The sequence below is a fragment of the Vipera ursinii genome (genome assembly GCF_947247035.1).
Source record: "Vipera ursinii genome assembly, chromosome: 1".
Lineage (NCBI taxonomy): Eukaryota > Metazoa > Chordata > Lepidosauria > Squamata > Viperidae > Vipera > Vipera ursinii.
In genome coordinates this window covers 290,792,340-290,856,954 of record NC_139512.1, presented here as the reverse complement: position 1 = coordinate 290,856,954, position 64,615 = coordinate 290,792,340, and the positions used below count along the sequence as shown (strand labels likewise).

Sequence of the window (64,615 nt, the reverse complement as noted above, 5' to 3'; positions counted from 1 at the left end):
AGAGAGAGAGAGGAGAGACTGATTTAATCATTGTAATTTCTGAGTAACATTCTAAGGAATTCAGTTATTGGATTAGGTAGCAGGTGATGAGAAAGACCTCTACGCAAAATCCTAGACAGCTGATACCAGGCAGAGCTATCAATGCTGAATTAATTAGATAAGTTAGCATAAAACATTTTCATTGTTCAGATATTTGCCTTGTTAATATTTTTTTCTGCCAATTCTGATTGGTAGATTTTCAAAATAAAGGAAGGGTGTAGAACTAGAAACTCAAATGGCATTTCCAAAAAAGATTTGCATCAAAACACTCAGTTGTTCTTCTAATCTCTTCTTAAACACGAGACTCAAGAGTCTAAGCTGGGCTACTCAGAATCTACGACAGGCTCATTTTGAAATGGTTTAAGCTATTTTGTATATTTGAGGGGGAACCTGTTTAAGTAAAATAGTTTATCAAAGAACAGATAAAAAAGTCTTTAGCCTCAGAAGCTTGTTATTTTTGTTTTGATCATTTGTGTTATTTCTAATATATTTTTAAGTGCTACATAAATGTTGATTTATAATAAAATTAGATGCTTTACAGCAGAAAAGCACATAAAGCTAAATTAGTAACTTAATTAATAAGCCTGGACTGGATTTTTCAATCTGCATTTATTATGACATTTATGTGCCTGGTAGCTAAATAGTGGAGGAGTGACCCTGCTATCAAAGCAATACAAAACTAACTGGACAATTAACTTAGCAAAATAGAGGACGTTTTCTATAAAAAAAACAAATATACACAAGCACACTGAATACTTTATTTGGACAAGTGTGATTAGCAACAGAAGGAATTTGTCTTCAGTACACAAGCACAAGTATTGGTGAATAAAATTTTTAGAAGCGCTAACACATGAACAGCATCTGTATGCTGTAAATGCTTACATCCTAAAATTTTAGATCATTTTAATGCTGGCTAGGGAATTCTGGGAGCTGAATTCTATATCTATATCTATATCTGAAAGCTGCTAAGGTTGAGGAACACTGCTTTACAGAATGATCTTTTGCATGACATACTTATTCAAGAAATAAATCCTACTGAATTCAATGGGGCTTACTATTAAATAAAAGGATGTATGATAGCAGCCAAAGTCATAAACATAAACAATGCCCAAGAATTTATATATTCTATTACACCAGGCGTCTCCAAACCTTTGCAACTTTAAGACTTGTGGACTTCAACTCCCTGAATTCCTCAGCCAGACATGCTGTCTGGGGAACTCTGGGAGCTGAATTCCACAAGTCTTAAAGCTGTCAAGTTTGGAGAGCCCTGTATTATACCGTCACTGGTCTGATTTACAGGAAACAGAGTGATTTTTGGTTTAAGATTAAAGCAAGAAGGATGGAAGAAATTCAGCACAGCATTTCATTCATATTCAGCCTAAACCGATGTAGTACCAAAAGAAGCAGTATCTGTGAGGCTGTGCAAAACCTTTGAAAGACGTATTTCACATAGAACTTGAGTAGAAACTAAGAATATTTCTTTTTGAATTATTGAAACAGGTGTGTCCTTTGCAAAGCTAACAGGGCTCCCCATGAGCTATCAGACTTCACATGTCTCAACAGTAAATCCTAACCCTCCAGCCACACAGCTTCTTATTCAGTACTTAGCTTGACTCAGTAAAAAATTCTCTGAAACAGGGGTAGATCAGAATCTCTACCCAATTGGGTTCAATCCTTTATTTGTTTAGACCTAATGGACAGAAGTCCCTTCTTTTGCTTCTTCTATCCCACGCTATTCAGCTCCATCACAGAATAGCATGAGATAGAAGCATTCAGATAATTTTCTAGCCAGAAGTTTGGCAGTCAGTATGCCATGAAGAAATGCAGGCCGTAGCTTGTTTTCTAACATTAAAGTGATGGATCATTTTCGATATCTTAAGTCAGGGCTTTTCAACCTTTTCACCCATTGTACCACTTTTAGGATATGGCAACATCTGAGTACCACCAGTCGCCTAGCAAGGTGTCAAAAACGTGATGACCAAAAAAACAAAAAGGAAAAAAATGATGTACAGGTAGTCCTCGATTTACAACAGTTCGCTTAGTGACTGTTCAGTTACAATGGCACTGAAAAAAATGCCCTCCAAGCCACATCCGAGCAAGACATCTGCCTGCCAGCCCAGCAGCACTCTTCCTCCTGTCTGAGGTTTTCATTGTTGTGAGCATTTCTGTTGAGGATTGCAGCGGAGATGGGGTGGGGGAGTGTTTGGTTTTTACTTCCCCCGTCTGCTGGGTGGTTGCAGCAGGTTTTGGTCACTTCACATGACCCTGGGACACTGTGACCGTCATAAATATGAATCAGCAGAACAACCGGGATCAGCTGGAGTCTGGCACTGATCTTGGCGCTTCCGCTGAGCCCTGACAGCCCTGCAGCTCCAGCCATCTCTCGCTCAGGCTTGTGCGATACTGCCACTGGTTCAGCTCATTCCCCTCCCCCACTACCACTTTTCTAGGATAGTCGCGTACCACCTGCCAGGTGCCAATGTACCACAGGTGGTACCATACCACTGGTTGAAAAGCCCTGCTTTAAGTACCTATCTAGCTAGCTATTGTGACAAAGCTGCAAAAGGTCTTCCTTCAAGGAAGGAGAGATAGATATTAGGGGGCTGGAGGCTAAAACATATGAAGAATGGTTGCAGGAATTGGATTTGTTCAGTCTAGTACAGGGGTCAGCAACTTGAAACAGTGAAAGAGCCACTCGAAACCGGTTCCCTCACAAAAGGAAAAACTCGGAGCCGCAAAAAAATGTGTGTGCATGCGCGTACATGCGTGCATGTGCAGAACAGGGTTTGACTGAAGAGTGGAGCCAAGGCAAGATATGCACCTACCCTGCATATTTGAATTGATTGGTTGAACTTTTTTAGTCCCACTTTTTTTTTGGGGACTACACATAGCAAAGGACTGGGAGTCGCAGGAAACGGCTGAAAGAGCCGCATGTGGTAAAAAGAAGGAGTAGGGATGACATGATTACAATGTTCCAATATTTGAGGGGATGCCACAAAGAAGGGGATCAACCTATTATCCAAAGCACCAAAAGAAAAGACAAAAAACAGTGGACGGAAACTAATCAAGAAGAAAAGTAACCTAGAACTAAGGAGAAATTTCCTAGAGGACCTCCAAGGTCCCTCCCAACTTATGTTGTTCTGTTCTACCAGGCTATCACATGCACCCTGTAGGTGAGTTGGGCTGAGAGAGTCTACTTTCATGCCTAAGGTGGAAACTGAACTCAGTCTCTTGCTTTCTAGGATGGTGCTTTAACTGTTTCTGGATGAATATTGTGCTGACTGAATGTCCAACTAGTATGTCAATATTAAATCAATGCCATATAAATATTACATATTTAAATAATTATACCATTCTTGGTTGCTCCAAAATAATAAGAATCTTAGAGCAACTCATGTCTGGTAATAAAAAAAAAAACCCTGCAAAATTGAGATGATTCTTCTGAAATTTCTAGGTTCAACTGCAGATGTGATTTGGAAAGAGATTATTCTGAATACAATAAGGCAAACTCTAAGGTGTTGAATATTAATAGCATCGTTCTAATACTCACTTGTCATTATTTAAGGCCTCCTCTATGCGATATCTTATGTTCTTTCAGCTGCAAAGAAATTCCCTTCTCCATCCCTTTTGCAAATTTGAAACTGAGCAGCTGCCAGATACTGAGTTAATTTGGAAGCCTTCCTATGTGCTGGACCAGGGGTAGGCAACCTCGGCTCTTTTATGACTCGTGGACTTCAACTCCCAGAATTCCTGAGCCAGCATAGCTGGCTCAGGAATTCTGGGAGTTGAAGTCCACGAGTCATAAAAGAGCCGAGGTTGCCTACCCCTGTGCTGGACTAAAGCTTCCAATACCCACTGCTTAGCTGCACACATTATGGGCGTTGTAGTGCGACACATCCGGGTGCATCAGTTCCTGGCATATTAAGCGGCGACATACTTTTCCGGGAATCCACCTTTTTTGCGTTCTAACTTTCTAGCGGACTCTGCGGAGCAGAAACAGCGACTCTCGCGCGCGCGCTTTTTCACCCCCTCCCTTGACAGCCCCCGCCCCCCGCCCGCTCCCCCGTCGAGTTAGTAGGCATCCCTGTCCTCCCCTCGAAGTGGTCCCGCCTCCTCCTCTCCCCAGCCCACCTCTCCCTCTAATCTTCCCTTCACCTCAGAGACATCAACCCCCCAATCAGGGAGGCCAGATGCCATCGCCCCGGCAACTTCTGCGGACCAATCTTAAGTGATCCCGCCCGCACCTTTCTTCTCATCCAATCGAGGGCAGGCTTTTCAGAGCGCCGCCCAATGGGAAGCGGCGATGATGCCCGTCCGGCGAACAGGGAAAAAACCATTACCCAATCGCCGCAGGACCTGTTTTTTTTTCCCTTGCCCAATGGAGAGCCACGCTGGTCTAGTTATTATGCCACAGGAGCCGAGTTAGGCCAAACCCGGCGGCTGCCGCCTGCTCTGAGGGTATCACCCGGGCGGCGGTCGCTGCCTTGGCCTTTGTCCCCCTTAGGCGCTGCCTTCCTCCGCCTCCTTTCCTGCCCTCTGGTGTCTGCACAGGCCGGCGGATCCTTCGGCAGCTTCGAGCTCCTCACCGCCTGCCGCCTCCACTGGCTTCCGTTCTACCCGGGGGTGCCTCCAGCAGCACCGTCCCCCGTCCCGGGGGTTTGACTTCTTGCCGGGGGAGGAGGGGGACTTAATACCGCCGCGGCCGGACTCGTCTCCTGCCCCCTCCCCCCTCCCGACACTCCCCCAACACCATAGGCGGCTCAGGCACCAAGATGTCCAACCGAGCGCTCTGCCGGGAGGCCAGCCATGCCGGCAGCTGGTACACTGCCTCAGGTACGAGCTGGGTCACAAGCCTCCGTAGGCGGGGTGTGTGTGTGTGTGTGTGTGTGTGTGTGTGTGTGTTTGCGGGGCCTGCTTGATGAGGAGCCACGTCGAGGGAGCGGCGGGTCTGTCGGGCCGAGTTTTAGCACTCGAAACTCCCCCTTTCTTCCGACGGGGGAACCGCTCGGATGCTTGATGCCGTCTGTAAATATGGGGGGGGGGGAAAAAGTGTAATATTAAGGCTGACGGTGGACGAGAATGGGGGGGGTCAACGGTGCTCCGAGGCATTTCAGCCAGACTCCTTCCCGTAGGCCAGTGACATACACCCCCCACAAGAGACGGATCGGTAACTATGGCGGCGGCGGCGGCGGCTTTGGAGAGTCCCGAGTCGTTCGCTAAATTGCAGCCGACCGAAAAAGTCGACTGTCATTCCCCCAAGTCCCTCCCTCCCTCCCTGTCCTAATAAGGCTGCGATCTTGGACGCGTTCGTTTGCTGGGAAGGAGATCCCATTGAATCCGGTAGGGCAGCGTTTCCCAACCTTTAGGAACTTGAAGATGCGTGGACTTCAACTCCCAGAATTCCCCAGCCAGCAGAGCTGGCTGGGGAATTCTGGGAGTTGAAGTCCACGCATCTTCAAGTTCCTAAAGGTTGGGAAACGCTGCGGCAGGGCGCTGCCCGAGCGGTGCTTCGCTTCGGTGTGTAATCGCCGTTAGGCAGCTCTGACCAAGGAAGGGTGGTGAAGCTGTGTTGCAAAATCGCCCGAGGTTCCCCTGCCAGGAAGCCGGGAGGCGCCTGTTGCTTTCTGGCGTGGCAGCGATAATCGCGGGAGCCGGCCTGGTTTGTGCGGAAGAGGCTTTTCTCCTCCCATGGTCGCTGGGGCCGGGTGGGCCTTTTGACTGAATCAGCACTTTTCGCCGGGAATGCTGGGATCCTCTTTTAGATAACAACCCCCCCCCCCAAAAAAAAATTAATCTTCCTCTGCCTGCCCCAGACAACGAACTGCTTGGCCTGCCCGAGGTTCGATTCCCAGGGAATCGACAGAGCCTGGATGTTTCCTAAGGCTGGCCCCGGAAATCTCCCCTGCTTCTCTTTAAAATATTCTCCTGTAGAGGAAGCGGACGGCGCCTTTTTCAAGGAAGGTGCCTAGGACAAAGAACCGATGAGGAATCCTCTCGGGGTGGTGGTGGTTCATGTAGAATCGGGGAACCCACCAAGATCCGAAGTATACGTGTGAATGAAAAGGGGTCATTTAGGGTAAAGCGAGGGAGGGGGCGAATTGCATTGTGGGAACGCAGTAGTTGTAACTCGGGACCAGGCTGGGAGGCGGTTGTCTATTCAGGCTTCTTCCTGGCTGTCCAGGGGAACAGTTTGGAAAAAAAAAATACATTTTTAAATACTGTATTGAAATCCCGTGGAATTGAAGATGTAGTGGGTGCGAGATTTAATGTTTGGAAAGGTTATTTTAAAATCTTTTGTTCGTCCGTATTTGAATGTTTGCACCATATACGTGGCAGTGAAATTGTAAAGAAGACGATGCTTCTCGGGGTGCGTTTAGATGTCCCTTGATTTCCAGTATCGTGTAAAATAACCAGTTATCAATATTTTTCTTCCCCCCCCCCACCTTTGTTTCTTATACAGTAGTTTCTTGAGAAAACATGCACAAGAGTGCCCTCTGCAGGATGTAAGGTTCACATTGTCTACAATATGATTTCTTTCTGTATGTGCTCATCAGATATTTATTTCACTTGGCCTAAAAAAACACTCTAGGGAAAGACAAAGCAGTGAAAGCAACACATACTCACTTCATCCAGCTTGTGGGTGTATATTTTCATCTGAAAAATGTGATAGAGAGAGGGAATACATCAAATTTTGCAAGCATATAAATAGTACATATGGCTAGTTGCTAAATGCTTAGAAATTTAAACTAAATCTTTCACGTCAGCAATTATAATTTAGTTTTGTAGCATGCTTTGCTTTTTTAGTTTAAAATCTTTGCAAAATATTTGCAGTTTTATTGTTTAGGTATTTGGGAAGATGTGATTAACTGGGTTCTGTATTACTTTTTAGACAAATATTTATTATATCCATCAAAGAAAGCATATGTCATTATGGTTTCAGAAGAGTGGAAGGTAGGCTTAAAATGCTGTCTCATACCATTTGAAGGCCTGATGATAAACACAGTAAGGCTTCCTACTAAGCAGAATTGAAGAGGAGTTGGCTGCCAAAACATACCTTGTTATATCCGGCACTCTATACAGGTATGATACACTGGTATTGGTACTGTCACCGGTATTCTATCCAGTGATCTTAGGTAGATGATTTTAAAAATTGAGGGCTTCTCCAATTATATAGGAGCAATAATTTTGACTGGTATATTGCTATCACTTCCCTGCTTTTCTTAAATTAAAAGCTTTTTTCTTTAAAGTGAGTAATGAAAGCTCATCCATTTCAGCCACTTCACATATATTTTAATGTACTTACAGTGATGATTCAGCAGAAGCATCCCATATTTGCAACTACTCTAGTTTTCTATCTCTTCATGGGAGGTCAGAAAATAGGACTAATTCCAAGCCAATTATTATATTGGATGATATGATGATCTAAAGATTATACAGAAGCATAACCCAATCTCCCATCAGGCTACTAGGTTTTCACATCCATATGATACATTGAGCCAACGTTAGTAGTTCATGAAAGGTCAGTATATCACTTATTAAAAACAAGGAGATAAGGTTGTTGGAGCAAAAAAAATGAAGAGACTGTATTTTTTATGGTCTTAAATGGCTAGCTATATCTGCTGCTGTTTATATGGCATCTCCTACTTTTCTCAGCCCTTTGGAACTCTTCTCACAGTTTGCCAGTAGCCTCCTCTTTGGCCTTCAATCCTAAAATGAAAAGTAGACTGCAAGTAGAAGGAGAAATCCTTTCACAGGCAGATGTTATTCTCAGTCATCAGAGATGAAGCTGCAAGGAAGGAGATTGCCATCTTTTACATCTAGAAAGCAGACTTTTCCCCCTTAACTGTCCTTGTCTTCTAGAAGAATTTTCAAAGGAAATGTTCCATCAACTCTCTACTCTGTCACCAAGAACAAGAGAGACCAAGAGGGAGAGGCCAGAAATTGATAACAAACTCTCTGTCCACTATAGTTTACAAAAATGCTTCCGGGCTATTCTCTGTAGGCTGATTGGTATGACAGCAGGAGATTGTAGCCACATTGCCAAACTGACAGATTAGTGTAGGAGATGGGGAAAGAACTTGATCAGGTCTCCAGGTGGGCACAGCATGGAGATGAGTGGCAATACTGGCTTCGAGCGTATGAATAATCCTGCAAGGTTGAAGGCCAGTTCCTGTACTACAGTAAATAAGGCCTTGGGCAGGGCCATAATGTGGGCAAATCTATGAACATCCTACCACATATTGCAATGGGAGTAGTGAGAGTCAGAAGGCAGAGGCTGATTAAGAGACCGACAGGATGACAAGAGGAGACAACAGTGGATAGCCCCTTGGACCTCTTCCTCCCCTGACGGCTGAGAAGGCACTGGGGAATACCTGTGAGAAACTAGGGAGTGTCTCTTCTGAGTCTCTTGCCTTGCCCAGTATACAGCTATGGTATCTCTTATCTGATCACTCCCTACGTAGTATTTTTTTGCCCTGTCTCCCAAACTCTTTCCCAGGTATGTTACAGACTCAGACGTTGCCTGAACTAACCAATAGTGGAAAGTCAAACTTGCAGAAAAGCCCTTCATTGGGAAGAAGCTATTAGAATAACCAATAGTATTGCTAAGACTGATTTTGCCTATAGCCCAGTAGAAGGAAGAAAGCAAATACAAGAATTGTCCTGCATCTTCTTTTCACACCAAAGATCGAATTCCCTACTTTGTTCTGGGCAGAAGACATTTGAGTGATGTACCCTCTTGGATTCCTAGACTCAATAGCCAAAACATCCATCAGTTGCCAGGTTTAGCACACATTTCCCAGCTTGATTCCATTACTTTTTAAGTGAGCCTACCACTGCAGAAATACAGATATACCTACAACCTCACCTACCAGAATAGGTAGATTAAGAGTACATATCCCAGAAGAGATCTACATTGGTGTTTTCTCTTTACATTGCCAAAATACTTTCTTGAACTGAACCCTGGGCCTCAGAATGAATTTATCAGGCAGTGAACCTTTAAAATAGAGTAATTAACTTTCTAATGTTGATGGATTTGTCAGAAACTTGCTTAACATCCCAACCAGGAACCCTCCTCTCTTCCCAAAGGTTCCTCAGATTTGTATGCAAGAGCAATCCGCTTCACTTCACAGTTCTCTTTTTCCCCATCTGGCTTTGTCACTGAGACTATTCATCAAAATGTAAAAATGGCTCCTCTGGGCCATTCAAGAATCCAGTGGCTCCACATTTATGGTTACCTAGACAAGCTGCTCATCATAATGTCCTCTATGGCAAAAATTCAGCTTGATGCGTTGACTGTTTCTAGGCCTTGTTTGAATTTAGCTAAAAGTATGCTGGCACCGCATACAATAGGTTGATTCTACATCTACAGTTACAATTAATAAAGAGGGAAGGAAGGAAGGTTTTCTTGACTCAGGGATGCAATGCCAAGAAAGAAAACTTACTATCTGGATGGCTGAATCTTATAAAGCATGATTATCACAGCATGGAACTTCAAGGACAAGCCAACAGCTCTACTTCTAGGTAATTCATGTGTGTTGAACCTCTAGGGACATGCTCCTGCCATCCCATTTCCCTACATGGGTCTTGTCAGCAATATACAAGTTCTTAGTGACACCCCCTGAACTAATTTTCTATGAACTTTTTTTACCAGGAATCCAGGACTTTGATAGGCCAAGCCTTGGATTGAAGGTTTGGGGAGGTAGGAGTGTTCTTGGGGACCTGTACAAGGTATTTCTGGCCACATCTTTCCTTCATGGTTTAGATTTTAGAACACTTTCCAGATTTCACTGAGCATTCAATGTGAATATGACTATGGATCTAATTTAAATGTAGAATATACCAGCAAAGGGATGAATGTCTCCTACTAAAAAGGAAATTGGGGAAATGAGTTTTCTGTCCCACAGTTAACAGATTAATTGGATAATACATAATCCTGGTGTTCTCAACAAGAAAATGTTTTCTTTGTTCTTAGCCCTTTCTGTAAAGGAATGACTTGGCAGACAACAGCAGGAGTAATGTTAATAAACATTTTAAGTAGCTTTGGAGTAGAATCACCTACCTTTAAAATCATTATAGAATATATGTTCATTTCCTCAGACACAGATTTGGGGCGCCCATAATAACCAACTGACCAACCTGTGAATAATGCTGTAGTACAGGGGTGTCAAACTGCCATCCCATGGGATGTGTCATGGTGAAACTGCGCCCACCCCATTGCCGGCAATGGAAAAAAAGTCAAGATATGTCGTGACACGTGACATTGCGAGTTTGACACCCCTGCTGTAGTATATCTTCGATCCATCTTCAGTGACCAAGAAGACCAGCGGTATCTTTTTCACAAGAAGGAGAATTTGATGATCTTACTCTAGTTAGAAAGAGAAGTAGATTAAGAAAATGGCCCAGTATCGAGAATGTGCATTACTTTGCTATACTATATATTCTTGTGCATTACTTTGCTATACTATATATTCTTCTGTTTCCATGTCTCTTACTGATTACACATTTATTGTTACAATGAAATACACAATGAAAGAAGTTGAATCAGCTGAAGTGAATACATTGCCGAAAGAAATGAGCCTTCTTCCATAGGCTAGGACAGGGGTAGGCAACCTTGGCTCTTTTATGATTTGTGGACTTCAACTCCCAGAATTCCTGAGCCAGCCATGCTGGGTCAGGAATTCTGGGAGTTGAAGTCCACAAGTCATAAAAGAGCCAAGGTTGCCTACCCCTGGGCTAGGAAGAAGCTTGTATTTCCTTTCTTACTGGATCTGTCATCTGGTGACCTGAAAGGTACTTGTGCATTTCATTGTAATAACAAATGTGTAACCAGTAAGACACATGGAAACAGAAGAAGAAGAATATAAATCAGGCTACTCTCCTAATATCAGTGGACACAGTTAGATCGTACTATTTATCTGAAGACTAAATTTATAGTGAAAGCTATTTATCTTCCTGAACATTATACCTTTTACATTTGCTGTAAATGGGAGGCCTTAGATTATATACCACAGATTGCCAATGTGATGAGCTTTGCAGGGGCTCAGAATTCCTTGGGCTTTTAATTTGAGCCTTTTTTGTGGGTAATAATTGTTTGTTGTGATGGAAGAGTCGAGTGCAGTCTTAACTTTAGAAGTTAGAGGGGGAAAATTTGAACTGCTGCTGTCTCTATTTTTTTTGTTAGGGAACCTCTCACTCATTTCATGATGTCTTTTCTCAGCTTTGTTTTAGTTATATATTTTTAGATGCACCTCTGTTGACAAGGTAAAGTGAGCTGCAGCTCACAAAAGGTTATGTTTTTTAATAAAATTTGTTGGGAAAGGTACTCCTAGACCAGACATGTCAAACACAAGGCCCGGGGGCCAGATCCGGCCCGTGAAGTGGTTTCATGCGGCCCGCAAAGCCATCCTGGAAACAGTGAGGGAACGGCCCCCACTGCCTTGGCCCTGGCCCAGAGACCCTCCTCCTGACAGAGACCCTCAGATCTGTCCCACTCCTGCCCAGGCCCTCATAGGAACCCTTGATGCGAACAATGTACAATTGGCCACGCCCACCCAGCAGGCCATATGCACTCTAGCCACGCCCACCCAGTAGGCCACACGCACCCAGGCCACACCCACCCGGCCCCCTGAGGGCAACTGCAATGCTGATGCGGCCCTCAATGAAATTGAGTTTGACACCCTTGTCCTAGACTATTTCTATTTGTTACCAGACCCCTTCTATTTGTTTTTTTTTCCAGTTAGATACATCTGCATTTCCTAGTTGTTTATAAACGTATAGAACAGAAATAACTAAATCAGAAATGGATTTAGCATCTCTTTATGAAGTCATATTTGAGCTATAACTGGAGTTGGGAGGCTTAATGTAGAGGGAGAAAACCCTATTACATCAGTTGAAATAAAGGAAGATTTTTGTTCCTGTTAATAAATTCTCAGTGTATATTACAGATCTTGAAGGAGGATAGGGGAAATAGACAGAAGGCCTGTTTTGGCAAAGCAATAATATAATTGTTCAGCAGTCTGAATTTGAAAGGCAAAAGTGATTTAGAAGAGGACATAGAAACATGCACATTGCATTTTTTAGGAAAGGATGCAGCTTCCTTAAAGATTTGCTAACAGATGTAATCTTTGTGCTTTACATATTTTGAATCATGTGTTCCCTTTTGAGTCCATATTTTTGCACAGTCCTAGAAATATATGTGAGTCTTCAGCTGAAAAGCAGAAGATAAGCGGTATAAATTTGGAGAGACACACAAATGTATGAATACCTCAGATTTGCTTCCTTCCATACCAGGTCTTGAATGCATCGCATGTGGAAATTTAAAAAAAAGTCAAGGTGAATGATGTTTTCATTCCCTTTCCACAGAATTAAATCAGACTCCTGAGATTACTTGAGGCAAATTATAATTTTAAATAAATGAAGTAATAGGTTTTAAATAATATGGAGATACTCCCATTGTGTCCAAACTTGTATGTACTGCAGAATAAACACATTCCATACTCTAGGGAGTTGGCAGCAAGATAGAAAACTGAACTGACTGGCTAGACAGGTTTGCTGTGGTCTCTTGCTTATTCTGCAAAAAAAAAATCTGACATGAATTCAGTAATTACAAAAGAACTTGTATATGCCAGCCCATTTTGCTGAAGCAAATGCTGATTAAGCATCAAAGTATAAAATGATCTGCAAGCAAATGTTCTTTTAAGAAGTGTGGTGACACCTTTGGGACCATCAACTTCAGGCACACAGAGGTTTATCCACAATTGGCAGGTTTTTATCTGTCTATAAATATAAATATATATAGCTACAACTGAAAATATGTAAACAAATTGAAATTGGGTTGCTCAGCGGTGACCGACCCAAATTCAATTTCAAAACATTATACTGGGACATATATATTTGCCTTCATTTGTGGGACAAAAAATCTCTAAAAGTTCAACATTTGACAATTTAATGTAAACCTTAAAAATACCCTCTGGATATTTTTATACTTTCTTGGATAGATTGACTAACAAGTGTTAAAATATTGTCTATTGAGTTGTATTTTGAAAATCTTAAAAATTATTATTTTCTTTCATTTGACCATTTTATATTGTAAATGTTTCTTTTTATTTCTCTAAAATAATGCCGTGAGATGAAGGCCTATGAAAAGAGAACTTAATTACAAATAGTGTCACATCAAATAGTAATCTGTTGTATTCCTGTTGTCTTCTGATTGTCTGAGTTGTATGCTTTCCTCAATTGGGAAAAAGTTCACCTATTCAAGAAGCATTTAGCTTATGCTATTACTGCCTGAATTTTTTTATTTGCATGTATCATCTAATATGATATACTATTAAGCATTGTGTGTATGTGAACCACTATGCTATGCAAAAAGGATTATAGATATAGATACATAGATAGATACATAGATAGATAGTCATAATGACAGTGTTTTTACTTGTTTCATTTACTAAGTTTATATTCGCCTAAACTGTAATGGGTTTGTTTCACTTTAGCTTAGCACATTGAATAAACAACATATCCTGTAAAGCATGGCATGTGCTTGGCAATTTTAATTGATTATTCAATTCTGATGAACAATTAACACAGTTGTCAAAATTAAAATACAAATCAATATAAGCAATTAAAAACATAAGTTAAAAATCAATGCAGTTACTTTTAACAATAATTAAAACTTTTGACAATGAAAAGTTTGGTGGTATATCTTCTTTTCACAAAAGTCAAGCAGTGGGGTGGAATACAACTTCTGACCGAGTGCATTCCAAGCTTGGGAGTAACACAAGTGAAGGCTCACTTCTATTGTCAGAAAAACCTCAGATTTTTAACAGCCAGATAAATGTAGACAGTCAAATTATAAACCGTTTAAGTATGTCAAGGTTAGTAATTAAGATATAGTTTGTTTATTCATCTTTCTCTTCACACCATTTATATTGGATGTCTTGAGGAAACTTTCATACTTAATATCAGAGTATTTGCTTCATAACAATTATTTTGAGTTAAAATATTTAATAGCTTAGTATACTTAAAATAAAAAAAAAATCACTCATAGCCAGGGTTACTAAATATGGATCCCGGCCCTTCTTTACTTTAGGATTACTATGTTCCTTAAAATGGATTTTAACTTGGTTCTGGTGGACAACCTGGCGCCCTTTAGCTCTTCTGGACCACAACTTCCATAATTACTGCTGCTGGCTTTGCTGGCCAGTGCAGTTAGGCAAACCTTTGAGGAAAAAATGTTGCATTAAGTCAATATTTCAAAGAATGAAATGTTCATGGCATAGTAAATACTAACACTTTTATCATTATTTTAATTAATAAAGGCAAATTGTCTAAAAAAGTTTTGCTTTAGTTTTCAGTCATACCTTAAGCCAGACTTAAAACACTGCTCATTGCTTTTTAAATACGATCCATATGGTACAGTTTACTTTAATACATTTACCAGTCCTCTTTCAAAATTGAAATTTTAGCAGCTGTAATTATGGGTACAGAGTAATTGTATCAGGGAATATAAAGTACATTGAAAGGAGAGGGTGCATAGAGATTACAGTGAATATACTGTAGAACACGGGTGTCAAACTCGCAATGTCACGTGACGTGTTGCGACGTATCACGACTTTTTTGCCATTGCTGGCAGTGGGGTGGGCGCGGTTTCACTATGATGCATCCGGCCTGCGGGCTGACAGTTTGACACCCCTGCTGTAGAATATACTGTAGTCACAATAAATGTTAAAAAGCATCTTGTTAAAAAGATGCTCTTCTGAGGAGATGGAAAAGTTATCTTCTAAAAGATGGAAATTGCTCCTGGGTTTAGTATTGGTGGAAAAACTAATATTGGAAGGCAATTTCAAACTGCTCTAATCTAGCCTGAAATAACTCTTTCTCACTGATAGATGTCGCCTAGCCATCATGTTAAGGAAACTAGTTTTCTATTCTCTCATTTGAGAGAGGCTGTGGCAGATGTAAAATTACATTGAGCAGTGTGCTAACTCAGCAGGTATTGTTGATCTTCTTAATAAGTTTGAATAGTATTATCTGTACACCAGAGATTTATCTTCAGCAACTGGGTATATGTTTCTGGCCAAGCAAAGTTTGGAGAAATAATGACAAGTGAGATAAATGAGAAACTGTGGTTTTAAAACTGCAATATGCTTGAGATTTTTGCCTCATACTCTCTTGTTACCTGTGCAAGAAATCTGACTCTTTTTTCTTTTCTGAGTATTCTTTTCCCCCAGTGTTTATTTTGTACCTGAATAAGTCATTTGCATCAGTAGATAAAAAATATTCTATTCTATTCTGTTCTGTTCTGTTCTATTCTATTCTATTCTATTCTATTCTATTCTATTCTATTCTATTCTATTCTATTCTATTCTATTCTATTCTATTCTATTCTATTATTATTTTTCCATCCCATAGAATTAGTATTAGTAAAACTAATGCATCAGTAGATCAACTTTGGCTGAAATGCATTGCAGGAAATGTTAACAGCTACTTATTAGTAGCTCCCTAATCTCTTAATGAGTTTTTCAGATTAAAAACATTGTTAAATACAATCAGGTTTGATTGAAAGTCAAGCTTGTACTGTTTTAAATTATTGCTGGTACAGCTGTAAGGAAGAATTAAATACGTGGGAACTGTAACAAGGGATAATTTTTTGATAACATTGTTTTAAAAATCTATTTTTTTCCCCTGTAGGACCTCAGCTGAGTGCACAACTAGAAGGTTGGCTCTCTCAAGTACAGTCTACGAAAAGACCTGCTAGAGCCATTATTGCACCGTAAGTTTTTCCCCCTCTCTCTCCCACTCACTGAAGATAATTCATATAAAGACATTACAAAAAGATACTACTCCCCTCAGATAAATAGAGAGAGCACAATCTTCTTTATCTCAATTTGTATTGATTGGATAATAAGCTAGTCTTATCCCCTGACTTCTTGGTGGCAGTTTCTTACCATTTATTGAGGGTTGACTGTTGGGTTACAAGAACAGGTACACTTTAATTGCTTTGGTTTCATTGTGACATTTGGCTCTGGCTTACTCTGAACTCAGTCTGATAAAATATCAGTAGCAATTTGTTTATGGCTACGTGTGAGGGCAAACTAGTTTGAATGAAAGACATAAGAATCAGTCTACCTCTGTCTTATTTTTAATTTCTTTGAGAATAGCTAACCATTTCATGAAATTAGGCATTTGGAAAGGGCAAATTAAATCTTTAATCTAAATTAAAATATCTCCTACAGATGTTCAGCTTCAGTTTCTATCATATATTCAATGAGAGACACTTCGGTAGTTCTTATTAAGAATCCTTTTCTTACGTTCATCCATATTCTTTTATCAAAATGCTGTTTTTTTGAGCCCAAATCACAGGAAATTAGACTTTATGAAAACCATCTTCTGCTACTCAACTGAGCAATGTTTGGAATACTTGAAATGTTAAGTCTTCTGAGCAACTTCTTGCCTGCAGTTTGAGAAAGTACTTTACTTACTTTTATTAAATTTGTATACCGCCTTAACCTTTAATTAAAATATACAGATGTAATTTTCTTTTTCTGTGCTCAGAGTTAACAATCTTGATATGGCATACACATCAGGGTTGAGGATCTTTTCTTCCAACGAGTTTGTATTTTTTTTTATAGTTCCCAATAGGCCTGATTTTACTTGCCAGTCCCTTTTCCTATAAAAGAATTACTTTTGAATGAATAATCATCACACTGGGCTGGGTCAGGAGGTCTTGGAGGCCAGATCTGATCATTTTGTCATAGTTTTCTCACTGCTAGTACCCACCTTATTTTCTGCCACATAAGTAACCTTTTCTCCATATTTTTTTAGTACTTAACCTAAAGCACTCACTCATCTGATAACTGTAGATTGGATATATCTGCTTATCAAACTCAGTTATATTTCTTTTGTTGAGATTTTTCTACAGAGATTCAAAAGAAGCTTCAAAGAAAGTGTCTTTTGTTTTTGGCAGACATGCAGGATACACTTACTGTGGGTCTTGTGCAGCTCATGCATACAAACAAGTGGATCCTTCAATTACGTAAGTAACATCCAAGAAGATTCTTGTCCTAAGTACAACCAGATGCAGTTTGTATAGATGCTGGCTTAAGACAACAAAAAATTATTTAGGGTGGATTTGTCAGGACAGGAAATCTGTTTATCAGAGATATAAGCATAACCAACTGGGTCCTGAGGTCACGTAAACCATGTAGGGAACCTGTAGCATTTTTTTACTTTTCTAAAATCTGATTTTTGTGGATGGGGAATCATCTTGAATTAAATGGAAGGGAGAACTGGAGGTTGCAATAGAAAAAAGAATCTAAAGATTTATTTTGTGTTCGGAAGAAGCCTTTGTATTTTCAAAGACCAAATCTAAATCTGTCCCAATGCAGATTACTTTTTGCCTGGGATTGTGCTTGCCAAATTCTATTATAAAACTCTTCATGTGAGCCAGTTGTTATGTGATTCAATTTCCCACAATCAACCACATTGCAAGTATAATCTGGAAGTTAAACAAGAGAATCTATCAAAGAAGTCTTGATGTGATCATTTCCCTTTAGTCATGAAATGTGGTACTCAAATATTTTCTCTTATTAATCTTCAGACGGCGAATCTTCATCCTTGGGCCTTCCCATCATGTGCCCCTCTCCAGATGTGCACTTTCCAGTGTGGATATATATAGAACTCCCCTATATGATTTGAGAATTGATCAAAAGGGTAACTGTACACAATTCATGCAATACACAAACAAAATCAATTCTTAGCAAATTTAGTCTGTTATTTTTCTGAGACTGTCTATTCTGCATAGTTTATCTCTTAACTATTTGTACAAAAAGGCAACTGTATTGATGTTGGATATTTTGCAGAAAGTTTTAATAATACTTAGTGTTTCTTTTATGTATTGGCTCAGTTTGCATAGAATTTTAACAAACAAAGACTGAATTCATACAGTGTGCTGAGGAAAAAACCAAATCATGTTAATACTTAACTCAGTACCTGAACTACAATATATGCTAAACTTATTGGTGACTAGCTTAGATATATTTACATATAAGTATAATTTAATACTAACCGTAAAGGTAAAGGTAAAGGTTCCCCCGCACATGCGTGCTAGTCATTTCTGACTCTAGGGGCCGGTGCTCATCTCCGTTTCAAAGCCGAAGAGCCAGCGCTTGTCCGAGGACATCTCCGTGGTCATGTGGCCGGCATGACTAGACGCCAAAGGCGCACGGAACGCTGTTACCTTCCCACCGTAGTGGTCCCTATTTTCTACTTGCATTTTTACATGCTTTCGAACTGCTAGGTTGGCAGAAGCTGGGACAAGTAACAGGCGCTCACTCTGTTACGCGGCACTCGTATACTAACCATAGTGCATGCCATATACAACACAGTTTACTACAACCTGCAGTTGTTTTACTGATTGTATTTCCTTGCAGCTACTTCTCTATATCTTTGGTAACTGGCAGCTGTCAGTTGCAAGATTTTATATTTCAAACAAAAATGCAGGAGCATATTAGTGATCTAATCAGTCATAGACCATTCATGTTTGGAATGAGCAAAGTCTTATCCTGCCATTAGTTCATTTAAAATAAGAACCCTGCGTGGAATGATTAAATAAACCAGAACAATGAAGATAATGTCAATGGAAGCAATTCTGCTTTGTTTCTCAGTTACTACATTGATTGATGATACTTAACCAAATTAAGGTGAAGTGGAAAAAGTAAAAATTATTCATAGCCACATGAAAACTATGTGCCTGGGTTCAGTTGATTCACTAAGCCTAATCAACAAAATGACAAGTAAATATGTTTCTTTCAAAAGTATATATCTCTAAATGTTAACCACATTTTTCAGTTAGGAGACCTATATTAAGCTGTTAGTTTAAATGACAATGTGAAAAGCTCATCCATTTGGGAACAGGGCATTCTAAAGCATTGCAAAACATCCTGTTCCCACTGCAGATCATACCAAATACCCTCCTTGACAATGTCATTCCAGGGGTGGTTGGTAGTTTCCAGGATATTATAAAGACTCTGGTCTAGAAGCTGATTGAAGTGATCCAGATGAAATGCTTATTTGGAATGCTATGTCTGGGATACCTAGAACTACTTCTGGTTTGTAAAATTTACTTCTAGAAATTGTTGAACCACCCCTTAAATGACATTTCCCAAATTGATTAATTTCATGCATACCTAGCTCTGACTAATGTTCTCAGTCTCACAACTACAAAGGAACTAGAGAGAAACAATGAAAAAAGTTTTCAGATTCTAAAAAAAATTACCAGCTATGTATGAAAAATGTCCCTTACTATAATTTATTTTATAAACGTTAAAAGCTGTTAAATGTGCCATTATTCCACAGTTGTATTTTTATTTTATACAGTTAAAATCTTACATTAGTGTTCTCAAACTTATGTATGAGCAAATGCAAATCAAAGTAGGATATCTCCATATGTATTTCCCTGCTTTTTATGTGTAAACCTTCCCCACAACAAAATACCAATTTTAATATGTGTTTGTTTGGAGTGCCCTATTTCATTTATAGGCTAAGTGTATTCCTGTTGTGAGTCAGAGGTGGGGAACGTTTACCAGAACCATTGTGAATAGCATTCTTACTACAAGCTGTGATTCCTGTGATAATTAGGAACCATAAGTCTAACATATGAAGCAGAAAAGAGGAATTTTTTATGCAGTTGTTTATCCATTTGTTCCTTAATATATTAATATATTTGAAACTTTTCAGTTTATGCAGATTTGTGGAAGACTGGAATGTTTGAGCGTATGTCTTTGCAAACAGATGAAGATGAACACAGTATTGAAATGCACTTGCCTTACACTGCTAAAGCCATGGAAAGGTATTTGGATATTTAAAATTGTAGATATTAAATTAGATGTATTTTGGAATAATAATAAATCCATTTTCACTAACATTGAATATGTCTGTGGCTTCAAAATCCTTAGGGCTTTGATTATCAAACCAATTAAAATGAGAGGACTGTGTATTGAAACTTTTAGACACATAGAGTATATGTTAAAATAGTAGAAAAGCATAGAACTGAGCAAAATAGAATTTACAGGAAGAGAAGGCTGGAAATGTCTATCCTTTTAATAATGGAAATATAGTGTGCATTTTTAATTAAAGTGAGATTAAAAGGTTTGAAATCTGTAAATATTCTGCTCCTGACATCTATTTAGCCCATATAAGTATTCTTTGAAATAATTTAGAATGATTGGCAAGAATAAAGATCATAAACTATCCAAATTGCATAGTTCAGTCCTGGGGTCTCTTATCTTTTTAGACTAATAGGCAGATATGAAATGTTGAGAATCATGGCTACTTTCACAAAATGACTGTCATGAAATACTGGCTAGCCATGGACTACTCATTTAATTTTTAATTTATCATGGGTCATCAAGTTATTGTCCGCATAGATAATATTCTCCAGAATGATCTCTGTCCAACATTGGAAACTGGCCTATTATTTTTGTTTTGTTTTATTTATGTAAAACATTTAGATAGCCAACCATCTTATAATCCTCTGGGTAGAGATTAAAACAACATATAAAATCTTATTAAAACTACAACTAAACAGACTAAAAGATTAAAAACAATAAGGACTTGGCACAAGGTCAACCTTCTAATGTGCAATTATCAAGTCTTATCCCAGTGCTTGGGAGGCGGGGGAAGCCAGGTCTTCCAATCTTTATGGAATACTAGGAGGGTGGAGGCCTGCCAAACGTCAGGGGCAGAGTGTTCCATAGGGTAGGGACTGCTACAGAAAAGGCCCACTTCCTAGTTCAGAGATGGCAGTATTTAGGGGAAGGGACTAGGAGCATGCCCACCTCATCTGACCTGCTGTCCTTAGGGAAACAAAGTCCTGCACATAACCTGGCCCTGTGCCATACAGGTCTTTAAAGATGATGACCAACACCTTGAATTGCACCCATAAAGAAACTGGAAGCCGTTGAGGTTTTCACAACAAAAATGTTCCATGGATAAGCCTAGGGTCCCCCATTACTATATGTGCTGTTGCATTCTGAACTAGTTGAAGTTTCTGGGTGAGAATTGGGTCTCAGTAGCATACTGATGATATTAAGCTCCATACCAACTGATGACCTCCCCTAGCAGTTTCATGTAGATGTGACAAAGGAATTGCAAAAGGCTTGAGCCCTGGGGCATCCCACATTGCAGGTCTAGGGCTCGACTTCTACCAAACACCCGGACTGAAAATTTATGGAAGGTAAATTGGTAATGCTGCTCATTGCTGCATACTATGTCCCTAAGATGTTTTCTGATTTCTCCTGCAGCTTGCCTTTTTTCCCTGGCACTTGGGCAATCTTTCTAGCAAACTATTTCTAATAATCTTTGTGCCATTTTCTAATAATCTTTGTGTGGTTGAAGTTGAGGTTGGTGCTTTGTTTTGCACGGATTAACTTAGATTTTTCCAAATTAAAAGAATTAGTGAACTAAAACCAGGTGTCCCATGAAGAAAAATATTGCCAGGCACCTTGACATCTGTGACTATCATATATGGGATCCCGGCAGAAATTCAAAATCTAAATGTTTTTTGCAATATGTGCCAAACTCTATTCATCGTCAGGAATGGTCAGTCTTTTGCAATGACCTCACCAGGCCCTACAGAATTCTTTGAGGGCTGGACAAATGAATGAAGCTTATAGGTGAGAATTAAACATATCATAATTATATGTCCCCTGTGCTTAATATGATCACGTATGTTCATGTGCAGTGTTATGTTATAATGAAGTTTCCTATGTCTTCGTTAAGATAAAATTGTATACACAATTGATAATATGAGTACACAGTAAATATGCAGAAAAGAATCTGGTTTGCTCATAGATAACCTGTGCTTTTGTTGCCTGTGAGGTGCATAGATTTTTAAAAATTGGGAAATAGGATTAAAATATGTTATTTTTAAAAGCAATATTGATTTTAAAAGGATTTGTGATTCAGGCTACTCTTTTCCATGTATTTATGCAAGCTTTTGCATCCAAGATGAGAACCTGTTTGTTGCAGATTTTACATAAGAAGCCAGGTTAAATAAGAATGTGAGGAGAAACGTAGAATGGCACAGATCAAGTTCTGAATCTTTGTGAATCCTTGTTTTTCTTTTTAGCCATAAGGATGAGTTTACTATTGTTCCTGTATTGGTTGGAGCACTGAGTGAGACAAAAGAACAGGAATTTGGAAAACTCTTCAGCAAATATTTAGCAGATCCTTGTAATCTTTTTGTGGTTTCCTCTGACTTTTGTCACTGGGGTAAGTTAAATTATGTATCTGCACATGTTCCAAAAAGAACTCCTTTAAAATTAATGTAGTTTAAATAACAAAACCTGCTTCAGGAAAATAAAACAAAAGATGATTGCCCATTAACTTTCTCTAATTTGTTGCCTTTCTGTTGTGATGAATTATTCATAATTACACTATATTACAACTAGGATTATAACTGTAGAATTTTAATGCAATTGAAGAGCATCAGAATGGATAATTTATCTTGTGTTCTTGAATACAGGTAGTACGCTGGTTACGATGGCAATTGGGACCAAAATTTCCATCGCTAAGTGATGCTGTTGTAAAATGAAATGTCATATGACTGCATTGCTTAGTGATGGCAATCCTGGTGGTCCCAGTTGCTGTCATAATCCCGGATCTATGCAGGTTGTTAATCAGGAAGAAGCAGGAGTCCCAAGCAAGCAGGCTGGTGGGTGAGTGTACAGGTGCTACAGAGTGCAGGCAGCAAAAAAGCAGCAGGAGTAACTTCCTGCCAGCTTCTTCATTGATTTTGTAGGAAGCCAGTAGGAAACTTCAAAAATCATGATCACATGTAATCTGGGGGTCCTCCTGGATTTACTGCTCCTTCTCAAAAGATAGGTGGCGTTCACGTTTGGGAGGGATTTTGCACATCTTTAGGTTGTTAACCCATCTGTCTGTTCCTGGACCAGGAGACCCTGCTCACTGTCCCTTATGCCCTTGTGATCTCTTGTCTGGATTACTGCAATTCCCTCTACATGGGGCTGTCCTTTAAGAGCATTCGGAAGCTTCAACTGGTGCACAATGTGTCAGCATAAGTAGTATATGGTGCTGGTTACTTGTCTTTTTAACACCAATACTCTGAAAGCCAGTGTGCTTTCAGGAGCATTTCAAGGTGTTGATTGTCATCTTTAATGCCCTTCTTTGCTTAGGTCTAGGTTACTTAAGGGACTGTCTCTCCTCAGTTGTTTCGGTCCATCCAATCTGGGCCAACTAGGATCGGCATTATTTTGGTCCCATCAGTCAAATAATGCCAGTTGGTGGGAGCTAGAAGACATGCTTTTTTTCCTTTTTGATATAAGCCGCCTTATGGAACGTTCTCCTTCTGGAGATCAGGATGAATCCAACCCTGCTGATCTTTTATAAAGCCCTAAAGTCCCATCTGTGGGCCTTGAGTGTGTGCAGGGACCTACTCCTTTATTGTATTGAACTGCCTGCATTTAAATTTTTATAATGGTTTTTATTTTATTTTAATTCTATTTGTCAACCAGCGACGCTCACTGAGATGGATGGCCATATAAATTGGATGGGTGAGTGGGTGGGTGGCTGAGTGGATGGATGGATAGATAATTACCTTAATCTTTCTTTCTTAAGCAGGAGGCCGTACTTCTAAACAATGCTCTACATTGCATTCTTCTCTCCTTCCCTTATCATTTTTATTTTCAAAAAAAAATAGTTCTCAGATTTATGCAATGCTCGAAAACATTCTTGAAAATTTAGGCTATGCTTCAGGCTGTCACTTTTCTGTGCAGTATGACTGTGCAAACCATCTGGAGGGATACTTCTTAAAGGGATTCTCCAGACCTACTGCTCATAACATTGAGATACCCATGTCATTTGAAGGCTTGCTTTACTTGTTTTAAGCAAACTCCACTCCCCCATTCACTGATGATGTTACCTAGGGTAGTAATGAAACATCTGCAGAAAAACAACCAAGTTCAGTGAACACCAGGAGATTAATCTTTACCATCTTAGCATGCGTGTACACATAGAGAAGGTATTTCCACCAAGTTTCCACCAAATAAAAGCAAAGAATAACTTCAACACTACGAGCAGTTGAATTTAAGCAGTAGGAAAGTGCTTTATTAAGTTTCCCCTGATTGGTTTGTGCAGCTCTACTTCCAGCAGAGTAGCTTCCCATTTGTTTTAATTAAAAGAAGCATTAGCAATTTAAGATCTGTGAGCAGGAAGCCTGGTGAACAATAAAAGAAAGGTCTGAAGTGAGAATAGTGTCTGGATGCATATTTAACATTCAGGATTTTTTGTCCTTAGAGGTGAGATTCTTGTACAAAAGAAATGTATTTTCCATGTGCTAAAGTATTTTCAGTTGTACATAGAACAATTCCATCACTGTAGGATTCATAAAACCTTTTCAAAATTTGCACTTTTTGCTTGTGTGCTTCTTCCTCCTAGGTTAATATTTCAGATCTTTCAATGCAGCATGTACTTGTGAATGTGGTTTGGGGTGTCTTTCTTCAGTTTTTACTAGAGGCATTTTGGAAAAAAGGAATTTCTTACAACTGCCAGTATTCCAGAATAACACAAATTTTCATATGTATTTATAAAATTTGTGTTATTGTGCCAGTGCACTATGCATAAAATACACACATACACACACTCATATACTTTATGTGTGTGTGTGTGTGTATTCTCTCATACACACAGACACAGTATTTGTGTGTTCAATTCATGAATCAGATTTCCTGAAATTATTACATGTGTGATCATATTGTTCTACTTTAAAGGTTGCTTTAAAGCAATTGTTTTATCTGTGTCAAGTGTTTTGAATGATATCTCCTGGAGAGTTACTTTGTATGGATTTTTAACAAATGTAATTCCGTTTGACTTGCCATAAACATGTATATAGCTACTCATTTGGTCTTTAATTTCATATGGCTTTTTCTCTTAAGGTCAGAGGTTCAGATACAGTTACTATGATGAGTCTCAAGGAGAGATTTATAGATCAATTGAACACTTAGATAAAATGGTAAGTGTCAATATATCCTGCATATTTTCTGTCTTGAATCTGATCAAAGCATTACCCATTTATGCTCTGCATGAACCAATTCATATTATAGTTTTTGTTTGTTTAGGGCTTATTGCATTGTGTGCACATAACCACTGAGGTTTGTCAATCATAGTTATTTATTGTATGAACCCAGACAGTCTTATTTTATTAGAAGTGTTTTTATGCTGTTTTAAGCAAACAAGTCTAAGCAAAGTACAAAAGCTAACTAGTGGTAATATTAAAAAAAAGAAAAAGCAAATATATATTTCGTATACAAATTCAGTCTCAATGGTAACATTGGAACAATAAGGAATATCTGCATACGTCCCAGGAACATGCTTCATTGATTCCTCAGTTCCCACAGGCAGTTTTTAATGACCTTTCTCAGTGTTAAAAACAAGAATGCTGTCTTCTTGATGCCAGTTTGGCAACCCATAAAGCCAAAAAACCAATAGAGCAGTTTGTTGCTTAACTAATCCTTTGTGTATGTGATTTAGCCAGCCAGCCAGGAATAGGCAAGTAATACTCATTTATTGACAGTATAAGATTTGTTGAAACTGGGAATAAGATGACAGAAATGTAGCTTTAGGAAAGATTAACATGACCACAGAGTGAAGGTCTAATTGGACATGAATTACAAAAGCAGTTGGGGACTGAAGGTGGATACTAGGGAATATAAATACACATTAGAGTGCAGATGATTTCAGCAAAGAATTATTTGAATTAAAATAAGTAGCACTAATGTTTAGTGTGATAGGCAGTATAACTGTCAGGTATATGTGTGTGTATGTATGTATGTGTCTGTATTATACAACCTGTGACCCCCTTGAATGATCATTTCAGAGGTATTTCCTTACCAGATTCCTCAATGTCTTCAACAATGACAGAGCTTCTAATGTTCTACCTTAAAAATTCAGGGAGATATTCAGAGATTTATCTGCTTTGAAAATAGCCCATGTTGAACTGGGCTATTTGAACATAGTTGAACATAGTAAAACATCAGCAGTTGATCATAGGAAATATTTTATACTATTTTGTATTATGAAATAAATGGATTTATTATTTTATGCCATAAAATGTGTTCTAAAGTTTGCCAAATTTCAATTCCATGAGAGTCATGGTTCCTAGATTTTGGATTATTTTGTAAGTTACGCCACTTAAGGTATCTCAGTGCAAAACGTTTTGCCCAATAGCCTTTGTTACAAATATAAGAATTTTAGTAATATATAGTTATATGTAACATGTAATCTCACTCTCACCATACACAATGAGAGAGAGAGAGAGAGACTACTCATAAATGTTTTCTTCTGACCATTTTTGAACAATTATGGTTGCACCTGGTGTGGGGGTTACCAAGAGAATTATTTTGAGAAATTGGAAAAGCAGTATTATTGCAGATATTAAGGATTGTATTTTGAAAATGTATTTTTGAAAATGAAGCAATATGTTTGTCTTTGGCATAGTACCATGTTATTCTAATTCTATTTAATAATAATAGAGCACCGTAAGGTACTTTTCCTAAACACCATTCTTCAGCCGTGTGGGCTCGGTTACTGTCCTGGGCCCCATGCCTGGAAAAACAACCAAGTCTTTTAAGGTTTTTCAAAAGGTGAGCACAGTCAGGGTCAGCCAGGCAGGCCTTGGACCTTAGTGTTCCAAAGGGCAGGCACAGCTACAGAAAGGCATGCTTCCTGGATCCCACTAAATGACAAACTTTAATTGACCAGAGTTGAAGCTTGCCCCTTCTGCCTGATCTAATGGGGCAAGTAGAAACAATATAAATCAGGCATTAGGCCCTGTGCCATGTTGGGCTTTATAGTTAATAACTGGCACCAGAATTGCTCCCAGAAGCAAATTTGGAGTCAGTGAAATTCATGGATCCAAGGTGTAAAATAGATAAGACATACCCATAATTGCTCATGCTACTGCATTCTGGAGCCACTGAAGTTTCTGAATGTTTTTCCAAGGTAGCATCATGTAGAGACCATTGTGTAGTCCACTCAAGAGATAACTGAACTCTGATGACCGTGCCCAGTATCTCCTGATCCAAGAAGGAGGACAATTGGTGCACAATATGAAGCTGTGCAAAGCCCCCCCTGCAACACAACTACCAATTGTTCTTTGAAAAGATACTGTGAGTCCAGAAGAACCCCCAAATTAACATTACTTCTGTCTGGGATAATACAGTCCCAATCAGAACTAAGGATGAGAAATAGCCAGATCCAGGAGCCCCAAATACCAAAAACCACTCCATTTTGGTAGGGTTGAACTAAAGTTTCTTCATCCCCATCCAGACTCCTCATACCTCCAGCTTCCCTTGGCTGACTGGGATGGAGTTATGTAAATGAGCATTACTGCATATTGATGATATCTCATCCCATGCCATTAAATAACCTCACTAGAGATTTCATGTAGATGTTAAACAATAGTGGGGAAAGAATTGAGCCACACAATAGAGCTTCCGTCATCAATAAGAATGAAAGGAAAGGGGAACCAGCTTAACACTGTGCCCCTAATTACTGTGCCCTGGAACCGTTTCAGAAGAATTCCATGCTTGTTGGCATTGAAGGTTGGTGAGAAATAAAGGAGAGGAAGGATGGATGCGCTACTTCCACCCCAGTCCTTCTGTAGATTATCCACAAATGTGACCAATGTCATTTCAGTCCTATACCTGATCTGACCCTTGGCACTAAGGTTGCCAAAAGAAGTGTGCTCTTGCCTTTCTATCCTCCTAGGCACTAGTAAAGTGACTGGATCTTCAGTGTAGTTCAGCAGAACCTAAAGATTTCAGCCCATATCCTTTCCTACAAAGGATATTTTTATAATTTATAATTTTATAATTTGCATTATTTGACGTTGAAACCCTTGGATGAAATCAGTTACTGGAAATTGTCATAAAGCTGTTCTTGTCCTAGGCCTTGTCACTTTATCGTTGGGTGCCGACTCTGGTGTTGAAAATAAAACATAGAAGAAAAAAATTAATAGAACCTGTAAGAAAAGAAAATAATTATTGGTTTTGTTTATGACTCACAAACACTCAAACACCCAATGTCACTCTTACTACTAGTTTTTAAAAGTCAATATAATGTATAAATGCTTTTTCCACAGATATAAACCATTAAGAGTCCTTGATGCTCTCTGAGCTTGGTTGCTCTCTCCCAGACATTTCATTGCCAATCTAGATAACATCATCAGCATCACCAATGCTAGTAGGGAGTAGGGCTTGTTCTCCTTTATGTACTAGTGGCTTACCCTGTCAGTATTGGTGGGAATTTTTTTTTATTACATTTATATCCCGCCCTTCTCCGAAGACTCAGGGCGGCTTACAAGTTTGGCAGTAGCCTTCATTCTATGTATATGCCTGATTGTTAGGGCTTTCACACACACCCCAAGCGGCATTATTACAAAGTCAGCTTATTGCCCCCAACAATCTGGGTCCTCATTTTACCTACCTCGGAAGGATGGAAGGCTGAGTCAACCTTGAGCCTGGTGGGATGTGAACCTGCACTTAATTGCAGGCAGCTGGTGTTACTTAAGGAGGCATCAGCCCACTGCTCCACCAAGGCTCTGGTTAATAGCCCAATGAAGGAACCACCAAGACCACTTCTATAAGAAAACAACTAAGTTTGGAGAGCTTCAGGGACCCCACAGTTCAACCCTGAGCTACAAATATTCTCTTCTATCAATGTGTGTTATTATATTCATAGTATGCCATGATTTAGTTTTATCTGTCAACCATAGTGCTAGTTTTTTTAATTAAATATTTTTATATTTGAGGCATTTAAAAATTAATGATAACTTTATAATTCTTCCTAGGGTATGAACATTATAGAACAGCTTGACCCTGTGTCCTTTAGCAATTACTTGAAGAAATACCATAATACAATATGTGGAAGACATCCTATTGGTGTTTTACTAAATGTAAGTACTGTTGTTAAATGAAATATGGAGTAGACGTTTTCAAGTTATAAATATATAAAAGCTCTTCCTGCCGTCAAGACTATTGCTTTCTGATTGCTTTTGCCTAATTGATAAGATCTGGCAGGGTTGGCATACTCCAGTTCCATCAAGAAAGCCCTGCTACTGTGCAGGACACTAGATACCCACCTTCCATGTGTGGTCTTGGGAATAGTAGTAAGTCCATGTGGCCCTGATTGGGCTTTTTCAACAGAGACGGGACAGGGTGATTTATGATCTCATCGATATATGCCTTGTACTGTTGTTTCCCATGGTCGTCAGTTATATTGGCCATATTGACTAATTGTTAGTCAATTTAAATACTCTTTTTTCCCCTACCTAGAGAAGCTTCAGTGATTGAGGCAGCTAATTGATTAAATAATAAACTAATTGAGGAAGTTCAGGAGGGAGAATCTGCAAGATAGAACTGATAGATTCTGAATTTTTAAAATATCCCTTTCATTTAGTAAAAGTCCCACCAACTAATTTTTTCAGTTGTAATTTCATCTAGCTGTGGGATAGGAGAGCATATCCCTTGGGGTACTTGCAAGAAAAAGTTGATAAGAGCCAGTAGAATTGCACCCTCCCTATTTGCCAGTGCATGGAGGAGTTGGTGCCATAACTTTACCATGACCAGTGGGTTATCCATTCAAAACTGCCCCATCTCCCTGTGAAAAAGGGACGAAACTTTTTCCTTTGCTAACTCTAAATATATTCTTGGATTGTGTGTGGGCGATATGCATGCATGCATAGAGCAAACAAACATACAGGCATTCAGCAGAAAGCCCTTTCTGTTAAGTTCCTCAGAACTCAGGAATATTCGCAATTAGTAGAAATATAGGACTATGTGCCTTTCTATATGAGTCAGGAGTAAACAAAGCGATACATTCCCAAACACGTCCTTTGTTTGTCCCACTTGACTTTTAAAAAATATTGTTTTAATAAAAACAAATACAGTGGAAGATGGCATGCTGCAAAGTGATCATAATTTTTATTAGCAGGATTGCCTGTGGGCCCCATTAAGGTCCAGTTGAGATTAAAAAGCACTCTTGAATTTACCTTCTGACAATCAGCAGTGTTTTTAATGTGTTTCGAAGTAAATTTGTGCATCCATCTTCCTCAGTTTTCCTTATGAAAGGTTATTTCAACAACCATGAGAAAAGTTGTTCAAAGTTCTTGACTCAAAAAAAAAGTATCGCGAATGTGTAAGAAGTGTCATAAATGATCTGAGTAGTCATTTTATAAAACTTTCTTTTTATTCCATCTAGGCTATCACAGAGCTCCAGAAGAATGGCATGAACATGAGCTTTTCATTTTTGAATTATGCTCAGTCAAGCCAGTGTCGAAACTGGCAAGATAGCTCAGTGAGTTATGCAGCAGGAGCATTATTGGTCCACTGAACCTCAGGGATGACACCTGCACACTCAATGGGGTCCCAGCCTTGCCCTTGCAAAGATGCAGTTCCTGATCTTTGGGTATACTGAAACCTCAAACTAATAGAACTCTTCTTTTTTTCTAGTAGGTGTAGTCCTTCCTTAGTTACAACTCATTTTAAAAATGCTTTCTTGTTTAGGACAAGGGAGGAAGGCTGGTGTCAAAATGTTGTGACTTCTAAAAACCAGTGGCTATAAAGGTATGGTGACAGACGGTCCTTGCAAAATACAACATGTAAAGCATTTACCACATCCCAGATTTGCACTCTGCAGACCTGTGCACATACTCTGCTTTCAGAATAGTTTTGCAAGTTTAAACAGAAAAGGATGGAAGCTTTTTAATAAAAAAAATGCATTTATAAAAGATCCTGTATTAGAATATAATAAAACTCCAGTATAGTCAATTACTACCCGTGTTGTACAACAAATATCTTCTATTTTAGTTGCTAATAAAGGGCTGCACAACCAAAATGGCTACATGTGATTTTTTTTTCATTAAGCTAAACAAAATTGATTATGTCAGGGGTCTCTTACCCCCGATCCGTGGACCAGTACTGGGCCACGGCATGCCAGCAACCGGTCCGCACAAACAAGCAAAGCCCCATCTGCGAGATGCACGTAGCACACAAAACCACGCACCCTCTGGTCCACGGAAAAACGTCTCTCCACAGAACTGGTCCCTGGTGCCCAAAAGGTTGGGGACCTCTGGACTATGTCTTCATCAAGAGCAACTTGGTGGTCGTCTGATATTTTGGCTTTCACTGCTCTTTGCAACTCTCATTGGAGAGCTTGGATCATGCATAGACTCAATCTGCATGGATTGACAATATTTTCCTCCCACAAGTTGATTCATAGGAGTGCAATGTTCTGAGTTTGCTGTGGCTTTAAATATTTTAAAGCATAACTAAGCTCTCTTGTCTTAATTTAGAGAACCCACTCTCCACCTCTTCCAAAGTTCCTAACATACAGGTTGTTTCTAGCAACGGGATAAAAAAAAACCTGTATCAAACTGCCTTTAGAAGAGCAGAGTAAATCACATGCAAGTAAGTTGCACAAACTGGGTGGAGTGCTTATGGAGTGATTGTTGATGCTCATTGGGGAGAATTCTAGCCTGATCTGTTACAGCTGATAGACTTGCTTTGCCAACATATAAGCACATTACGTTATAAGCAATTCTCAAAAAGGTTAATCTGATGTTTCATTAGATATAACTGGCCAGACCTGTTTTGCAGATATGTTGGACTACAACCCCCACAATTTCCAATCAGCAAGGTTGATGATTTGAGGAGTTCTAACCCAGGGCATCCAGAGGGTATTGCAGAGGGGGAGGCTGCTCAAGAATCCTGGATAAGGTCTATAAAGACATGCCTTTCTCTTAAGATCATTTTGTTGAAACTGACAGTTCCTAAGAGTATTTGGGATGGCAGCATGCTTTTACCAGTTGTGTACAATAGAGGGAGCTGTTACCTTTGTGCTTGAAAAGAATGAGCAAGCAAATAACAGCTGACAATTTTTCAAAGAACAAGTATTCTTCCCCCTCCCCTTGCGAACATACTGCTTGTACTGTGGGTTTGTGTGGGAAAGAAAGGACTTGAACTGTGTACTCCCTTCCATTCCAAAGGCAATTAATAGCAAGGAGAACATTCATTATTCTTCCTGCTTCTTGTTAATTACTGCTACAAATGTGTATCTTCAGCATTGACTTTAGGTAGTGTCAACTGACAGCTTTGCTTATGCATTGTTCTTCTAAAAGATATGGTATTCGGACAAGCATCTGATCACACGTTAGGATTTTTATCTACTTCCCTACGTTGGAGCCACTAAAGTACCCACAAAAAACAAGGGACTGAATAAAATAAAAATGCCCCTTCTTCCACATTGAAGTTCCACTAACCATACATCGTCCTCTTTCCCCCAAATGTATCCCCCCTCTCAGTGAAGACAATATATTCTCTTCCTGTTTCAGGAAAGAAATAAGTAACAGCCTGTTGTGGAAATTATTTCTTTCCACTTTTAAAGAGAAACAATAGGCTGCTACTTATTTTTTTTATTTTAATTCCATTTATATCCCGCCCTTCTCTGAAGACTCAGGGCGGCTTACAAGCTTAGCAGTAGCCTTCATTCTATGTATATGCCTGGTGTTAGGGCTTTCACACACACACACCCCAAGCGGCATTATTACAAAGTCAGCTTATTGCCCCCAACAATTTGGGTCCTCATTTTACCTACCTCGGAAGGATGGAAGGCTGAGTCAACCTTGAGCCTGGTGAGATGCGAACCTGCACTAATTGCAGGCAGCTGGTGTTACTTAAGGAGGCATTAGCCCTCTGCTCCACCAAGGCTCTTTGCTTTCTCCGCCTAGCATGTCCTCCCAGTTTGGCTCAGTGTTTGGCCAAATCGTGAATAAAAAGATAACTTAAAAATTCCTAGAGGCGTGGTTCAAGCATCCTCTGCCTTTTTATCTGCATGGTTGATTTGAGGGAATAATGCCAGATTTGGGCTTGTCCCCTTGAAATTCTGCAGATTGTTTGCTTAGGTATGCTTGGAAAGTCCACTGACTATTGTTAGTAAGCAAATATCCACATTCTCAGGAGACATTTTACCCCTCCAGCTCTGCAAAAGAAAAAAAACTCCTTTTTCTCTGTTCCTCTCCCGCCTAAACTGGAATTCCTGTTGCCCTTTTCTCAGATGATGTCTTTCTTACAGAAGAAACATTTAATGTTGCAGCTTTTTTTGTTTCCTAGTCTATAAATGAACTTTATGTATGTTCCCAACCTTTCTTTGAAGTCTTTGTTCTTTCTCTCATTAAACTGATTGTATTACGTTTCATACTGTAGATCAATTACTGCTTATTTGATTGTTTTTTTTATGCTAGACTAAAATATTCTTTATGCTAAATTCCCCATAAACTGTCAACTGCTTATCTAATGGCCTTTTAATCTATATCAAGGGTGTCAAACTGCCGGCCCGCGGGCTGGAGCGTCATGGAGAAACCGTGCCCATCCCAGGGCATCCAGAGGGCAATGGGAAAAAGTTCCGATACGTCACGCGACGTCACGTGACATTGCGAGTTTGACATGCCTGATCTATATCATTAATCTCAAGCATTATTTAAGATATTGTATTGATTGGTCATTATGTATAGATGCATTTGGATTTCTGGAATGCATAAACTTGCTTAATAAGCTATATTTGTTGTTCATGTTAAAGTTCCAAACTAGTTGATAATTAGCTGGAAAGCTCCATTTTCTAATAAGACCAATTTTTACAATATGACTTCTTCCTTAATCAATTTTGATTATTATACAGCTAGGTCTGTATTAGGTTTTAAACAAGGGTTAATAACCCTGAATATGAAAGTTGTTGAAATGACTTGGACAGGATTAAAAGAAGTAAGAAAGAAAAAAACTTTTATCTCTGTAGGATTTAATTACAGACCACTTTTCCAAGAAAAGGGCAATACCTTTCTAAAGCAACTTGCCAAGTTCTTGAAAAGGAAGCCAACAAATACAATGGGAGATTTCAACACTCCTGCTATCTGTTGGAAAACTAACTCAATTAGGAGTGGGAAGTCTTGCAAATTTCTGCCCTCTCTTGCAGACAATTTCATTTTTTTAGAAAGTAGAAGAAGAAGCAAGGAGTAATTTAATCTGTATTAAAGCCTCTAAGTCTAAGAGGAATTGGTCCAGGGATTAAAGATGTCCGGCACCTTGGAAAAAATCAATTATTCCATGTTGGAATTCAAGACATAAAGGTAGTCCTTCAAGTTGGAAAAAGACACACTAATGTGCAGTTCATCTGTAGATAATGGAGGTAGCTCTGCAATCCCAGAATGGGAGCACTGAATCTAGTATAATGGGGGCACTGGAAGTCTATTGTCGTAACAATGGTGGATGTTATTGTGTGATGCCGCACAGTTTTCTATCAGTTTATGGCAGCACCAGTCTTCACAGCTGATGGAAGCTTTGTACCACAGAGTCCCCAGCAGGTTCTGTCAGCAGCAACAACTTCTAATCCCCTTGGGTGGATATCACAGTGGTGTAGGGGTTCTTTCAGAGAGTCTTTGTAGTGCTTGCGTAGTTGACCTTGAGGTCTCTTCCCAGGCTCCAGGAGACAGTAGATCAACTGGTGAGGCATCAGTGGTCATCCATTCTGATTAGATGTCTTACTTAGCTGGGCCGATAATCAGGGATTCACTAGCATTGAGTCTTCACCTAGACTTTGCAGAATCCAAGACCTCCAGGTTGGAGATACTGTCTTACCAACAAATGCCAAGGGTGGAGCAGAGAGCACGTATGTGGAATCTCTCCAGTTGTTTGATATGCCATCGGTACAGAGTCCAGGACTCATATTCTTATAGGAAAGAATGGATAACCAAAGCCCTGTAGACTTTTAGCTTTGTGGAGATTTAGCCCTCTAGTACACAACCAGCCCAGAGCCTGGCTGACCTTGCTGATCATGGAGTCAATTGTTTTCTCCAAAGGTCCATTGCTCAAGATGATGCTTCCCAAGTTTTGAAGCTGTTTACATTTGTCAGCTGGGTGTCATCAACAGTTATTTTTGGTTCTACTGAGTTGATATTTGGCATGGGTTGATAAAGTACTCCAGTCTTTTTCAGACTGATAGGCTGAAAAGTATTTGTTCAGCATCAACTGTAGATTGCCATCTTTGTATGACAAAAGCACATAATCATCAGGAAAGAGGATTTCTTGAATGCCTGAATGGAGGCATTTCATCTATGTGTTCGAGTGGCAAAGATCAAATAGAGAGCCATCTAATCAGTACCTGTTGTACACTCCCCAGACAGACCCTGGACAACATGCAAGCAAAGAACAGATTGAACAGGACTGGAGCTGTCACATAACCATGTTTCACTCCATGGAAATGGCAAATGTGTGGCTGATTTTACCATTGTAAAGGACCTGTCCTATCATTTCATCATGGAGTAGCTGAATTAACTTCATCAATTTTCTTGGGCATCCATAATGTCTCAGGGCAATCTAGAAAGCTCCCTATTTACAGTGCCAAATGAAACTTCATTGTCAAGTCAATGAAGACAGATAAAAGAGGTTTGTTCTCCTCAATGCACTTTTCCTGGACTTGCCTCATAAGAAATGTTATGTCTGCTATACTCCATTTTGACTGAAAACCCCACTGTGTCTCTGGGAGGTTTCTTTTCAGAACAGTGACAGTCTGTTCGGGAGAATGCAGGAAAAAATCTTGCCTGCAATGGACAACGTGAAATACCCCTGTAGTTTCTGAAGTCTAGATAACTAGAGGAGGAAAAGCTGACATAGTTACATATTTTAGATTTCAGGAAAGCAAGTTTTAATTTTGACTGAAACTGATATATTTTGATAAATTTCAAAGCAAGGTAAACAGCACACCTTGATTTGCAATCCTAAAAAATAAACATGATGGGAGACACTAGAAGAAAATGAGATACAAAGAGCAAAGAAACAATACTTAGAAGGAAAAAAAAAATTTTAAGATAACTGTAGGGAATCACTGACAAGCTAAGAAGCAACAAAGAGCTGTGTATGAAATAGAAATGGGCTGTCGCTAAGAAGCTATATAGACTGATAGTTTGTGTAAGCAGAGACAGAGTCAGGAAACTTAAAGCCTGGAATGAGTTGAGAAATAAGGAATGCAAAATGTAATACTAGCGCATTGGGAAGTATAAAGTAAAGGTAAAGGTTCCCCCGCACATGCGTGCTAGTCATTTCTGACTCTAGGGGCCGGTGCTCATCTCCGTTTCAAAGCCAAAGAGCCAGCACTTGTCCGAGGACATCTCTGTGGTCATGTGGCTGGCATGACTAGACGCCAAAGGCGCACGGAACGCTGTTACCTTCCCACCGTAGTGGTCCCTATTTTTCTACTTGCATTTTTACGTGCTTTCGAACTGCTAGGTTGGCAGAAGCTGGGACGAGTAACAGGCGCTCACTCTGTTATGCGGCACTCGGGATTCGACCCGCCAAACTGCCGACCTTCTGATCGACAAGCTCAGCGTCCTAACCCACTGAGCCACTGCGTCCCTATCATTGGGAAGTATATATCCATTCAAAAAGAATCAAGGAGATTGTTGGTCTGCTACACAGGGGAAATGGGGAAGTAGTAAAGGTAAATAGGGAGGAGAAAGAACTGATTTTCTCTTTTATATTTGTCTTCTGTCACAAGAGGAAGAAAGTGAGTGAATATGAATGAGAAAAAGGTAAAGAATGCAATACAGTTCCAAGAAAGGGATGGCATGTTAATTCACCCTGCTATGTTAAATATACTCAAGACAAATTACATCTCAAAAGGAATTGAATTGATAACTGCTGAGTAATTCTTGAAAAATCTAGGAAACTGGAAAAGTGTCAGAAGACCGAGACATTTAGTCTAAGTATTCAGAAAGAATAAGAGAGAGAACCTAGAAATGTACAGCCAAGTCAGTTTTATGTCCATCCTGGAAAAGTATTAGAAGGGATTGTCAAGTACCATGTCTCAAAATACTTAATAAAGAATGCTAGCTTTACCAGGAGCCAGCATGAATAAATCATATCAAAATAATTTCTCTTTTGATGACATTTTGATAGATCATAGAAATGGGGGGGGGGAATGAAATATACCTTGATTTCAGGAGAAAGTTAAATAATAATACTGATATCCTTGTAAAGAAGATGGTTAAATGTAGGCCAGAAAATAATACAGTCTGGGATTTACAATTGGTTGGACAATTGCACCTAATAGATGCTCATAAATTATTCTGTGTGGTCCTGGAAAAAAGAATCAAATCAGGACTCCCAGGGCTCCATCATCATCATTTAAGTAGATATTGAATATCAGGATGGTTAAATGACACAGAGGATAGAATAAAAGGGATCTGATTACATGTTCAGATAAAACCAAACTAGGGCCAATGGCAACTTGCAACTGGGTAGAAAAATCAAATGCAATGTACAATTCATCAGAGTCTTGGTTTGGCTGCAGGATGTGACAGAAAGATCTAGGAGACCTAAGAGACCACCAACTGAACTTGAGCAAGTAATCTGATGAGCACCTTAAAAAGATAGAACTGGAGAGACTTCTTGGATGAGAAATGAAACATTTTCAAGGAAAAAAACAAGAAAGTCCACCTTAGGTTAAAAAGTTAGTGCACTCTTGAGCTTTATGAAGCATTTGACCCAAATCACACAAATGCAATAATTGCATTTTGCACTGCTCTATTAAATTGCATTTGGAATGCTACATCCAGTTGGAGCATTGCAGTTTAAAACGGACATAGAGAAGCTGGAGTAGGTTCAGAAGATAGTATGCTAAAGTTTCTGGAACTGTAATCCAAACTCTGTGAAGAATGGTTAAAGGAGTTGTCATGTTTAGCTTGAAAATTTGAAGATAAGGGGTTATATGGTAATCATTTACAGTATCTTGAAAACTGACACTTATGCTTAGTTGAAACCTGTAACAGGCAAGGACAAATGGATTAAAATTAAAGAATATTCAAAAAGTATTAGGAGTGGACACTGGAAATGCCACAGAACTCTAAGATCTATCTACTAAACACCCATAGTTGGTGTCCCAAATATCCAATTATTTCTCTGACATTTTTAAATTCAAGATCGAGCAATCCTGCAAGACCTATTTTAATGGCCATGGGAACTCACTACAAATTTTGGTAATTGCATTATAGTGCAATTATCAAAATATGACGGCATCATTTCCCAGGTGGGGACAAACAAGAACACAGTAGCATAGTACAAATCTGAAAATTACCTCAGGGACCACCTGCTGCCGGCATCGACTCCCCTCCGCCCTGTGCGTTCCCACAGAGGGGGCCTCCTCAGGGTGCCGCCAGTCAGGGAATGTCGACTGGTGGCCCCCAGGGGGAGGGCCTTCTCTGTGGGGGCCCCGGCTTTGTGGAATCAATTGCCGGTGGAGCTCCGGATGGCACCAGACCTTCGAACTTTCCGTCGGGGCCTGAAGACCCATCTGTTCGAATTAGCTGGTCTGGCCTGATGGGGATTATGGGCTTTTAATTGTTTTTAATCTGTACTACTGTTTTATTGGGCAAGGGTTTAATTCTTTTTTAATTTTTGTATAGTGTTTTTTGTTTTTTATATATGCCCTGTGAACCGCCCTGAGTCCTACCAAGGAGAAGGGCGGTATATAAATCAAATAAACTATAACTATAACTATAACTATAAAATAAGCTTACTGTAGTTAACAACAACCAAAATCCTGAAAAATCTCTATCCTACCAATGTGGCCCATCAGGCTTGTTCTCTTAGCTGGCTTAAACTTGGCTAAAACTTGTCACACCTATTACTGAACAGCTAGTGAGGAATCATTAAAACTGAACTCACCTCAAGTAACGGATTGCCCTGTGCTAGCTGAAGTTACACCCCCCTGTTTTCTCTTATCTTTAAACTCAGTACCATTTTCTTTTGTCATTCTCGGGATTTAATCCAAACCTTGTCTCGTATTTTTTTTTTACACTTAGCACTAAATAACAGTCATTGAAAACTAAAACTTCAATGTGTCCCCCATAGGTATGATGTTAATCCACCCAATTTGCATTCCAATCTACACTCAATACGTACACCTCAAATATTTAAATGTGGCTACTAAACAACAACATACGCTGGATCATGGAGAAAGCTAGAGAGTTCCAGAAAAACATCTACTTCTGCTTCATTGACTATGCTAAAGCCTTTGATTGTGTGGATCATAACAAACTCTGGCAAGTCCTTAAAGAGATGGGCATACCAGACCATCTTATGTGTCTCTTGAGAAATCTATATGCGGGCCAAGAAGCAACAGTGAGAACTGGACACGGAACCACTGATTGGTTCAAAATTGGGAAAGGAGTCCGGCAAGGCTGTATACTGTCGCCTTGCCTATTTAACTTATATGCAGAGCACATCATGAGAAAGGCAGGGCTAGATGAATCAAAAGTTGGAATTAAGATTGCCGGAAGAAACATCAACAACCTAAGATATGCAGATGATACCACTCTAATGTTAGAAAGTGAAGACGAACTAAAGAGCCTCTTGTTGCGTGTGAAGAAGGAGAGTGCAAAACTTGGGTTGAAACTAAACATTAAGAAAACCAAGATCATGGCATCTGGCCCTCTCAATTCCTGGCAAATAGATGGGGAAGAAATGGAGTTAGTGACAGATTTTATTTTCCTGGGCTCCAAGATCACTGCAGATGGGGACTGTAGCCAAGAAATTAAAAGACGCTTGCTCCTTGGGAGGAAAGCCATGGCAAATCTAGACAGCACACTAAAAAGCAGAGACATCACCCTGTCAACAAAAGTGCGTATAGTCAAGGCTATGGTCTTCCCAGTTGCAATGTATGGCAGTGAAAGCTGGACCATAAGAAAGGCTGAGCGCCAAAGAATTGAAGCCTTTGAACTATGGTGCTGGAGAAGACTCCTGTGAGTTCCTTGGACTGCAAGGCGATCAAACCAGTCAGTCCTAGAGGAGATCAACCCTGACTGCTCTTTAGAAGGCCAGATCCTGAAGCTAAAACTCAAATACTTTGGCCACCTAATGAGAAGGAAGGACTCACTGGAGAAGAGCCTAATGCTGGGAAAGATTGAGGGCAATAGAAGAAGGGGATGACAGAGAATGAGGTGGCTGGATGGAGTCACTGAAGCAGTAGGCGTGAGCCTAGATGGACTCCAGAAGATGGTAGAGGACAGGAAGGCCTGGAGGAACATTGTCCATAGGGTCGCGATGGGTCAGACACGACTTCGCAACTAACAACAACTAAACAACAAAAGATTGCTCATCCTCACTTTAACTGAGTGTGAATGCAATAAAAAAAAATACTGGGTCTTCTACATAAGAGACATACATTGTATGTCCTATTTTCACTAATACCTGAATGGGTTAATAAGATGTCAGCAGATTTAATAAACTAATTCTAAGGGCATTAGATTTAACCCCCAATAGCGTTTTGTCTATTTAGTTCTCCAAGGAAAAGAGCTGAAAAGACAGAGTAACTGAAAAACAACCCTCTTAATTTGAGAACTCACCTCCAGGGCTTGACAATATACCATCATACACCTATTAAACACTGACTGATTGGAATGGCAAAGACAAATGGAGTGTCCACCTATAGAGTACAAACCATTGATGTCACGAATCCGTGCCAATGCTCTGGTGGTAGAAGGCCTGGGCAGTACCAGTCTTTTCATAGAAAAAAATGAATGCGGAAAGTGCATACACAAAGTAATGACTTCTTATTTCCAGTTAATGTGATTGAGTGCTGCTGGAACCACTGGCAAGAAGATTTGTCTGAATTAGTGACTGAGTGGATTGAGTGAGTTGCACAAAGAAGGACCCAGAAAGTAATAAAACCTGTAATATTTCTTATATGTTGATCACTTTCCATTAAAGAATCTGGCAAATAACATGGACTAAATTCACGTCTTCTGCAGCTTGTGTGCTTGTCTGAAAGCATTCCAGTATGTTCTGTTGGATCATACTGTTGGATTAACTCACCAGTGGGTGTTTTCTTGAATTTCAAGGGATTTAGCATTTGAGATATTTTTCATATTCAATGCATTTTGTTTGCACAGCAGTCAAGCTAACAACTTGTTCTGCCCAAAAAATACAGGAAGTTCTCCAAATTTAGTAAATGTTAAGGAGCTGAGAACGTCTGGAGATTGATAGCCCACCCAAATGTCTGACTGGGCTTTCAGTAATGAGGAGGAAGTCCTGTGTTTGAAAGATTTTATCTTATTTCTTCAGTTGTCGGCATGTCTCTTGTTTTATGGCACATTGGAAAAGGAATCTAGTTTTAAAACTTCGCAAACCAATCAGCATCTCAGTGTTTAAATAAAAAACACACTGAAGCACAAGAGAGACAAACACAGCAATTATAAATCATAGTGTCAACAGCGGAAGATAGGGGAAACAATGAAAACAGCTTATTTCTTTGAAATAAGAACAACAGCAGCAGTTCTGTTTTATATGAGTTGTTTTTGGATGTGTTCTTAGGTTCCTGTTCAGCATTTCTGAGCTTTCCCATGATCGGGTGTCCTTCGGTCTTTCAAGCAAATGATGATGCCTACAACAAAGTTGCTTTTATGTCCATCTTCTTCATGATCTAGATAACATTCCTGATAATATTTCACTCTGAGAAATTGAAGATCAAGCGGGGAGAAAATACTGCATGTGAAAATATAGCCAGTGCTTCCCTCCCTGGATTCCTTAGTGCAAAGCCAGCTGCTGTTCTCCTGCGAAGATTCCCCAGAGTGGAAGAGGCAGCAGCAACAATGACACAGTTATGGCATATACACAAGTGAGTATAACACCCAGTAATCGTGGATATTAAGTCAAAGCATACTCAGATGCTAGGTTACAACGGCTATATTGTTTAAACCCAGATGCCAAAAAAGAGGAAGATAAGGACAACTATTGTTAGGTGGTCACTGGATGTTTGGTGAGGAATAGAAAAGGGGTCCAGAGAGAAGGCATAGGTGGAACATTCAATTAGGGAATTTTATATTACAAAGTTTAGTTGGAGATACCATTTTAATTTCTTTGGAATCCACTGGTTTTTACATATACGTAAAGAGGTATATACTTATGAATGAAGGCAAATATACGTGTCCCAGGATAATGATGCAAAATCAAATTTGGGTCCATCACTAGGACCAGAGATTTACTCCTCTGAGTTTTTGGCCTCATGCTGGAGCCCATTTTCAGGGAATTTCTCTCCTGAGATACATGCTTTGGGCTGTTCTGTGAGTCGTGTTTATGCAGTGCCTTCCTATTGGTTGATTGGTGTGTTGGTGGCGGGTGATTGGCTGTCATTTCCTTAGGCTACCAAGCCCTTGGCTCCTAAGTATTTGATAGGTTGGTGGTAAATCAGCAGGGAAATGATTGAAGCCTGGGAAATGGGCCCCTTATCAGTTAACGGGAGTGCTGATTTACCTATGGCAAGAAAGGTCGCAAGATGGAGCAAAATTCACTTAACAAATGTCTTGCTTAGCAACATACATTTTGGGCTCAGTTTTGGTCGTAAGTCAAGGACTACCTGTATTACATCAAACAATCTAATACCCAGTGGAAAACGTTACTGTTCTAAGCCAACAACATGGAGTCATATAGGCTGGAGCCAACAACATGGAGTCATATATTCATATCTCTAACCAGTGTATCTCGGACGTTACCACAGGCATTCCTTATACTGCATACAGTATGCATCCTTAAATACATTAATCAAGGGTATATTGTACAGCTTGTCTTATTCCTTGCTGAGGGTTGAATCTTTTACTATGTATTCATTTAGTCTCACACAATCTTTCCTTCCATCCATGCTTAATACTTTCAGCAACCAAACTTAATTTTTACACAAGTTGTGCCTATTCAGTTTAGCATACTCTTTCTCTAAATCAAGAAATGCACAATCAGCTTTCTTTCATAGGTTTCCTTAAAACCTCTGAGTATGTTCTAAAAAAACTTTAGGAAGCAGTCTGGAACATCTCTCTTTTTTTTTCTAGAGGTGTTAAAAGAAATATAGTATCCATCAAACAATGAAGGGCACCGTGTTTGTGTGTGGTATTTTTTTGTGGAGGGGTGACATTATCCAGTATTGGTGTTTGGCAGGACACACAGATCTTTTTTACATTGAGGGAAGGAGGGTGTTATCTTTAGGGTCATCATTCAAAATGAATGTATTCAGAAGTATATTTTCTCATAACTGTTTCAACTTGTCCATACTAAAAATCCCACATAACAAAATGCAAACCCGTACAAGGAGAAAGAAGATTGCCAAGGGTAGAAAGGAAGAGATCATAAGCAAGAGATCAGTTGCACAGTTTTCACTCAGGTGCACTTTTCAACTAATATGCTAACCTAAGACTGCAACTTCTTGAATCCTATATATCCACCCTCCACAGATTTATGGCCTGGCCTTTATTTCTTTGTTTGTTTAGCAAATTTATTAGGCAGCCTATCTTAATCAAATAACCCTGGCCAGCTAGCGAAACATAAAACACAAACATAGTTGTAAAAAGAGTAAAACAACAAAAATAAAACATGCTTGGTAAAGATGTCTGTTCTTCACCAAAACTAACAAACAATGCAGAACAAAACACTGGCTCCACTAAATACCCTAGCTAGTCTGAGGGATAGTATATCCTGGCCACAATAAATAGCAGTTATGTTGTCTATATTGTTGTTCAATAATTGGATTTGGCAGGATTGCTGTATAACATCAAGTTCTTTCTTGCACTGTAGGCACATAAAGGACAGCTATCAATGTTCCTTGAAATAATGTGCCCACAGAGCTTGATTTTTTACATTCTACTGCAACTTTTATGAACATATACAATACCCTAAGAGTGAGAGCTTACCATTCTCTAGTCACAACTCCAGTCACCACATTAGAAAATGTGATCCCTTCTAGATTTTTTTTTTCCAGCCCTCAAAGCCCTTGAAGCCATAGAAAGATCTCCTGGGCATCTATCTAGCGGACTTTCCTTGTCTTCATTTTGTGGGCTGGGTCTATTGCCCTGCTTGAGGGATGCCTCAAACCATATCCCTCGTAAGGTGACATCCCATTCACATGCCCATGAGTATTATGCATTCCTGTGAAATTATTTATTTATTATTTATTTATTTGTAAGTTCACAGTGATGCTCCCAATAGTGTGTTCAAAGCTCTACCCTTTTCTATATTCATGTGACATTAACATACACACAAAAGGGTGGAGTTCACATACTTTCATACTTTCTCCTATTTCCATATATACTCCCGCAGACACCACTGAGTAATTCTCAGTATGAAGGCAGCAAATGAGTTGAGCAATTTGGGTTTACTTTTGGAAACCCAGGATCCACCTCTACCATGAATGTAGAACCTTTCACAAAATCTTTTCATTTCAATAGCAGGATGTTTAGTGAAATGGGTGATAGTGACTGGCCTCATCTATTAAGGTTACCATTATGTGAAAGGACCCTCCCCAGAGCAACCATTTTGTCATGTTTCCAATAAATTGGCTTAACGTTCTAATTGTGACCGTCATATTAAAATGATTTTAAACCTCTGCCATATGTGATGTTTGATGCTTACTCAGGATTTGGGTGATGGATTGACTTTACTGAGTCTTGAGGGCATAAGCTTGGCAATTAATAGCATTATGGTATGAGAGAGAAGTTCCTTGAGGATGGGCTCCAACAAGACTCGGAAAGGTCAGAAGACTAAACCTGTGGTCCCAGTGACTGACACAGACTGGATGCGGCAATTAATAGCTTCCTGTTGGTTATGCTCCCAATTGTTATGTATGGCAATATCATGAAGTAGAAAATCTCTTTCTTTTCTTTTTTTTGTAGAAGCCCAGCACTTTTTGTTTCTGGTTAACTGTATGTATATACAGTGTGTGTGTGTGTGTTCTGTCTGTCTATATCTATCTATCTATCTATCTATCTATCTATCTATCTATCTATCTATCTATCTATCTATCTATCTATCTATCTATCTACATACACATATATATGTAAGTGTATATGTACAGTGTATATGTATATGTAGTATACACACAAGTGGCAGAGTATCCTGGATGTGAAGATGCTTGCCTCACACTTGGGAGGTTGAGAGTTCAATCCTAGGCAGTGACAGATGTTTCGCTATTAGGGCGCAAAGAGAAAATATCTGCTGCAAATTCCTTGTAGGCATCAGGAAGGGCATCTGTCCAGTAAATGCTCGGCTCCATTCAGTCACCCTCAGTTCACCCCAATAAAAGGGATTACAGGGTCATAAAAAGAAAAATATGTACTACACACACACACATACACAAACACAAACAAACACACAGTATACACAAACACATTCTGTGTGCATACATCTAAAGAAATACAGTATTTGCTATGCTAACAGTTCACAGTGGCAATGTAGTAAGATAGTATGGTACAATTTTATTAAAATATCTGGCTTAATTACAGAAAAATAAAAGGATTTATGAATTTTGTCTGAAATCAAAAATATAAAGCAAGACCAACAATGGTACAGCTTATGTAGTAGAAATTGTTATCCACAATGCCTGCTTTTTTTGTAAAAAAAAAAAAAAGGTGCCGGAACTCACAAACGTCATACAACCCGCCTTGCCTACCCTACAAGGTTCCATCCAAAAAAGGTGCCAGAACTCTGTTCTGGGCGTTCTATGACAAAAAAAGCTCTGAGAAGGAAAAAATAATCTCCAGTGATTACTGACCAATGGAGAGCATCAAACACCAATTATACTCAATCTTCTAAGACAGGCATGTCAAACTGCTGGCCCGTGGGCCAGATGCATCACGATGAAACCGTGCCCTCCCCATTGCCGGCAATAGGGAAAATGTCGTGATACATCGCGCAATGTCACATGACGTCGTGAGTTTGACATGCCTGTTCTAAGAGGTGAGAATGTTCCTCAGAAAAATTTGATTAAAATAATTAAATAAACAATTAGCAGTAGCTTTTGTGAGTTAATACATATGGAAAGCCATCACCCCAAAGCACCTCAAGAGTTTATTTACCAAAGACTATAAGGAACAAACATACATGTTTATCACAATACAAAACACAGAATAACAGAGTTGGAAGGGACCTTGGAGGTCTTCTACTCCAACCCTTGCTCAGGCAGGAGACCCTGGCCTATACCCTTAGACCAATCTCTTCCTAAAAACCTCCAGTGATGCAGCACCCACAACTTCTGGAGGCAAGTTGTTCCACTGATTAATTGTTGTTAATTGTTGTAGTTCTATTTTCTTGTTCCCTTATTTGGTTATACAGAATCTAAAATGCTTTCTTAGTAATCGTAGATATTTCTCATCTGAACCACAGAGTGTGATCAATATCTCTACCCCAGAGCAAAGAGATGAATTATAGGTTTTATTAAACATAATCTATTACTTCATTTAAAAATAGTTTTTCCCCATGTTTGGGAAAAGTGAAGTTAACCGAGTCAGAAAGTGTCTTCTTATAAGTTTACAGTTTAATGGAAGATCCTGATATCATCTTTCATTATTGGGGAAATCTTTTTTATTTTATTTTTGGATTATTTTTTTAATCTCACCTTGAATATTTCTATAAATTACTTCAAGACAGCAAACATACCTACTACAGATAGTCCTCGACTTACAACTACAATTGAGCCCAAAATTTCTGTTGCTAAGCGAGACATTCTTTAAGTGAATTTTCTCCCTTTTTTTATAACCTTCCTTGCCACTGTTGTTAAGTGGACCACTGTAGTTGTTAAGTTAGCAACACAGTTGTTAAGTGAATCTTATTTTCCCATTGACTTTGTTGGCAAGAAGGTTGCAAAAGGTGATCACATGACCCTAGAACACTGCAACCATCCTAAACATGAACCAGTTGCCAAGCCAGTGAATTCTGATCACGTGACCACAGGGAATGCTCCAGCAATCGTAAGTGTGAAAAACAGTCGTCACTTTTTAAAGTGCTGTTCTAACTTTGAACAGTCACTAAATGAACTATTGTGAGTCAAGGGCTACCTGTTCTCCTTCCTTCTCTTATTTTCCCTACAACAACAACTCAGTGAGGTGAGGTGGGCTGAAAGAGAATGGCTGGTCCAAAACAGAAGAAAGGTCACAATTTAATTTGATGGCTGCTTTGCTTAACAGTTGAATTGCTGGTCTGAACTGTAGTCACTAAAAAAAGAGTACCTGTACTTATGAGTCAGTTTTTTGTCCGCCTGTAAGAAAATGAATTGAAACATGCACTTTATGTTTTAGCATTATAGAGGTACCCAGTTACAGTTTACAGCAAAAGTAATAAAATGCAAATAATAAACTGAAGCTTTAATACTACAAAAATATAATTAAAATGAGAATAGAAAGCAATTATATAGTACCTATCCAGGCTGATTTGCACTTTCAGATATATTCCGCTTCACTCGCAGCTTGACAAAGAGAAGGGAGGAGGTGGGATGGAATGCAAGGGTGCATCGCCAGTTCCCATGAGACAGAGCTCCAGTCCAAGGACACATCCAGCATGTGTTCTAGCATGGCTCGCTGGTTCCCATGACAAAATGAACAGATGTGATTGGTGGACGTAATGGACTGTGGGTGGCCCATAGGGAAAGGGGAAAATTAACTATGCTAGCTTTTGCATGGGAAACCCAGAGTTGGTTTCACTTCTTCTGTGCCATATGATTTATTCAGTAAAGTTCATACTATTGGTAAAATAATGTCCTAGGAGTTTCTTTTTTTTTGGATCCACCAACTGGACAGTTGACATTACCCAATTGTTATTTCCCAGTTGAGTCTGAATTTGCTCTATTAAATTTATAGTTATTAACTATTGATAGGTGATTATCAATAAAATGTATTTTGAGACATCAAAGCAGAAGATGTGCAGGGCATTTAAAAAGAAAACAAATGCAACTTTCCTTTTTCAAATATCTGTCACTATAGCTATAGCTGTGAAAAAAATGCAGGCTTCCTGAAACAAAATTGCCTTGTGAATGATATTATATTTTGCCTGGACAGAGTCCCAGGGATGTACATACCTTCTAACAAGCCTGCTGTTCAAACAGTTTCAAAACGGAAGAAGACGCATGCTGTTCTCCATATAAAAAACAGGAAGTGCATCCCATGGTTAATGCGGAGAGTATAAAAGACAGAACAGTGTAACTTCTTTATTAATAAAACTGCCAACAAACAGTGGGATGTATTAAGAGGCACTCAATAATTATATTTTATGACTTAAGCCTTTGTGATAATACACTTTTATTAACTCCTTCATATGCAGACCCAACTGGCTGCAAAACCAATTATATTGCTCTGTCATAGGACTAGGTAGAAAACAGCAGTAAACATGAAGTCATCTCTTTCAAGTAGTACATTATATAATCCAGTCCAATAATTTCCAGCTATCTAAATCATCTCAATGCAGTATCATTACAGGGTATTTTTCTAGAATCTATATACTACTGAAACTATTGTGCCCGTTTGATGCTTTGCAACCTTCAGATGGGCAGAATGCCGCATCATAGGGCAAAACTTTATCAACAATGATACCTCAAAAAGATTAAGTTAACTAATGCCAGCACACATTACTCCCCAGGGAATAGAATTTGGGAAAGCTCTGCCTCCTTTAGTGCTGACAGACTGTCACTATTTCAGCACCACCACATGCTTCTGCATTTAGCTGCAGTCACATGATCCTCGTTCTCCACATTCCCTGACAACTTCCCAGAAGTCCATGGGGAACTCAGAAGGAACTGTTATGTTTGCCAAAACTCCTTGCAACCTTCCCACCAGCAGTCTTATTTGTGGGAAGTTTACCATGAAGAAAGTCAACAGAGAAATGTTGCACCCTCTGCCATTCCTTCTGTGCTGGCACCATGCTGGCCACTCATGCATCCCTTCCTCCAGTGGTGGGATTCAAATATGTGAACAACCAGTTCTCTGTGTGGATGCCGCTTCCGGAAGTCCATTCTGGGCCTGGGCAACAAAAAATTAGCTATCGGTTCTGCTGAAGTGGTGCAAACTGGCTGAATCCCACCACTGCCTTGCTCCCTCCCCCACCTGGCAGCATTCACTTATTTGCATGCTGGGAAGGGAAGGGAAGGGAAGGAAGGATTTCACACACATTCACTGCCAGCTTCCCACAAGCAAACCCAATGGGGAAGCCAACGGGGAGTGAGAAGTCGCTACCACTTCCACTGATTCTTTTTGCTCACCTTTGGTCATTCTGTTTCTCTGTTTAAGTAAGGAAACTTAAGTTTCTTTAGTTAAATGATTCAATGGCTCACAGGTTTGCTAATCCCATTTAAAGTGTGGGTGCCATGGAGGTTTCTGAGCTTGGTTGTTTGCTTGCAGACATTTCAATACCCAAGTAGGTAACAACATCAGTGCTAGTGTGTGGAGAGGGGAAGGCTATTTAATTATTTTGTTTGAAGATGTGGCTTGGTGGTCTGTTTCATTTTTCTGGTTTTCTGGGTTGCTGCAGTGCATTCGTATTGCACAGTGTTCTTTCACAGCTCCTCTTGTGGGAGGTTGGATGGTTACTTTGGCAGTGAAACCCCTGGTTAGTGTGGCTTATTTTTCAATAGACTTGTCTTTCTAACTTGCTGCCTGTTCATCTGCTGATGAGGATATCCAGCAGAGATGCTGTTGTTGTCTTCTTCTCTTGTGAATGTTATATCATTTGCATATAAATTCTAGTTACTGAGCAGTCAGAGTAGAGAGATCCTCATATTTACAACCATCACAATATCCCCATGGTGATGTGTACAAAATTTGGGCACTTGGCAACCAGCATTTAATAATAGTAATAATTATGAAGTTGGAAGGGACTTTGGAGGTCTTCTAGTCCAGCCCCATGCTCAGGCAGAAAACCCTATACCATTTCAGACAAATGGTTGTTCAATCTCTTAAAAACTTCCAGTGTTGGAGCATTCAGAACTTCTGGAGGCAGGTTGTTCCACTGATTAATGTTCTAACTGTCAGGAAATTTCTCCTTAGTTCTAGGTTGCTTCTCTCTTTGATTAGTTTCCATCCATTGCTTCTTGTCCTGCCTTCAGGTGCTTTGGAGAATAGCTTGACTCCCTCTTCTTTGTGGCAGCCCCTGAGATGTTAAAACACTGCTATCATGACACCCCTCACCCTTCTCTTCATTAAACTAGACATACCCAATTCCAGCAACCATTCCTTATATGTTTTAGCCTTCAGTCCCCTGATCATATTTGTTGCTCTTCTCTGTACACTTTCTAAAGTCTCAACAGCTTTTTTACATCGTGGTGACCAAAACTGGATGCAGTATTCCAAGTGTGTCCTTACTAAGGCATTGTAAAGTGGTATTAATACTTCACGTGATCTTAATAATAATAATAATATATAAAGTTGGAAGGGACCTTGGTGGTCATCTAGTCCAACCCCCTGCTCAGGCAGGAAACCCTATACCATTTCAGGCAAATGGCTGTCCAGTCTCTTCTTAAAAACCTCCAGTGTTGGAGCATTCACCACCTCTGGAGGCAGGTTGTTCCACTGGTTAATTGTTCTAACTGTCAGGAAGTTTCTCCTTAGTTCTAGGTTGCTTCTCTCCTTGACTAGTTTCCATCCGTTGCTTCTTGTCCTGCTTTCAGGTGCTTTGGAGAATAGCTTGACTCCCTCTTCTTTGTGGTAGCCCCTGAGATATTGGAACACTGCTATCATGTCACCCCTTACCCTTCTCTTCATTAAACTACACATACCCAATTCCAGCAACCGTTCCCTATATGTTTTAGCCTCCAGCCCCCTAATCATTTTGGTTGCTCTTCTCTGTACCCTTTCTAGAGTCTCGACATCTTTTTTACATCGTGGTGACCAAAACTGGATGCAGTATTCCAGGGGTGGCCTTACCAAAGCATTGTAAAGTGGTATTAGTACTTCACTTGATCTTGATTCTATCCCTCTGTTAATGCAGCCTAGCACTGTGTTGGCTTTTTTGGCAGCTGCAGCACACTGCTGGCTCATATTGAAGTGATTGTCTACTAAGACTCTGAGATCCCTCTCACAGTTACTACTATTGAGCAAGGTACCACCTATACTATACCTATGCATTTGATTTTTCCTTTCCCTCTGTTAATGCAGACTAGCACTGGGGCACCCCACTACACTCTTCCCTCATGTAGATGCAGTTCCATTGAGGACTTCCATTTGCTGAATATCCTCATCAGCAGATGACAGTGACAGCATCCTGGGGTCACGTGATATCCATTTGTGACTTGCCCAGCTGGCTGCTGACAGGCAAAGTCAAGGAGAGAAACAGCAGGATTTGTTCAACTGTCATGTGATTCACTTAACAATTGCCTTGCTTAGTAGCAAAAGTTCTGGGGCCCAATTGTGGTCAGAACTAACTGTAATATCTGCACAATGAGGTGAAGAATTTTTATAATTGTTTCAAACTCAGCCTCTAGGCGTTTGTTCTACACAAAACTTTCTCAGAGCATTTCACTCCTATCAGTCAAAAACTGATATTTGTTTCTACTGTAGTTAGCAAGGATTAATGTTTCATGCTTTTAATTACTGAACAAAGCTTTTATTTTGAACAAACCTGCTGTTTGATGTAACCAACTAGTCTTTAATGCAACTAAGGCAGGGGTAGGCAAGCTTGGCTCTTTTATGACTCGTGGACTTCAACTCCCAAAATTCCTGAGCCAGCCATGCTGAGGAGAAAGGGAGAGGTTTCCATGCTGAGCCATGCTGGCTCAAGGAATTCTGGGAGTTGAAGACCACGAGTCATAAAAGAGCCAAGCTTGCCTACCCCTGAACTAAGGCATTCCCAATCTTGGAACATTAAAAACTCCAAGTGGCAAAAGATTACATCAAGTCTGCACATCAAGAATTAAGTACATTCAAAGTTGCTTCAGTTGCTAGGCCTGTTATTTTTTAGTATATACTATAATATATAGTAAAGTGTCACCTAACAATTAGAATGGAGAGCTATTTAATATTTCTATATCAGAAATCACATTGGTAGGACCCAGAAGTTTTTCTTGCTAGATGGCTGACCTACATGGCTTCTTTATATGTGTTTCTTTTACAAAACAAAGAGATTTTTGCCTAGTTAAATATTAGCTATTCTAACTTATTTTTTATTGTAACTGTAATGTATTGGTTTTCTTGTATATGTGTAAGTGTTTGCTTATGTTGCACTGCTTGCTAATTGCTTGAATTCAGTTGCTAAGTGAATTCAGTTGCTAAGTGCTGGTTCACGTGTATGCTTGTAACAGTTGCTAGCCAGCCCAGACTGGTTGTCTCTAGCTGGCTAAGTAGGTCTTTGGGCGGGAAACCTATGCTTCAAACTTATTCGTTGCCACCTATCGGCCAACCATATAAATAGCTGCGCAGCAGCTCCCTTGTTGGTTCTGTTATGTCTGACCTTCAATAAAGCCTGTTGCTGTTTTCAACCTTCCGTGTCACTCAATGCCTGCAAAGAACTGGCTGCACAACACTGGTGACGAAGGTGGGATGTGCTGCTTCATCGTAAGAGCCTGAAGTCACTAGGGAGTGAGACCAACACAGAGCCTGGTAGGGAACAGCGTTCCCCACCCCTCGGTCTGCCTAGGAAGCCACGCTGGAGACCACCCCACCCTGAGGATCAGTCCCAGGGCCTACACAGAAGCCAGCAGCATGCAAGACATGAGCCTCGAAGACTTCTCACCATGGTGAAGGTTGGAAAGCTCGAAGAATTCAACGTGATCCACCCAAAGAGATGGTTGTCCTATATTTCCCACATAGAGAACTACCTGTGTGCAAATCAAGTCAGCAAAGATGGGCTGAAGGCGACAACCCTCCTCTGCATGTGTGGCCCAGCCACCTTCGATATTGCTGGGAACTGGGTCGCCCCAGCGCTTCTAGAAACCATCACATATGCTGACCTCAAGAAACTGTGTGACCATTTTGAGCCTAAGCTATTGGTGATGGCCTGGAGGCACACCTTCAAACAACGCAAACAACAACCTGGCGAGTCGGCAACAGAATTCATTGCAGTACTTTGTCAAGCTTCGTGACTGCAATTTCTCTGACCTAGAGGAGTGACTAAGAGACCGCTTAGTCTGTGGACTCAGGAACAGAGAGCTTCAACAAAAACTCTTTGTGAAGGAGACTCTCTCACTGCAAGAGGCCTTAAAGGGAGTTATGGTGGATGAAGCCGCCAGAGGGGCCGTGAAGGCATTGTGGCCCTTCAAAAGCACACCATCTACCGTCCACCATGAGGATGCCGAACAAGTGGAAGACACCAACTCCGACCACGAAGTCGACAAGATTAAGTGGCACCACGAAAGAGGAATGAGGCCGGCTGACAAGGCAGTTCTGTTCCCAAGGTGCTTGGGCTGCAGAGGTCGCCATCAACGTGTGGATTGCCATTTCAGGACAGCCATGTGCCGGGCGTGTGGAAAACCAGACCACATCCCCGCCGTCTGTTGAGGTTGCCAGAGGGACCGCCAGTCGGACAAGACTTTCAGGAGAGGTACCAGGGCCCCTGGGCAACACCGAGTTGGGTTCTGCTCCAGCCACCAGAGAATTTTTCGCACAGGTGCCCACCAACCTCTTAAACAGAGGCACATTTGCAGCCGTAGTAACAGATGGTTCAAGCTACGACCATCTAATATCCTACTTACTGACTTCCAGAATTCCAGAGTGGCGGTGAATGATGCCACAGTTACGGTGACGTTCAAGGGGTTTTCAGGCCCGCTAGATGTTATTGTGGTAGATTACCAATGAATGAGCCTCATAGGGCTTGATTGGTTCAATACATTGAGCATCCAGGTCACCAGCATTCACCAGACTCAAACAACAGATTTGTCTTCTGTCTGCAAGGAATTCGCAGATGTTTTCAGCCCAAGTTTGGGAGAGTACAAGGGCCCTCCGATAGCTTTTAAACTTAATCCCCAGGTCACGCCAATTCGGGTTAAACCCCGCCGTGTGCCATTTGCATTAAAGCAGGGGTGTCAAACTCAATTTCATTGAGGGCCACATCAGCATTACAGTTGCCCTCGGGGGGCCGGGAGGGTGTGGCCAGGTGGCCGTGGCCGGGTGGGCGTGGCCGGGTGGGCGTGGCCAGCTCAATGCTACTCACTCAGCGCAGCTTACTCAATGAAAGAAAGTTGGCAGCAGTGCCCCTGAGGGGCAGGCAGGGTGGCAAAAACAGTTTTTAGCGCTCAGCTCTACTATACCAGCAAATCAAGCAATCACACCAGGGTTACCCTTGTAGGTAGGTGCACTTGAAGCAGGCAGAGTGCCACTCAACCTGGTTCCCAGAGGGCCAACTTCCCCCTTCGGCCTCGAGTCCCCCGAAAAAGCCTAGTGGGGTGGGGCCGGATATTGGCTCATTTGCAGGCACCCCGATGAGCATTGCATAGCCGTAAGATAGGTAGTCCTCGTTTAGCAACAGTACAGTTACAACAGTGGTGACAAAGTAACTTTGCAGCCAATCCTTGCATTTAGAACTTTTTCAGGTTTGTGTGGCAAATGGCAGCTGAAGTAAGAACCTAAGTCAGTTGCAGTTTCACTGAGTGACTGCATTGCTTAACAACCAAGTGGCTGGTCCCAATTGTGGTCGGTAAATGAGAACTACCTGTATTTCTATGTCCTTTTTGGTGTGGTAGAGGGCTTCAAATTCAGGAAACCTTCCTAAAAAGGACCAGAGACTTACTTACTTTCCCCAGGCTAGGAGTGCCCCTGAAGTACACACACTTGAACAGCAATTCAACACATAATCACACTTCTGTACCCATGCCAGCTTTTCAAAACCACACCGGCAGCAGGGGATCCCACTTCAGTTTCCATTTTACAGCTTTACCCTGTGCAGCAGAAACCCAGCATCTGCAAAATTACCTGTAACACAGCCTGGAATTAAAGGATTCTGCCCTCGGCAGTGATAGGTAGGCAGTTGAAGCAATCAGTGAAGGTCTTCCATAATTTTATGTTATACCGCTGTTTACCACAAATCTTGAGTGGGGCTTCTAGTTCCAACAAAATGGGCTGGCTCAGGAAGATCTCTCGTGACTTCAGGCATATGCCCAGAATCTCATTTTCTGTGAGCTGAACATTCTTGCCTGGATGTGATCCTTGCACTTCAAGCACCCAGCACAGGAGCCCATGTGTGAAAGAGGCCCGGCAGAGGAGCTGGAGCGGCTCCACTGCTGGGGGCGCCTCTTGGCCGGGCCTTGCAGGATCTGGGCTGGGCGCCTCTGCTCGCCCTCAGCAGCGCCCAGCAAAGTAGCTCGCATGCGAAACAAGCCCGGCAGAGGAGCCGGAGTGGCGAGCAGAGGCGCCCGGCTTGGATCCTGGAAGGCCCCAGCCAAGACGCGCCCCCAGCAGTGGAACCGCTCCGGCTCCTCTGCCAGGCTTCTTTCACACAAGGGCTCCTCTGCCGTGCTTGTTTTGCGTGCGAGTTACCGTATTTTTCGGACCATAAGACGCACCTGACCATAAGACGCAGCCAGTTTTTAGAGCAGGAAAACAAGAAAAAAAAATATTCTGAACCAAATAGTACCAGTATACTAAAACAGGGCTTTTCAACCTTTTCATCCATTGTACCACTTTTAGGACAAGGCAATGTCACCCAGCAACGTGTCAAAAACTTAACCCCCCCTAAAAAAGGGAAAAAAAAGATAAAGTACAGGTAGTCCTTGACTTACAATGATTCACTTAGTGACCGTTCAAAGTTACGACACTGAAAAAGTGACTTATGACCATTTTTCACACTTATGACCGTTGCAGCATCCCCAGGGTCATGTGATTTACATTCGGATGCTTGGCAATCGATTCATATTTATGATGGTCATATTGTTCCAGGGTCATGTGATCGCCTTTTGCAACCTTCTGAGAAGCAAAGTTAGTGGGGAAACCAGATTCACCTAACAATCATGTTACTAATTTAATTTCTCTCTCTCCTTCTCTTTCTCTCCCTCTCTCCCCCTCCCTCTTTCTTTCTCCTCTCCTTTCTCTCTCTCCCTTTCCTTCTTTCCCTATTTTTCTCTTTCCCTCTATTTCTCCCTCTTTCTCTCTCTCCCTGTTTCCCTCCCTTTTTCTCCTTCTCCCTCTCTATTTTTCTCTTTCCCTCTATTTCTCCCTCTTCCTCTATTTCCCTCCCTTTCTTTCTCCTTGTCTCTCTCTCCCTTTCTTTCTCTCCCTCTTTCTCTCTCCCTCTATTTCCCTCCCTTTCTCCTTCTCTCTCTCCCTCTTTCCCTCTATTTCTCCCTCTTTCTCTATTTCCCTCCCTCTTTCTTTCTCCTTGTCTCTCTCTCCCTTTCTTTCTCTCCCTCTTTCCCTCTCTCCCTCTATTTCCCTCCCTTTCTTTCTCCTTCTCTCTCTCCCTCTTTCTCTCCCTCTCTATTTTTCTCTTTCCCTCTATTTCTCCCTCTTCCTCTGTTTCCCTCCCTCTTTCTTTCTCCTTCTCTCTCTCTCCCTCTCTCTCTATTTTTCTCTCCCTCCCTCCCTCATTGTCCCTTCCTTCTTTCCTTCCTTCCTTCTTCCTTCCTTCCCTCCCTCTCTGTCCTTCCCTCTCCGCGTTAGAGCAGTACCTACGGAGGCAGCCCTGCGGCCCGACTTTCTCTTGCAGAAGGCAGACTGAAACGGAGCAAGGAATGCGAATTGCCCGATCTCGCGCTTCAGCGATCTCCTCTTCTCGGTTTCAGTTTCTTTTGCTACAAGACAAAGCAGGCTGAAACGGAGCGAGGGAATCTCCCTTGCTTTGTTTCAGCCTGCTTTCTCTTGTAGCAAGTGAAGCTGAACCCGAGCAGAGGAGATCCTAGGAGCGCGAGATCGGCCGATTCGCATTCCTTGCTCCACTTCAGCCTGCCTTCTGCAAGAGAAAGCCGGGCCGCAGGGAGATTGCAGGAGCCAATTGCAATCTCCCTTGCTTTCACTTGCAGAGGTTGGGGCTGGCCTGGGCATCTCTCCCCCTCACCGGCTGGGTGTTGTTCGTCCTCCCCCCCCGCGTCCCACCTCACTCCCTCCTACCTCCTCCTCCTCCACTTTTTTTTTGGAGCCGCAGGAGACTAATAAGATGCAAATAGTGCTGGGTTCCACCAGCCCAGTGCACTTGCCTCCTACTGAGCAAGTGCTCAGCCGGGCCGGCGCCAAGGTGGTGGGGGCCGGACCTTTGTAATTTCTGGGAGAGTTGTGCGGGCCGGATTCAATCATGTGGCGGGCCGTTTGTGGCCCGCGGGCCTTGTGTTTGACATGTGTGCATTAAAGCATAAAATTGATGCAGAGCTGGACAAGCTTGTTAGTCAGGGAGTTTTGCAGCCCGTAGACAGTGGGGAGTGGGAGACCCCCATTGTAACGCCACTCAAGGCCAACGGAGAGGTACGAATATGTGCTGACTACATGTGTACCATTAACCGGGCACTACAGCAGCATGCGTACCCCATCCCAGTTGTCAGCCATATTCTGGCATTGTTGCAAGGAGGCTGCATGTTTTCTAAATTAGCACAGGCCTACCAACAGCTGCTGGTGGATTGTTACGCACAGGGGGGCCTTCAAGATAAAGCACTTTCAATTTGGGCTAAGTGTCGCCCCAGGGATTTTTCAGGGGATCATGGAGCGCACGCTCAAGGGCATTCCGGGTGTCTGCCCCTACTTCGATGATGTACTCATCACCGGGGAGTACACAGAAGTTCTGGCTGAGTGGCTCAGAGTCGTCCTTCAGCAGTTCTGTGCTGTGGGACTTAGATTAAGAAGAGACAAATGTAAGATTGAGGTTCCGTCCACAGAATTCCTTGGGTTTCGAATTGATGCTGAGGGCATCCATCCTGCAGAGTCGAAGCTGAAAGCGATTCAGCTGGCACCAAGCCCTAGGTCCAAGGGAGAGCTTCAAGCCTTCTTGGGCCTTTTGAATTTTTATCATTCGTTCCTCCCCAACAAGGCCGCAGTGGCAGAGCCGCTACACCAGCTCTTAGACAAAAATTCCCCATGTCAGTGGACCAAGCTCCACGAAAGGAATTTTCAGGCAGTCAAGGCGTTGTCCTTGAACTCATGTGTGATGCATCCCCATACAGGGTTGTGGCTGTGCTGAGTCACTTGGCAGATGGGAGACAGTCACCCATCGCCTATTACTCAAGGACCTTGTCCTCAGTGGAGCGCAATTATGTGCACATTGTCAAAGAAGCCATGGCCATCATGGCTGGGGTTAAGAAGTTCCATGACTATTTATATGGGAGGCAGTTCACAGTCTTTACTGACCACAAGCCCTTGCTAGGCTTGTTCACAACGGACAAGCAGACACCTCAAATTTTGTCACCACGAATGTTGAGGTGGTCTATCTTCCTTTCAGCCTACGACTACAGGCTGGTTCACAAACCTGGTAAAGAAATGGGCCACACAGATGGCCTTAGTAGATTGCCCTTGCCACATGTGGAGCCAAATCCGGCTCCAGCTGCACGCATATTAGCAATATAAGACTTGCCAGAGTTTCCCCTACATGCGGGAGATGTCGCTGCAGAAATGGCAGCCGACAAAGTCCTAAGTCAAGTATTGGCTTGGATTCACACAAGATGGCTGGAAAATAACGAGGCCCCCGAGTTCCAGAGTTTTTTCAGTCGGAAAAATGAGCTTTCAGCTCACAAGGGGTGCATCCTTTGGGGTAGCAGGGTCATAGTCCCTAGTTCACTGAGGCCCAGAATTCTGCACAAAGGCCATCTGGGCATCATCTGGATGAAGGCACTAGTGAGGAGCTACCTCAGGTGGCCAGGGCTAGATAAAGCTATCAAGGCCCAGGTACACAGGTATTACATGTGTCAACAGTCCAGACCAGTGATACCACAGGCCCCTGTCCACCAATGGGAGGAAACGCACACACCATGGTCAAGAATCCACGTAGATTTTGCCGGGCCCTTTCAGGGACAGTTTTTTTTAAATTGAAAAGTTTTACAATACATTTTATCTTTAGCAAAACAAAACCCCTCCCAACCCCCTCCCCTCCCACCCTCTTCCCACTCCCCAACCCTCCCCAACCCCTCCCTCCCTTTCCCCTCCCCCCCCAACATCCCAGAGCTGAGTAAAGGGTATAAAAATACAAACAATCATAATCTAACTTATGCAAACAATCCTAAACTATTTAAACTATCGCACTTTAACTCATATAGATAAACTCCAAACGTATATATATCATATCAATAATTATTCAAATGCAAAATAATACTTTTTAGTCCCATATTTGCTCCGTAGTATCTCTCTGTTGCAAATAGTCTTTCAGGTGCACTAAGATCTTTACCATATCCTCGGGGGGGGAAAAAACTTTACAGTCCATTCTTCTGTAGTCGGTAATTTTACCTTTTTACTAGAAATCTTACTTTTAGTTAAAGGTTAAAGGTTCCCCCGCACATGCGTGCTAGTCGTTTCCGACTCTAGGGGCCGGTGCTCATCTCCGTTTCAAAGCCGAAGAGCCAGCGCTTGTCCTAGGACGTCTCCGTGGTCATGTGGCCGGCATGACTAGACGCCAAAGGCGCACGGAACGCTGTTACCTTCCCACCGGAGTGGTCCCTATTTTTCTACTTGCATTTTTTACGTGCTTTCGAACTGCTAGGTTGGCAGAAGCTGGGACGAGTAACAGGCGCTCACTCTGTTACGCGGCACTCGGGATTCGACCCACCAAACTGCCGACCTTCTGATCGACAAGCTCAGCGTCCTAACCCACTGAGCCACCGCGTCCCTGTTGAAATCTTACTACCATAGTTAAATTCAACATCCATTTAATATCCACCACAATAATATCAATAATACCCAATAAGAACAATCACAGATAAAACAATTTTATATCAATTATTAAAAACTATTCTTCTTTCCAACTAGGCTTTAAATTTCCATACTAAAATCAAGTTTATATAACCTTTCCTTCTCCTAATATATTATACAACTTAAAATACCATACATTACTTTCCAAACTTAAATTTTTTTATATAATCACGTCATTTTTATATTTTCTATTACCTGTTTCATTATTACCCATAAAAATATTACAAGTTAACTTTCATCTATAATTTTTTCCAAAGTTGCACCAGAGCATATCACAAAGTATATACCTGGAACACAATATCCACCTTCTTATCACACCGTAAATATACGTACCAACCAAATAGCAAATCATAACCTACAAAATATCAGTAAGCACTACTACAAATCTTCCCAATTAAATTTTCATAATCATCTTAAAACTAAAGCAACATAAAATATTACATAGTTATTTTATAAGGGTGAAAAATATATCCCCAAATATTTAGCCCTTCTAACAATTTCAATTCCCATAATCCTTATTACATTATTATCTCCTGCAGTTATGCAACTAAATCTTCAGGCTTGGTTCATTCGTCTAGCACACAGGTCGGCAACCTGCGGCTCCGGAGCCGCATGCGGCTCTTTGAGCCGTCTCTTGCGGCTCCCAGCTGCCCGGTGCGCGCGCACCTCTTCCAACGGGCAGTGGTGCGCGCGCACCTCTCCAAATGGAGAGTGGCACCGCCCGTTTGGAGAGGTGCACGCGCACCTCCCCGAATGGGCGGAGGTGCGCGCGCACCTCCCTAAACCTTTGGAGAGGTGCGCGCGTACCTCCGCGCGAATGGGCAGCGGTGCCGCTCTTTCAGGAAGCTGCCGCGGCCCGTCTGTGAAGCTGCCGAAAGCGGCAGCTTAGCAGACGGGCCGCGGCAGCTTCCTCAAAGAGCGGCGCCCCTGCCCATTCCGAGAGGTGCGCGCGCACCTCTCCGAACGACCAGAGTTGCGCGCGCACCTCCCCAAACCTTTGGGGAGGTGCGCGCGTACCTCCGCGCGAAGGGGCAGCGGTGCCGCTCTTTGAGGAAGCTGCCGCGGCCCGTCTGTGAAGCTGCCGAAAGCGGCAGCTTAGCAGACGGGCCGCGGCAGCTTCCTCAAAGAGCGGCGCCCCTGCCCATTCCGAGAGGTGCGCGCGCACCTCTCGGAATGGGCAGGGGCGCCTCTCTTTTTGAGGAAGCTGAGACGGGCCGCGGCAGCTTCCTCAAACAGCGGCACCGCTGCCCCTTCGCACGGAGGTACGCGCGCATCTCCCCAAAGGTTTGGGGAGGTGCGCGCGCAACTCCGGTCGTTCGCAGAGGTGCGCGCGCACCTCTCGGAATGGGCAGGGGCGCCTCTCTTTTTGAGGAAGCTGAGACGGGCCGCGGCAGCTTCCTTAAAGAGCGGCACCGCTGCCCATTCGCGCGGAGGTATGCGCGCACCTCCGGTCGTTCGGAGAGGTGCGCGCGCACCTCTCGGAATGGGCAGGGGCGCCGCTCTTTGAGGAAGCTGCCACGGCCCGTCTGCAAAGCTGCCGAAAGCGGCAGCTTTGCAGACGGGCCGTCGCCGTCGGGCAACCGGGAACTGGTTCCATCTCATTTTTTAAAAAATGGCAGCCGCGTGCGTCCGCGCATGCGCAAAAAACCTTTTTGCGCATGCGCGTGCATGGACACACGCACGCGGCTCCCTCTTTTTTTAATTTGTGATGGAACCGGTTCCCAGTGGCTCTTTTTCTTTTTTAGGTTGCCGACCCCTGGTCTAGAAGCAGCACGCCTCTTCCAATTTCTGGCCTCCTCCAGTGATACTGAAATTTGATCCACTCCTGTAACTTTCTCATCTGTCTGTATTATTCCTTCAGCATCTTGTAGATTCTCTCTGTATCGTTGAGACTCTCTCTCACCTTTTTTCTTTGTAGATTCCAAAAATGGTATGGGGGCTGCTTTTAAAACATTACTGTAGAAATCGCGTGCCTGAATCACCGTAGTAAAACAATGCCTCGTACATTCATAGGTCACCACCATACCCACTGGTATCTGCCATCTAAACTTGATATCATATCGTCTCAATTCTTGTATCAAAAAAGCAAATTCCTTCCTTTTTCTTAAAATTCTTGAAGGGATTTCTTTTAAAATCAGAACTTTTTGCTCAGCAATTACAAAATTAATATTGTAGGAGGCCTGGATAACTTCATTTCTAATCATTCTCTTTGTAAACTAAACCACCACATCTCTGGGTAATTTCCTTTGTCTTGCAATCCAAGAATTAACACGAAAAATTTTATCTATATCTTCCATTATTTCATCTGCTGGTCATCTCAGCACCCCTTCCAAAGCTTCAGAAACCATTTTCTTCAAATTTTCCTTAGGATTTTCTTTTAGGCCTCTAATCCTTAAAGCAAACTCCATCTGATAATACTGTGTCGAGATCAAATCATAATCAATTTTCTCTACCACATTTTCAGTTTCTGTCATTTTTGCTTCCAGTCTAATATCATTTTGACTGAGATCTTCCACTCTTTCGTCCAAATTCTCAATACATATAGCCATGCCTTGCAATGCAGATAAAATGTCTGCTCTCAGTTCTGTTAATTTCTCTGTAATCTTTTCATCCATAACCTTAGCTAGTTTTTCTGTTAACTTCTCCTCCAACTTTTTGTCCATTATCTCAGCAAATTGTTGCATTTGCTTTTCCATAGTCTCTTGCAGCACATTCTGCAAATCTTTTACTGTAAGAGCTGATGCAGATACGGGTGCAGGGGACAATAAAGTTTTCAACGAAGACTGCTGTACCAGAGCAGGAACTTTAGAAGATATAGCCGCCATTTTCACCCACTATTGTTAGCTACGCACTTCCACTTACGAGCTCAGCAAAGTCCATTGAGTTAAAGATCAAAACTCCATCTTCACCAAAATCTCCTGCATCGCTCTGCCTGTGTCCTCATTCTCAAAAGTTCTTCCTTGCTAGCAGGGATGGTTGCAAACGCCCTGTTCTGCTCCAAAAAACCCGGAGCAGAGGCGCCTCGCAGTCCGGAGCATGCCCAGGCTTCGGGGGGGCTCAATCCTTCAGCCACCAAAACTTTAATTTCTGGCGGCCCCGGAGAGCTTTACCCCTACCTGGGCGCTCACCCCCTCCTCTTCTCCCGAGGAGGGGGCTTCTGAGCCGCCGAAACAGCTGATCGGCACTGTTTTCGGCGGCTCTACGGAGCCGCGAGGCTGACAGCCAAAGAATGGCTGCCTCCGGTGACGCCTTACCATCCAGAAGTCAGGGACAGTTGTTTTTAATAGTGGTCAATAGCCACTCTAAATGGTTGGAGGTGGTTCCAATTCCCAATATGACTACTGTGAGGCCCATCCAGGTATTGCGGTCACTGTTTGCAATGCATGGGCTTCCAGATGTCTTAGTCTCCGACAACGGAGCCCAATTCACTGTGTCAAAATTCCAGGCCTTCCTCAGGGCCAATCTCATTAGGCACGCCACATCGGCTCCTTTTCACCCGTCGTCGAATGGGAAAGCAGAATGGATGGTTCACACAACCAGAGTCCCTTAAATGCATTACTACAGGGGACTGGCACCACAGGCTGGCCGACTTCTTGTTATGACAACATACAATGCCTTGTACGGCTACAGGCAAGAGCCCCGCAGAGACGCATTGGGGAAAGAGACTAATAGAAAAATTGGACAGACTGCACCCCGATAGAGTGGTCTCCAACACGGCACATCCAAAGTCACCTAGACATTTACAGGTGGGGGACCAGGTTTGGACTTGGAACTACGAGCAAGGGCAGTTGTGGGTGGCAACGGAAGTTGTTAAAGTGTCAGGAGCACTCTCCAACGAGGCGGTCCTGGAAGATGGGCGACTCATGCGCCAACATGTCAATCAGTTGTGCCGGCAACTAACGAAGCAGTCGTTGGCTCAGGACTCCCAAGGGGAGCAGAACTGGAGTCCACAACCTCACACTTCAGCAGAGCAGTTTGGATGCTCTGAGAAATTTTGTGGGAAAGAGAACAGGGATGGGGCCATAAAAGCACTTCTCTTGACCAGACCACAGGGGCCAGGCAGTCACCCAATACCCAGCAGCAGCCATGCTGATTTAGTGGTACCGTTAGACTTTGGGCTGGGCCAACCAGGACAGGCCAGCCAAAGGGACTCAAGTTGTTTTGACTCCACTGAACCACAGAGCCCGGGTCTACCTAGCACTTCAGGCAAACCAGTAGACTGGGAGATTCCAGCAACCCCTCGATGCTCTGAATAAGCCCAAAGACCCCCCAAATACCTTCAAGATTTTGTAACCAAATGAATGTGTGTTCCATCCAGGGGGAAGGGGTGTAATGTATTGGCTTTCTTGTATATGTGTACGTGTTTGCTTACGTTGCACTGCTTGCTAATTGCTTGAATTCAATTGCTAAGTGCTAGTTCACGTGTATGCTTGTGGCTAGCCAGTCCAGACTGGTTGTCTCCAGCTGGCTAAGTAGGTCTTTGGGCAGGAAACCTCTGTTTCAAACCTATTGGTCACTGCCTATCAGCCAACCATATAAATAGCTGTGCAGCAGCTCCCTTGTTGGTTCTGTTATGTCTGACCTTCAATAAAGCCTGTTGCTGTTTTCAACCTTCCATGTCACTCAATGCCTGCAAACAACCAGCTACACAACAGTAACTTAGTTCAGTGCTGCTGTTTAAATTTTGCCAAAAGCCATTAGACTTGATAAATGTGACTGCAGTTTATTTTCCCCCTGTAGTTTCTGCTAATAAGAACAATTTAAATGGCCATCATTTATAAAAATTTATATGGCTGCATTAAAATTTTGGTTTTAGAAAAAGAAAACGAAGTGTTGCTGGTTCCATCCAAAATTTATTAGTGGCAGAGACACATAAGGTACACATTATCATAATGTTCAGTCCCATTA

At 41.4% G+C, this 64,615-nt stretch overlaps 1 protein-coding gene across 2 annotated transcripts; it reads left to right on the top strand.

Annotated features, from left to right (window-relative positions):
• Nucleotides 1–4,414: 4,414 nt before the first annotated feature.
• On the top strand, nt 4,415–30,951 carry MEMO1 (mediator of cell motility 1). Of its 2 annotated transcripts, XR_014493746.1 has the most exons (10): nt 4,415–4,872; nt 15,730–15,811; nt 17,006–17,074; nt 17,639–17,751; nt 19,777–19,888; nt 22,169–22,311; nt 24,993–25,069; nt 28,907–29,011; nt 30,316–30,522; nt 30,621–30,951. XR_014493746.1 is itself a non-coding variant. In XM_083373388.1 (9 exons), exons 1-9 carry the CDS (start codon nt 4,812–4,814, stop codon nt 30,445–30,447), a joined length of 894 nt encoding a protein of 297 aa, XP_083229514.1. In that variant the 5' UTR covers nt 4,415–4,811; the 3' UTR covers nt 30,448–30,951. The 2 variants fall into 2 exon arrangements, 1 of the variants encoding a protein (XP_083229514.1); XM_083373388.1 differs by having other exon boundaries at nt 30,316–30,951.
• The last annotated feature ends 33,664 nt before the right edge of the window (nt 30,952–64,615 follow it).

Bases quoted from the DNA above. Each gene is read 5' to 3' on its own strand.
- MEMO1 (XM_083373388.1), top strand. From the start codon at position 4,812: ATGTCCAACCGAGCGCTCTGCCGGGAGGCCAGCCATGCCGGCAGCTGG. The intron at 19,889-22,168 runs GTATTTGGATAT...TTTTCTTTTTAG, and splicing joins ACTGCTAAAGCCATGGAAAG to CCATAAGGATGAGTTTACTA. The intron at 22,312-24,992 runs GTAAGTTAAATT...TTTTCTCTTAAG, and splicing joins CTCTGACTTTTGTCACTGGG to GTCAGAGGTTCAGATACAGT.